Genomic DNA, 72,089 nt, shown 5'->3' on the forward strand with positions numbered 1-72,089 from the left:
TGGTTCCATACCTTTCTCCTGATGTTGCTTTGAAATGGTAAAAGGTAAGGCTGGACAAGGGGACGAGGATTGCGCTGTGGGTTGAACCACAGAGCCTAGGACTTGCTGATCAGAAGGTCGACGGTTTGAATCCCCGTGACAGGGTGAGCTCCCGTTGCTCGGTCCCTGCTCCTGCCAACCTAGTAGTTCGAAAGCACGTCAAAGTGCAAGTAGATAAATAGGCACCGCTCCGGCAGGAAGGTAAACGGCGTTTCCATGCGCAGCTCTGGTTCGCCAGAAGCGGCTTAGTCATGCTGGCCACATGACCTGGAAGCTGTATGCCGGTTCCCTCGGTCAATAAAGCGAGATGAGTGCCACAACCCCAGAGTCAGCCACGACTGGACCTAATGGTCATGGGTCCCTTTACCTTTACCTTTAAGGCGGGATGAGAGACTTCTCCATGATTCGGGTTTTTTCTTTTCTTTGTGGGGTGAGGGGAATAATTGGATATTTTTGAGGTTCCTTGAATTTCTGGAAAAGCTTGCCTGTTTTGCAAGAGCTCTCTCCTGGCGGGTCATGCTGCTGCATGCGCTCTTGCTAGTGGTGCTGAATGGTTTGTCGTATTGACACTGGTGATTTCAGTCTGGTTCCACCTGCCATGCCACTGCTCCACAGCATCCGCCATAGCAGAGAGACTTTTGCACAGTCAGCATTCCCTCCCCTTCTAAAAGAAGAATTGCAACAAGAGAGGGCTTTAGACAGGGAAGTAGTTCAACCACCCCAAAGCCAATTGCCCCAGGGCAAAAATGAAACAGGCAATCCCGTGCTGTTACCTGTGCAAAGATATGTGCAAGAGATTCTAGCTGGTAAACAGGTGCTAGTTAGCAGAGGCTGGGGAAGAAAAAATAGCTGGATCAGGCTGTGTATCTAATCTGAGAATGGAATTTTCCATAGCTGTCAAGTTCAGACACAAGGCCAGGTCTAACCAACTGAAGCCATACATTAAAAAAAGACACACAAAAACACAGTTGTTTACTTTTGCGCAGCCTGTCTTTGCAATGGCTGGCAATACACGGTTGGGCAATCGGCTCGTTGCCTTATTGTTCAGCTTTGAAAACAGAGCTGTTTCTTTCCTCTTTGAATGTTTGTGATATGGGTCACGGCCGTGCCTCTAACTTGTCTGTGCCTGGAAGGTCAAGGCAGGGAGTGTTTTGCCTGAACACAATACCTGTTACTGTGCTCACAGTTATTAAACTGGCTGGCTTGATAAACATCAATGGGAATGTTTAACTGCACAGATTATTAGAGGGAGAGAAAGGGAGAGACTGAGAAGAGAGAGAGAGAGAGAGAGAGAGAGAGAGAGAGAGAGAGAGAGAGACTAGGCCAGCTATCTACCATAAAGGCAGCTTGCTGAACTGATTGAAAGATCATAAATGAATAAATGATGCTTTTCTATCATTCTATCAGATGTTGCTAGACTGTGTTGAAGTCTACTGAGTGCCACAACCCATGTGCTAGCAGCAGATCCTGGTGTGGTGGCTCTCTGCCGAATGTTTAGTACCAAATAAACTCCGCTTGCAGTTCTCTGGACCCCATTTTGGTCTCTCTCCCTCCCCTACTCATACACTCACACCATAAATGTTTGTGCTGGTAGCAGTTACGTCATCTACAATTCATTTCAAAACCACCTCCAGGAAGACAAACGAGGGTTTGAAGAGTGCAGATGGGAAGGGAGAGATGAAGAATAGCTGTGGAGATGCCTGTTCGCGGGAGAATAAATATACAATTTCTGATAATTAAATACATTTTAATTCTTTTCAGTGTTGCAGAATTACAGGAGGGATGACTCACCCACACAGGCTGTCATCGTCTCTCTCCCTCTGTTCAGCCTAGCAAGTAACAGGATGATTAGCCTGTTAATAATTATAAACTTCTTGTCTTCTGGGTTCACTTCACTTTGCGAGGACGTCTTTAGAAAAGCCAGCGCTGACATACTGAAATGTTTAAGACACCAGAGTGTGACATGTGTTGTTGTCTGAGATCCATCTTGTGCATGGTAGGAGGGAACAGGACTATTTGTTCCAGTTGTTATAAATATTTACTACACAAAGACGGGGCCATGCTTGCCACCGCCGGTGGAAGTGTGAAAAATAAGGCACATCGCAGCAGCGTTTGCCCAACTGCATCAACTTCTATGCACAGAGCATAGTTAAACTATAGAACTTGCTCCCATAGGAGGCAGTGATGGCCACAAAGCTAGAAGGCTTTAAAAGGGGATTAGAGAAATTCATGGGCAAGAGGTTTGCCAGTGGCTACTAGCTATGACAGCTATGCTCCAGAGTCAAAGGCAAGAATGATTCTGAACACCAGTTGCTGGAAACCACAGGAGGGCAGAGTGCTCTTGTGCTCGAATCCTGCTTGTGGGTTTCCCACAGGCATCTGGTTGGCGACTGTGAGAACAGGATGCTGGAGTATACAATCATAGAATTGCAGAGTTGAGAAGGACCTTGTCCAACCCCCTGCAATGCAGGAATCTCAACTAAATCATCCATGGCAGGTGCCCATACAAGATCTGCTTCAAAACCTCCAATGAAGGTCTAGATGGGCCATTGGCCTGATCCAGGAGGCACTTCTCATGTTCAATGAAAACACTTGCAGTAGTGTTGGACTTGACGGTTGCACCACACCTCTCTATACTGCCTGCAGTGTTGATTGTGCAGGTAAACAATGCATTCCTTGTAGGCATTCAAAGGGAGAAGAATCTTAGCTCAGTGGTAGAGCATCTGCTTTTCATGCAGAACATTCCAGGTTCAATCCCCATCATCTCCAGGTAAGCCTGGGACTGTCCCCTGTCTGAACTTGATGGGCCAATAGTTTGACTCAGTACAAGGGAGCATCCGATGGTCCCATATTGCAATGTGAAGCCACCAAATTCCAGTTCATCAAGAGATTCAGTGCTTCAGAGATTCAGAGATGCTGTAGACTGAATTGGGACAGAAGGTTATTCAAATAATAATAATAATAATAACTGTGCCACATTGCATCTTTCAATTGGCTTCTTGATGCCAGGGATGCCTGTGTAACCAGCAATAACCACACTGGAATATACGTATATATGTGCAACACTCCTATAGTACCAAGTACAAGCAGATGTGATCTGTATAGACACAGTAGGATGCATTTCAAGTGCCATGCTGAATCTGCTGCTTGCTTAGGACTTAGTCTGGGACTTTCATGTTTCCTTTTCACTCTGTGGTTCAATACACTGACATATTATATCCTGACATTTTAAAAAAGCATCTGTTTCAGCATGTTAAGGTAACTCTGTCTGGCTCCACCTTTGTTTGGTCAGGTGTCGGCTCACCAAATTGAATTAAAGCCTCTATTCATTGTGCCACCGCTTTTTGACATGGTTAGCACCTCGCTTAGATGTTTCGCACAACCTCCCGTAATCCCACTGAAAACAACCCTCCCCCTGAGCCCGTTTCATAAATCCCTTTGTGCGCTATTGTCCTCTTTCTGCAAAAGACCTTCCTTCTGTGAGAACCAGCATTTCGACGTTGTTCGGTGTCAACCAGGCCAGGCAAAAGGTTGGGTTAATATTGCAGGAGAGGTTCCAGTGTTTTCCCATGAGATCTCCCTTGTACCATTGCCTAGTTCCCCTTCCTCTTCCTCTTCCTCTTCCTCTCCTCTCCTTTCACTCCCCCCAAATCTGTGCTCTGGAAGGTCTCTCAAAACACGGGAGCTGATTGGTGCAAAGGGGGTGCTAAAGGGGAGAGGGCTAGTTTTGTTTCACAAGCAGAAGTCTGTTGAGAAAATGGATGAGAGTCCAGTGTCTGTATCTTGCTCTTCTCTCATGCCAGGTCTCCTCTAGCTTTAAGAATTGTATGGAAGAGGAAAAACTGGCAGGCGAAGCCTGACTACTCAAGGATGCAAAAATCAACACATCTATTAAAGGCAGAATTGAGAATCAGTGCGGTATTATTATTATTTATTACTATTTATTGCATTCTACCTCTCCCCCCCGCCAATGTGGTGTATATGGTTTTCTCTCCCCTCCATGTTTCATCTCCCAAACAAGCCTATGAGGTAGGCTGAGAGGCAGAGAGTGGCCACCCAGTGAGTTTCATGGTCAAGTGGGGATTTGAACCCTGGCCTCCCAGGCCACTCTGACCATTGTACCACACTGTTGTTGTGGAGTGTCAGAATAGGACCGAGGAGAGATGCAATCAGGACCTCCCTCAGCAGTGATCACTGGCCAGTCGTTGCATCTTGGCCTAACCTATCTCACAGAGCTGTTGTCAGAAGTGGCTCACTAGGTTGGTCAGAACCACTACAACAGCTTCCCGGCAGGTGGGGATCACCACTTTTGCTTCTAGCCATGTCCATTACTGGTGTGTGGCCTCTGGAAGGTTCCTGAAGGGAATGTGGTTCTCAGACTGAAAAAAAGAGTCTCATCCCTGCATTATAGAGCTTATTTCTGAGGCTTTGCTTAGAGCTGATCTGTCTCTTCTACAACTTTAAGCAGCAGACAAGAGAATGAGGCGATGCTAGGAAAATGAATAAGGTGCATGTTATTCCCTAACAGGTTCGAGAAGAGAGCCTATGGGCAACAATGGAGTCTATTGGTGCCAAAGACTTCTACAGGAGAGTATGGCCAGTGAGTCCAAGCTTTCCTGTAAGCTTTTTGGACTAAATCAGATGGTACCTCTCTGTGATCTATCCCACACCTTACAGGTCTGATGTAAGAAGAGTCTCCTAGACCAAGCCAATGGTTCATCAAGGCCAGCATCTCGTTCTCACAGCAGCCAACCAGATGCCTATGTGAAACGCACCAGCAGGACCTGAATGCAAGAGCACTCTCCTCGCTTCTGATTCCCTGCAAATGGTACTCAGAGGCATGCAGTGGAGGTAGAACATAGCCATCAGCTGGCATACCTTCCAACCTTTCTCCAATGAAAAGAGGGACATGCTAAGGAAAAGCGGGAGATTCTGGGATCAAATCAGAAACCAGAACGGCTTCTGTAAATCTGGGCCTGTCCCTGGAAAAAAGGGACACTTGGAGGATCTGAGCTAGTGACCCCCAATAGCCTATCTAGCTTTTGTTGTCATCGTCTTCCAGTAAGAGCTGTAGGCAATCCTGCGCCACACTAGAACTGGGTATTGGAGTACAGCATGGCAGCCTTTGATAAATGTAATAAAAAAAATCCTTCCAGTAGCACCTTAGAGACCAACTAAGTTTGTTCTTGGTATGAGCTTTCGTGTGCATGCACACTTCTTCAGATACACTGAAACAGAAGTCACCAGACCCTAATATATAGTGAGAGGGTGGGGAGGGGTGATTGGCTGATAGGTGTGGTAAACCAGTTGATGACTGTTAATGGCTGCAATTGGTCTTACAGGAAAAAGCAAGGGATGAGATGGCCTTATCTCATTATCATGTATAATGAGATAAGAATCCAACGTCTCTATTCAGACCAGGTCTCTCCATTCCCACCACCCTTTTGAGTACCTAATATCCCTCCCCACCCTCTCACTATATATAAGGGTCTGGTGACTTCTGTTTCAGTGTATCTGAAGAAGTGTGCATGCACACGAAAGCTCATACCAAGAACAAACCTAGTTGGTCTCTAAGGTGCTACTGGATGGAATTTTTTAAAATTTTGTTTCGACTACAGCAGACCAACACGGCTACCTGTAACTTTGATAAAGGTAGTCTTGCTTGGTTTATGTGGCCACTCAAGTTGGTCCTTCTCAGCACCAAGTGCGGCCAGAGACACTTAATGTCATTGACCTCAGTTAATAATTACACTTATGGTCCCTTTGATCATTCACAGATACACGGGGTCTGTTTCAAGGCTTCATAAATATTTACCAGAGTCATGAGGCTCTTTGTTTTGCTATCTGCCCTGCCCACGCTCATTGTTGCTAAGCATCAGCTTGAAGCGAGTAAGTGCCCATCTAATTGATCTATGCATGAAAGGAAGTGGCCTAGTTCATAAAAAAGATTGTTGTCTTTACATTCAGAGTCACTTTGCCACTCTTATTTCTTTTGTTTATTGAGTTGCTGGGAAATGGTGGGAAATGAGAAACACAAGAAGTCTTGCTCTGGACATCTCGATACACTGGTGAAATGCATTGTTCTATGCGCAGGGAATTAGTTTGGGTCACACCTGCACAACTTGTGCCCACCAAGCTGAATACTGCCTGTCAGCAGATCATGGATTCAGGTAGGTAGCCGTGTTGGTCTGAGGCAGTCAAAATAAGTAAAAAAAAATTAAAAATGTCCAGTAGCACCTTAGAGACCAACTAAGTTTGTTCTGGGTATAAGCTTTCGTGTGCATGCACACTTCTTCAGATACACTGAAACAGAAGTCACCCCGCCCCACCCTCCCACTATATACAGTGGTACCTCAGGTTACATACGCTTCAGGTTACATACGCTTCAGGTTACAGACCGCTAACCCAGAAATAGTACCTTGGGTTAAGAACTTTGCTTCAGGATGAGAACAGAAATCGTGCTCCGGCGGCGTGGCGGCAGCAGGAGGCCCCATTAGCTAAAGTGGTGCTTCAGGTTAAGAACAGTTTCAGGTTAAGAACGGACCTCCGGAACAAATTAAGTACGTAACCAGAGGTAACACTGTATAAGGATCTGGTCAGGTGACTTCTGTTTCAGTGTATCTGAAGAAGTGTGCACGCACACGAAAGCTTATACCCAGAACAAATTTAGTTGGTCTCTAAGGTGCTACTGGACATTTATGACAGTGTTTGTAGAAAAGCAAAAAAAAAAAGAAGGAAAGGGTTCTGACCTCCCTTTATCTTCTCAGCCTCCTTGTCGGCACAAAAAGAGTCCACGGGAATATCCTTGCAGAGTTTTATTAAAAGTCTTTGTGCAAAACACGACTGAATACACACCAGCACCAACCAACCCAAACACCAGCCAAAACACCCAAACCAACAGTTCTCACCTATATATACAGCCTGCTGCAAGCCGCTGAGTCATGCTGACCCAGCTTTATTCACATTAAAGAAACAGCGGCCATAATAGCCGTGACACCCCTTCTGTTTCTTAAATGCGAAAAACCCCAACAGAAACAATACATTACAACAATACAACAATACATTATATACATAAACCCAGTTTTGTCATCAGTTCATTATGGCATGTTGCTGGCAAAGGCTTGGTAAACAAATCAGCAATATTATCTTGTGATTGACAGTACTCCAGTTTGATTACCCCATTCTGTACACAATCTCTCACATTCGCATGACGGATAGCAATATGTTTTGATGCGGATTTCATTATTTCCGAGCCCGCTAATGCAATGCACGATTGGCTATCTTCATACACTTGGATAGGCAAATCTACTTTACAATCTAGATCTTTTAGTATCTGTATAAACCACATGATTTCATTGCATGCTAGCGACAGGCTCCCATATTCTGCCTCACAGGATGAGGTCGCAACAAATCCTTGTTTCTTTGACCTCCATCCAATTATGGAATTGGCAAACATCATAACCATTCCACTTGTAGATTTTCTGGTAGCTACACAGCTTCCCCAGTCCGCATCAACAAATACTTCTAGTTTTTCGTCTTGTGTACTAGAGATCTTCAAACATACATTTAATGTCCCCTTTAGATATCTGATAAGCCTTTTCAAAGCACACCAATCAGCAGTACTGGGTTTAGATACACGTTGGCTCAGAACATTTGTAGCACATGCAATGTCTGGCCTTGACCACTGGCTTAAATACAACAGTGATCCTATTTTTGAGTGATACAACTCAGGCTGATCAAATTCATCATCACACAGTGTCTTTGGGAAATCTGGTGTCATGGGAGTCTGAACTGGCTTGCAGTTTTCCATGCCAAACTGCTCTATCAAATGAAGAATTTTCTCTTTCTGGCTCAATAGGAAGCTTCCATCTGCTTCCTGCCTTACTTCTACTCCCAAGTAATTGCTTACAGGCCCCAAGGCTTTAAGCTTAAACCTCTTTTCTAGTTGACTTGTGAGCTTCTGGATCTCATCTGTGGAACTCCCTGCCACAAGCAAATCATCAACAAAGACTAAGAGCATTAGATATTTGTTTCCTGTCCCCTTGGTGTACAGGCATGGATCAGCCACACTCCTTTTAAAACCAAGTTTTACAAGGGCTTCATTTAAACACTGGTTCCAACACCTTCCACTTTGTTTGAGACCATAAACAGCCTTTCTCAAACGCCAGACTGCACCATTCCCCTCTTCAAACCCAGGGGGTTGTCTCATTAACACTTCATGGTCTAAATTTGCATGCAGATATGCAGCATCAACATCAAAATGGTGCACTGCTAGTTGTCTTACAGCAGCAATGGAAAGCATTAAACGAAAAGTTTCACTCTTTACCGTGGGAAAAAACACTTCATCATAACTCTCCCCTTTAATTTGAGTGAACCCTCTGGCTACTAATCTGGCTCGAAAACGTGGTTCCCCAGATGCAAGGGTTTTCCTTTTGTAAACCCACTTGCATGACACCACTCTGCCACCAGGTGGCGGCATTATGACCTCAAACACTTTGTTACGTTTAAAAGAGTCCATTTCTTCTTTCATAGCTTGTTCCCACAAAGCACGTTCCCCAGGGGGTAAGTCTAAGACTTCATTATAACTTTGTGGTTCCACACAACTCACATTGCATACTCTCACTCCTCCTAGGGTCAAACGTTGAGGAGGTACACCCTTGTTTGAACGCTGGGAGCGTCTAGGCACAACTACTTCTTCTTCCCCCCTTATCTCTGGCTCTTCTTCCTCTTCCTCTAGAGAAGTATTATCTATTGCCACATCTTTTGGGGAAATCTGTGCCTCCTCCTCATTCTGCTCCTGTGTTGCCAATGGCTGAGAAGAAGCCTCTTCTCTTACTTGCAGGGGCAGTAGGCAATCAGGGTTGGCATGGATCGCAGTCCATCTGTCCTGGTCAGCGAAGTCTGCACTTCGTGACAGAACCACACGTCCTGGGCGTAAATTGAAACGCCACCCTTTGCCATAGGACTGATATCCCACAAACCGCAGTTTCTGCGCTCTAGCGCCCCCTTTCTGACGCTGAGCTTTGGGAATATTTACATGTGCCCAAGAACCCCAATTATGGAGCATTGTCCACTCTGGTTCTTTCCCAAACAACACACGATATGGAATATCTTTTATAGAGCTAGACCAGGTTCTATTAATCAAAAAGTTCGCGGTCAGAAAAGCCTCGCCCCACAGCCTATGGTTGTGGCCCAATCCTGCATCCACTAGCAGGCAGTCCTTTACTGACTGTATCACAGCCCCACGTCTTTCACACAGACCATTTTCAGCAGGGCTATAAGGGTTAGTCAAACGGTGAGTGATCCCCTTACGTCGCAACCATGCCCCAAATTGTTTGTTCAGAAATTCTCCGCCCCTATCTGTTTGCAGCTGCACAACAGGCCGAGCGAAGAGCTTTTCAGCTTGGGCAACCCATTCTCTGAATGTGGGGAAACACTCAGATTTCTGCTTTAACAAAAACAGCCAACTAAAACGTGATTTGTCATCTATTACCAGAAAAGCATATCTGGCGCCCCCTTCAGTCTTCTGTGGAAAAGGGCCTATCACGTCACAGTGGACAAGTTCTAAAACCTCTTTAGATACTCTGTCGCTTTTAGAAGCCACAGGCTTCCTCTTAGATTTGGCCATTTTACATACATTGCAATCTAGGAAACAGTTACAGCTATTTACTTTTAGGTTCTTGCACACCTTTTGCATCTCTGAAAGCACACGGAAATTGGCGTGACCCAGTTTTCTGTGCAGTTGATGTACACACCCCTTATGAACTGGCAAATTATCCTGAACCACCTGGGCTACTTTAACAGGCTTGTTCTGCATTACATATAACCCATTTTCCAACTTTGCATGGCCACATACCTGAGTTCCATTCTTTATCAGACAGCCATCCTGCGTGAACTTAACACTATACCCTGCATTAATCAAACAGCTTACAGACAGTAGACAATAGTCCAAACTGCTGACAAACAGAGTCTCTGGTAGAGTAGTGTTCAAGCACTGCAGGAAACATGTTCCCTGGCCATCAATCTTGCTTCTACGACCATCAGCAAGATAAATTGAGTCTTTTCCATCAGCTGGCTTCTCCAGGGTCTTAAAGTCCTCCCGACTATTGCAGATAATCCTGCTGCTGCCAGAGTCCAGCAACCATGTTCCTCGAGGTATCTTTCTCTCCTCTCGAGAAAATGCAGACACAAACTGAGTAGAACGCGTGTTCTTCTTCCCTGAAGAGAACCCCTTCTGCTTACGTTTCTGTGTCGATTGCTGTCTCTGCTCCACGTCATCTCCTGGAAGTCTTGCCCTGCATTGACGTTGGAGATGCCCGGGTTGGTTGCATCTATAGCATCTCCTCACCACCATGGCCAAGTCCAAACCTTGGCGTTGCTCCATTGGCAGATTCTGCTGCTGGCCCCCTTGGCTGTAACTCCTCCGCTCTTGGAGTTCAGCCTGTTTATCTGACCTTCTTTCTGCTTCTTCGGTCAATCTGCCAACCACATACTCAAGGGTCAGATCCCGGGGACGCATACTCTCCATGCTGTTAATCACAGGCAACCAGCTTTCAGGCAAACTTGAAAGGATAATGTAGGTTTGGTCAGTCTCATCATAACGCTTACCTCTCTGTTGTAGTTGAAGAAACAGAGATTTCAGCGTTTGAAGATGAGTTGCCAAACTCTCACCTTCTTTCATAACAGTCCTGAACAGCCTTCTGGTCAGAGAAATGATAGTTCCAGCAGTTTCTCTGACATGCATTGCCCTTAATAAATTCCAGCACTCAAACGCTGTGCTGGCATTTGCTACATGCAATAACTGAGAGTTGCTCAAACACAGCATAATTTGGGCACGAGCCCTTTCATCCAGCCGTTTTTTCTCAGCAGAGTCCTGTCTCAAAACCTCAGTTTCAACACAGTCCCATAGTCCATCTCTCCTTAACAACTGCTGCATTTTAATTGACCAACTCAGCCAGTTGCTTTCTGAGAGAAGTTCAAAAGGGATGCCTCCCCCAATATTTACAACTTGGGAATACTGGAAATCTGCCATCTCTGCTGGTGCTTGCTGAGCCCCTTCTGTGGGGCCTCCAGCAATCTCTCCTGACTCTCTCTTTAGAGTCCAACTAGATGGTCCTGGCTGGCACTCACCGGCTTCTAGCTGCTGCCTGTGTTGACCCTCAGGTCCCGCCTGGCTCTGCAACTGGTGTAGCCGCTCTGTGAGTCGCCTACTGTGGTCCTCTAGCAGTTCAAACAGTTCCAGTAGCCGACGCTGAGTGCTTTCCTGATCCTCAGATCCTAGCCGCTCCAGCGTCGCTGCAGACAGTTACAGCTTGCCACCAACTGCTCCAACGCACAGCCACTGGCTCCATACACCACCAGGACTCACCAGCTCCTTGCTGAAATGCTGTTAGTCGTTTTGCACTCTGCACATTCTCAGAAACACTGGGCCCATAACCTGTCAGTGTTTGTAGAAAAGCAAAAAAAAAGAAGGAAAGGGTTCTGACCTCCCTTTATCTTCTCAGCCTCCTTGTCGGCACAAAAAGAGTCCACGGGAATATCCTTGCAGAGTTTTATTAAAAGTCTTTGTGCAAAACACGACTGAATACACACCAGCACCAACCAACCCAAACACCAGCCAAAACACCCAAACCAACAGTTCTCACCTATATATACAGCCTGCTGCAAGCCGCTGAGTCATGCTGACCCAGCTTTATTCACATTAAAGAAACAGCGGCTATAATAGCCGTGACAATTTATTTATTTATTTATTTATTTATTTAGTGAGCAGATCAATAAGCCATGGGTGTGGTCAAGAACTTTGCAGCCGACAGAACATGGCTTTTGCCTAAGGTTTGATGGGGTCTGCCAGCCTGTTTTAGGTCCATTGGTCGATTTCACTTGGGTATAATTTGCAAAAGCACTGCCATGCTTTTGTGCTGCTCCCATTCATTTCAATGGCTAAAGGAGTGGGATCATATCTCAGTGATAGAACATAAACCCAGCATTATTGAGTTGTTCCTGTTTTTATTATTTATGTTGTGTTTTTATATTGTGATTTTATGTTGTGCATAGGGCAGTATACAAGCTATCATCATCATCATCATCCTCTTAAAAAAAAATACATAATAGGGATTTGGGGAAAATTCAATTAGATTCACAACTGAATTTGAACCAACCTAATCATGAAATAATACAAAAACAGGAATACAACTCTCCTTTGAGAGAAATGTTAGAAGAAAGTGTGCATTAAAATGTACAGTGAAAAATTAAGTCAGCATCTTGTTCTCATAATGGCTAACCAGATGCCTATGGGAAGCCCACCAACGGGGCATGAGCACAACAGCAGTCTTGAGACATACACAAATATACAAATATCTACCACGTCATCCCTAACCGTGCGCTCTCAAAGAACTGAAAAAGTGAAAGAATGCTTACATTTGCAGAGAACTTATGTTTGAAGGCAACAGTCCTCACTGTTCATCCTCAATGTATGGCTTTCTAAGACTTACCACCCCTTAACATGCTTGCAGCATTTAGCATGGCCATACAAATGTTACATTGCATGTGTCACACTATACGTAGCCTATCCTGGTCAGTTTGGCAGCTAGGGTTATGGTATCTGGGCCACTACAAAACATGACTTCTCTACAATAGAAGGTCAGATAGCCTTGGTTTTCCTGTGAAGGCAGCCATGCAATACTATATATAAGGAACCACACTAGTGGATATGTTTGCCTTTCCTATATTTCCTCATTCTTACTGGAACAACTCGTTATATTTTTTTTAAAAGATTCCTTGTTGAAATAAGCTGTTCCCTTGAATGGGCAATTTTAACTTAATGGTCAACATTTGTGTACCCCCAAAGGAATACAATCTCTTATTGTGGGAGGCAAGGCTCCTGGAGACTGCACAACTGGCTATGTGGTGAGTTATGAGTATATGAGCATTTAGGGAAGAGAAGATGAGACGGACTTTATGGGGAAACATTATGGTGTTAAAGGGGAGTGTAGCATTTCCATATGAGAAAATGTCTAGAGGCAGTTTAGATAGCTGGAAAGCAAGTGGTGAATTGTTGTATTGGGAATAATATTAGGGTAGTCTGCTGTGCTAATTTATTGAGCTACAGTGCTCCTTTAACTGCCTGGGTTGTTTGGTTCCCCCACAAGGAAACTCATGGGAGGTAGGAGCAAACCTTTAATACTTAGGAAAGTATATTTTTTAAAAAAGAAAAGAAAAGAAAGCAAAACAAAATCAACTTCAAATCCACCTTGAGAGAAATACAGTTTATTGGCGTTTCCCTCCTTGAACGTGTGAGCAGATGGAGGTTGGGGTTGAGTGGGGTGCAGTTTACAGACGTCACAATCAGAATTTAATCCAGTACAATTACAAAATGTTAGGTGGGAGATGGACGTTGAGAATAAAAAAGTTGACAACTCCAAGGCATGTTCACTTGAAAGTTGTGATAAGTTCAAAAATATCCAGCTTGGGGAAAAGCTCCCATATCGGAAAGTTTGCTTTCTTTAGTTAAAAGTAGGTATATATTTGAAGCTAACACACTTAATGGAATACAGTATTCTTGCAGAATGCTAAAGTGATCAGGATACTTTAGAGAACAAAGTTGGATAGATTTTTTTTTTAAAAAACTAGGGCTTTGGAGGAATCTCTTGGATGCTCATCAGCTTCCAAAGGAACATACTCTTCCATTTCCTACTTTTTATTCCAAGTGTTCTGGTCAAATGCTAATTTCATTGAGCTAATGATAGAGCAGAAAGTTACTTTGCCCCAGCCCCCCCCCCCCCGCCTTACCTCACCTACAAATGCAGACCCTGATCAGGATGAGATCAATGGGATAAATCAATTAAATGCCACCAATATCAGTTAAACACAACTAATTTTTCCTAAAGGGGCTTAGCCAGGGGAGAGAGTGGGCTTTTAGAGACTCGCAGGATTCATCCCCTGGCCCACATTGGTGTAACATGCAGCCACAAGCTACGTCCATGTGCCTCATCACTCCCTATAGGGGAAAGGCTGAAGACTGGTGGAAGAGCATCTGAAGACCCATGTTCAACCACCCAACATCTACAGGTAGGGTTGGGAATGTCCCTTGCTTGAAACCCTGGAGAGCCACTGCCAGTCAGTGTACCGTAGAGAATACAAAGCCTGATATGCCAATGGTCTGCTTCAGTACAAGGCAATTTCCTGTGTCCCCTGCCAACATCCACAAATTTGCCCCCTGCACACACTGCGGCAGGCAGGGGAATGTGGAAGCGAAGGCAGCTACTGACCTACTGACAGCTCGCTTTGTCCATCACCTTCCCTGACACCAGCTCATGTTTTTCACACAGCCTGTCAACTGAAAGAATGCCATCTTCTCTACGTGCTGCCAAAGGCTTCCCAACAACCGGCTATCTTGACTATTAACCAGCAAATTGCCTAACGTAAGAAGAGTCCTTCTGGGTCAAGCCACAGGCCTATCTCACCCAGCATTGACCAACTGGAGGAGTGCTGGAAGCCCAGGAGCTCAGTAGCAGCATCACAATGTTCTAATGCAAGGGTAGCCAACATGGTGCTCTCCAAACGTTGTAGACTACAACTCCCATAATCATTGACCATTGGCCATACTGACTGAGGACAATGTCAGTTGCAGGCCAAAACACGTGGAGGACATCACGTTGACTGTCATTGTTATAATGTGCTATCAGCCGACAGAGCAGGAGAAATCAAGGTTAGCAGAAGCAGGAGTACAACTGTTCATTCATTAATCCATAGAATTTATATTCTGCCTATGAAACGGGTAGTGAAAATCATGCACATTGGTTGGATTTTGCTGCCTCCCGCCTCTTGACACTTGTAACCATTATAAATATTTCCAGGAAGAGGCAGGAACTTGCTGTCTAACTCTATCACCATCAGCTGGGATCTGCTCCTTGGTTTGTGAGCAAGAAAGCAAATTCGCACTCCGTTCTCCCAGCAGCTGAACATTTACGTGTGGAACACTGAGGAACCAGAGCTGGCAGGAAATGATGCAGTTTCCCTTTGTTCATGGTGTTTACTCCAAGCCTCTGCATTTCAGACAGAAATGACATAAGGAGATGCAACGTGGTGTATAGTGCTTAGAGCGTTGGACTAGGACCAGGGAAAGGCAGGTTCAAATCCCCGCTCTGCCAGGAAGCTCAGTTTGGTTGACTTTGGGCTTGTCACTATGTCAACCTAGACTACCCTACAGGCTTGTTATGGGGATAAAATGCAGGGGAGGGAACTATAGACACTGCCTTGAGTTCATTGGGGAAAATATGGGATATAAGTGTAGCAAATAAATAAATGAATTTGCATGAATTGAGGCCACCACCTGTTTCCTGGCCAAACACTGCTTACTGTTAGGAAGATTCTGCTGATGCTTAGCTGAAATCAGTTTCCTTGACATCTCCACCTATTAGTTGTGCCCTCTGGAGCAACAGAGAATAACATCTGCTCCATCTTCTGTGTCACAGCCCTTCAGATATTTGAAGAAAGCTATCAGGCTCATTGTTTTCAATGTCTGCTTTTAGAGTTACACAAATTCCTTAGCAAGGATTTATTATTCTTCAGACGCAGTTGGAGACTCTTATATGAAGTAATCGTGGTGGTTCCATCTTGAAGGCCCATAGGTATGATTAGCTGTTTTATAGCTGTTCCATGTATTCATGAATTGCAGATCCAGATCTGCCCATCTGAACACTTTTTAATAGAACACTCTACCGACATATCTGTTGCTATAGCCCATGCAAAGGGAAATGAATTGTATGCATTTCTCATTTCCTGAGGGGCAATGAGGGGAAATGAAGGTCATAGGTGTCCTCTGCAAGCCTTTGTAGAGGATTTAGTAGAGTGTGAAAAGAGGAAAAGGAAGAAAGGGGTTAAAGAGTCATTGGCCTTGTCCATGGCTGCTGTTTTCATGGTGATGTAACTGACTTCCTGGATTGTCCTCTGGGTTTTTCCTGTACATTTTCAGCACAAATCATGCTTATGACAGTAGTATTTAATCTGTCAGAGATGAATTCTGCTTCAGCCTCTCTGGCGAGCTATTCTATCTCCACAAGTTTGAGCTTGATCGTTTGCCATTGAGATCTTTCCTTGATTCACATGGGGTGTGTTGCTGGGATCAGCCATGCCAAGGTGAGAGTCATATGTAAACAAATGAAACCTTCGTGTTTACATTTTGATCAAGGGACTTTATGGCTTAGCTGGAGCTGTGTCAGCAGTTGCCATGCGAGCTCTGTTGTGTTTGAAGAGGTCTTAGCAAAATTCTGAAAAGGGGTGTGGAACATTGACTTTAAAATGCCATTGCGCCCTTCCCAAACCTTGAGGCACTGTGAACTCCAGGCTGTTTCCTAGCTGCGATTCAGCTTCAAGGACTATTCCACTCCCTTGAATTTGTGAGAACTTTTGCTGCCAACAATGTGCTGTGTTTATTGCTAGAAGTAGGGCAACGCTGTTGGGGTCACAGCCAGCCTTCTTGGCTACAAGCAGGGGTGGGGTAGCCTGTGGCTCTTTGGATGTTGCTGAACTACAACCACCATAATTCCTGATGTTGGTTCCGATGTTGGTTGGGGAGTTGGAGTCCAGCAATAGCTGGAGGGCCTGACAGATCATCCTGGTCTACAGTTTCAGGATGAATTACTGGTGCAGAATACAATGGCCATGTTGCTCACTAGGACAAGTTGGTTTAAGCATATCACACTGATCCTGGCTTGACTGCATTGGCTGCCAATTAGCTTCCAGGCCCAATTCAAAGTGCTGGTTTTGACCTAAAAAGCCTTAAATGGCTCAGGACCACAATACCTCAAGGACCACCTCTCTCCATAGGAACCTACCCAGATCCTGAGATCATCCTCTGAGGCATTTCTTTGTGTGTCTCCTCCACAAGAGTCCACAGTGTGGCAACTCGAGAACAGGCCTTTTCTGCAGTGGCTACCCATTTGTAGAACGCTCTCCTCAGGGAGCTTTGGCTGGTGACTTCAGAATACACCTTTAGGAGCCAGGTAAAAACGTTCCTTTTTAACCAGGCCTTTGCTTGATTAACACCATATACCCCTTTATAATGTGCTTGTGGGGGGGGGGATATGAGGAGGGACTATTGATTTGTTGTTGCTGCTGCTGTTTTTATCATGCATTTGGTATTTTTATATTGTACTTTTAGGTTGAGAACCGTCCTGAAATCTGCCGATGAAGGGCGGTATACAAATTTAATAAATTATAATAACAACCCTAGTGAACCTAACAATGAGGCATAATGTCTCACTACAGTTCAACTCACTAAGCTCCACACATTACTTCTGCTATTCCAGATGAGCATCTGGCTGAAGGACAGACTGTGAACATGGCTTTTCTTAATCTTGGGCTATGAGAAATTAAGACCAACCTTGTAACTAACCCAGACATAATGTAAGCCTATGTAATGGGGAGCTGAGGATATGCTCGAAAGTTATGGAGCTCCAGAGTTATAGGGTGTTGTGGCACGTTTAAACTTTTAATTTCCCTCCCCATGTATATGAGACAGGCACCATCTTTGTTGTCTTTTGGGTGCCTGATAAAGCCTTCTTCTTTTTTTAACATGCCTTTTAAAAAAAGAAGATAAAGAAGAAGATAAAGCCTTCTTCTTTTTTTAACATGCCTTTTAAGTTGAGATCTTCCCTAGTCTAAATCTGTATCGGAATTGTTTTTAAGATGCTTTCTTACCTGTTGTTTACCACCCTGGGTTCCTTTCGGAGGAAGGGCAGAGTAGAAATTTAATGAATGAATTAACAAATAAATAAATGCAGGCTGAGCTGGGTGGATATGCCAAGAGAAAGAGTGGAAAGGGCGGCAACGTTTAGATATTGTGACAGAGTGGCAGATAGCGTTTCTAAGTCCAAGTAATGAATGAATAAATAAAGAACTTCTGGCCTAAATATAGACGTAGGGATCAGGTTCATGGGGCTCCAGATTTATAGTTTAACATCCGTTAATCAACAGAAAATATACACATACAACCTTGCATGTGGCGCACAAGTAGAAGATACTAAATGTTCCAGAATCACATTCCTTAGTATGAATGCATTGCTTTGAGGATAATTGGATTAACTAATGAAACTGAATTAAGACTAAATATGGCAGCATTGTTTATTTACCTAGATGTTCTTTCTACTGAATATCTTAAAGCCCACTCATTGATTCTGGAGCCTATAAAGCAAATGACCACAAATTACTTTTACAAATGGTTATTTCCTCCCTCTTCCCCACCCCCCTTTTTTCCCCTTAATGACTCTGTTAAGCAACTGCAATATCCTCTGGAAATGAATCATTAGAGTGGTCTGGTAAGGACAGTGCCTGAACCAAGCCTAATGTGGGGTGGAGGGAGAATCATTCTTGCAAAGCAGAGGATATGAAGCATGTTGATCTTATGCCATATGCTGTAATGTGGGTCCAGCAGCTCATCTCTTAGGTGCAATTAGCTGGTCCATCGAGCACCTAATCTGGCCCTTCGGAAGGTAAGACAAGTTGATCAGCCATGACTTGCAAGCCAAGCTGCAGAAAGGGCCAGACGAGTTTGAAAAGGAAGCTAAGGAACAAGCCCCTCGGGGCTACAAATTCTGGATCTGAGACACAGCCGGAGTCAATGAAATGTTGCACCAGGGAGCCCTGCAATGGAATTGAGGAGAATGAGTGACTGATCTGAGAATGTTCCCACAGTCATCTCTGACAGCAACCCTCTATATAAAGGTTCAGCAATCCCCTATAAAGGTTACAGCATTAGAGTCTTAAAGAGGAAGAGGCAACATGCCAGAAGAGTAACATGATGGTACCATTTTGTGTAAACCGTTTAGAGATTTTTAAAAAATTGAGTGGCATATCTATTATTATTATTATTATTATTATTATTATTATTATTATTATACTACCCTTTATATAAAAATACAACACAAAACCAAAAATACATGTTAAAAACAAGAGCAACAACAACCTCAGGTGGGTGCCATTCAGGGACGTCTTTACCATTGGGCGTAGTGGCATGGTGAGCCAGGGTGCCAAGCAGTGGAGGGCACCAAAGCGGAGAGTTCGGGGAGGGGAGAGCAGGGAGGTAAGCGAGGTGGAGCGGGGGCTTGGTGCCTGCACGCCTCCAGCACCCGCCGGATGCGCCACTGGCTCCACGACACACCACCTCCTCGGCTGCGTCAACAACTTTGCCCCCCCCTTAAAAAGGTCAACAACTCTGGGAAATGGGGTGGGATCTTTGCACCACGGCACCGGATATGCTTAAGATTTAAGACAGCACTAGTGTCATTGCCATTATAAGAGAACAAGGGAGGCATACATGGTGTGGGAATGTATAGAGGATGGAACGTCAGATGGGGGGGGGGAATGAGAAACTGAGATGAAGACATTTGCCCATCCTTAACAGTGAATGAAGATTTCAGTAGCTGCTTTTCAACTTAGCAATGGCAACTCTTTTCCTCTGACGATCCAATGTGTTAGTAATAGAGCTGAAAGTGTAGTTATTGGCCTTCCTTTACACCCATGAGACTAGAAGCTAGAAAGTTCCAGTGGTGTGCGGTCATTGGACAAAGGAGACTAGGCTAGTCCCCTAAATGTTCCTCTGGTGCTTCCTTCCCAAAGCCCAGGAAGCTTCTGCCCAGCTTAGGGAGGGAGGTGTGAGGCTCCAATGGGTCCAAGATCCATCCTGCCATCTTTTCAAAGTCCATCCAGCATGAGTTTGACCAAACTGTGGGAGGCAGTGGAAGACAGGAGTGCCTGGCATGCTCTGGTCCATGGGGTCACAAAGAGTCGGACATGACTAAATGACTAAACAACAAGAAGAAGGAGGAGGAGGAGGACTCCAGAATCCTGGCACCTCTTTCACAAAGCCCAGGAAGCTTCTGACTGACTTAGGAAGCGAGCACGATGCTCACGTGCACGACATCAGGACATCACAATGTCACGTGCATGACGTAGCCCCCTATCCCCCTCACAAGCTGGCGCCTCTGCTCCTAACAGTTCCCCTATGAAAATCAGCAGTTCAAAGGTTCACCACATGGGGAGCTGTACACAGAATCAGTTGTTTCTGATACTCAGAAATGACCTTTAACTCCTACCTGCAACATTTTATTTTACTGTATGAATGCATTTTCCCCACCCCCTCAACACATTTTATTTAACAAATTTTCAAAACTTTAATAAAGGGGGGGGGGCAAAAGAATACAGAAACAAAAAGTGAAGAGAGCGACAAAACAGAATGTTTCACAACATTCCTGAAAAATTCAGTCTTTCTAAACTTATTCTAGTTCGAGTTTTGCGTCAACCAGTGTCTAGAATTGTGAGGAACAATTTTGTTCATTTTTCCATGCGTACAATGTCAACTCTTTTCACAAGCCATTCCAATATAGCAGGAACACTGGGGGATTTCCAAAAGTGAGCATAAACTACTTTTGCAGAAATCAAAAGTTCATAAGGAACAATTGGGTCGTCTTTTATCTGTCATCTTTTAAATAATTAAAAAGAATTGTTACTGTGTCATCATTCACAGTTTCTCTAGTGATCTGCTGAATATCTATTATGTGAAGCCAATATCCTTAAGCCTTGCTACATAACCACCAAAGGCAGTATTAGTCTGCTTGATGAGGATTAAATTTCCAACTCTTAAATCTGTTTACACCTTTAACTGCAACATGAATCAAATGACCCACATTAAAAAATTAATACATGCACATCCCTCTCCAATTTTATTTTTTCTGTCTCTCTCTTCCATATTTCAGTTTTGTGCTTTGCGTGTGTCTTCAAAAAGAAGGCAGTTGAAACACTATTGGTACAACCACTGTCTGAAAACAAATGTTACATAACATGGAATCTGGGTATGTGTTTTGGGACTAAGTCGCAACATATAGCTATATATAGGACTTCAACCAGACCTTTATGGAAGGCATTACTGGCTAACCTATGCCCTTCCAGATGTTGTTGGACTGCATCTGTGATCATCCCTGAACACTGGCTAGAGCTGATGGGAACTGGATTCCAACCACATCTGGAAGGACTAGGATTGGAAGGATCTGTCAGTTTTGGTTCTCTCTCTTTTTTCAGTTTTTCCAGTCTTCAGTTAAGTGCAGGGATCTGAGAGATGGCCAAGAGGTGCTGAGTTTTCACTGAAGTGGACAAATTAACAGGAAGGGACAGGAGAAGGGAAAGAGAGAGAGTGGGAAAGGTGGGGAGAGAGGTCTGATTTTATGACAACTAGGTAGATTGATTGGTTAGTTGGTAGGGATATAGGAATGCATTTATGTCTTTAGGAGGGACGGGGGACCTGTGGTCCTCCAGAAGTTATTCAGCTTCCATCAGCCTCAACCAGCATGGCCCATGGTCAAGGGTGATGAGAGTTATAGTCCAACAACATCTGGAGGACCACACATTCTCCATTGCTGGTCTAGAAGGAGCCTTAGCATTTCTCTTCCAGAGTTGTTCAGGCCATTCACTCTCACAAACGGTTTTGCACCCATTAAAACTGTATCTGGTAAGTGCTCTGATCTGTTTGCATTTGTTTGCTGTATGAGGTTAATGGGAACCGTTCATTTACATGACAGAAAGTGATGGATGCACTTAGAAATAACATATGACTGGTGATCCCACCACCAACGAGAATCAAGACTGCTCCCTAAATGCATAGCCCCATCCTGAGTTCTGTTTCTTGGCACGCTAATGTGACATGGGACGCTGGGAATAGATAGATATATTTTCTAATTTGGCATGGCTCGAGCTCAAGAAGTGCTTCCTTTAAATAAATAAATAAAATTCCCCCCTCTTCCTAAACACAATATGTAGATTTTGGCAACTCCTAACGTGAAAGAAAAGCCAAACATCTTGCTGTAGATTAGGCAGAGGCAGTTTCTTGTTCAAGAGATGCTGTTGTTCTAGCATGGTGTTTGCAACAGTAATATTCTTAGCTTAGTGCCAGCCGCTCCATTAGGTTCCATCCCTGTTCCTCCACCACTCCTTCACTCTGTGGGGTTTATAACTTGGCTGTAATGTAAAGTTTCCTCCTGGCTGAAACTTACCATGCCAAAATCTCAGCCCAAGGGATAATTTCCTTTCTCTTTCCCTCCAAAAAAGCATTTCAGCTTTCTTCATGTATTTATAAAACTGGAAACAGCTTTTGAGCTTTGAGGAGTCGAGCACATGGCTCAAAATACCTGGATCTGTCTTCCATCAGCCATTTATGTCCTGAAAATGAAAACCTTAAGACTTAAATACAATTTTCAGATTTTTAGGTTTGCAAAGCAAACCTTCCATGATGAACTGATGCTACACTATCTTCCCACAGCTACAGACAATCTGTAGCTATGACTGTGAACTACTAGTTTCATTAATAACCCACCTGTCACCCTAACGTCCCAAAGTGGGTTACAACAATTAAAACTCTGTATTTGAAACTTTTTAAAACAACTTACGACCATAGAAATAAGATGGGTCCTGAAAATAAACATCTCAAATGTCAAAAGCCAGGGATAAGAGATGTGTCGTCAGCATTCGCCAAAAACTTTATAATGAAGGTGCAAGGCAAACCTCTGTGGGGAGGAAGTTCTATAAGTTAGGGGCTCCCACAGATAATGTCCTCTCCCAGGTCACCACCACCCTGAGCTTCTGAAGATGGTGGAACAACCAAGAGTGGTCCTGATCTTAGCACCTGAGAGGGTGTGTAGGGAAGGAGATGGTCTTTCAGGTAATTTGGGGGAGATATGGTATTTGCTGGGGTCACGCAGTGTAATGAGTGAGTACTTGAATGTTCAAATGGGGAGTCAAGACCTCAGGGCACCACATGGTACATTCTGCAGCGAGCGGTGACTTGGTCTCAACAGACATTTTAGTGGTCATAGATTTCTTTGGTCTATTAAAGGACAGCAGGGCTGTGCTTCCCTACCTTATTTCTAACTCGCATGGAGAGGGAACATAGCTCAGGTAACTAAAGCATAGTCTAGGCAAAGTGGTTAAATAGCACATAATGTAAAAAAATAATAATCATTGAATTGAAAGTCTAGAGAGAAACTGTCAGTCAGAGTTGGCAATACTGAGCTAGTTAGACCAATGGTCTGATCCAAGGAAGCTTTCTGTGTTCCCATCGAGAATGAAGTTGAATTTTGTGGTCATTTTTTTTAATGTGGAAAAGGAACCACAAATAAACCACAAAGTGATTTTTGCTTGTCATTCAAAATTGTGATGGAACTTTCTTTTGAATGGATCCAATGTTTAGCCTCTCTAGGGTATCAGCAGAAAGGTAGCTAAACACTCTAAAGAAGGATCATCTCAAGTAATTGTAATTATGGGTTGTAATTATGGGTTTCAAGGAAAATAATTACTCCTGCATTTCTTAGGTTTCTCTTCTATTGTTTAATTTAACAGTCTGTAAAGTTTTGCAACTCCTGATGTTATTTTCAGTTGTTACAGTAATGTAATGTAATCCTAGTGTACAAATAATAATAATTAAAATTGAAAAGAAAATTCATCAAGGTTTTAGTGTGAATATTTCTGAATATGCACATTTTTGAATAAAGCTTTTTCTATGTCCGATTCATTGTTGAACAGCTCTAATCATCTGAAAGTTGTTCCTAATTTTCAGTTGAAATTTTGTGATTTGAATCAATTTGTTTGTCCTACATTCTGGAGCATAAGAAAACAAGCTTGCTCCAACTACCATGTGACAACCTTTTAGAGGACTGTCATATCTCCTCCCAGTCTCCTCTTTACCAGGCCTCTTTAATATTCCTCATATGCCTTGACTTCTAGACCCTAAATCATCTTTGTTGCCCTTCCTCTGCAGCTTGTCAGCTTATACTTCTTAAACTGTGGTGCCCAGAACTGGATGCAATCATCCAGGTGGAGTCTGACCAAAGCAGCATGGAGTGATACCACTACTTGACTTGATCTGGACATGATACATCTATTGATGCAGCCTAGAATTGCATTCACTTTTTTCTCTTTTTTCGCTACACACTGCCACTTTCATTATGCCTGCTGCCTTCACGCGTGTAATGTTTGAAGAGGTTTACATTTGGAGGGGAGGAAGGGGGCAGTTGAACACATATGTATCATGACTATATTAATTACCAAGCTGTACTCTGACTTTGAACAACACCAGGGCTTGTAAGTTTAAACATATGTGCGATTTTGGAAATACTTTAAAGAGATCAGTACCCATGCTGAGGTCAAACATGAATGTGAATGGATATTTCTGGCAAAAGGAACAGAGACATATTTGTCTGACTTGGTTTGAACTGGATGGATATTTAATACAGAGGCTATACCTTCCACAAAGGCGAATTTTAAAATATTTGTAGGTTGTTCCATTCCTATTAGATGGGTAATGACTCTGGGCCAGAAATGTGGTTTGTGATGTGGTTTCCATGACAATTACTACGCATACTGGAACCCACTAATTGCTTTAGCAAAGTCATGTGAAATGGCTGTGTTTTCTGTCCAACATGTAAAATGGGCAGAGACTCTTTTTCCTCATTTCCACCTTCTTCCTATGTGGAATCAAAATATTTTACCACAGAATCTTGTCTCTTCAGCAGTAACATTGCATCCCTGTACATGCATTCTCAGAAGTAAGTCCTACTGGATTCAGTGGAACTTACCCCTGGATAGCTATGTATAGGAATACAACCTTAATTCCCTTAATTCAAAGTAACTTAACCCCAGGCATAGGATTGCCTCATAACTTTGTTGAAGGACCTTTTACTTGTCAAATGGCACCAGAAGATCGCCGAAGTTATTGTGGCAAATGTTTGCTAGGACTAGATGTGTCTGATGAAGTGAAAGGGATGCCAGAAGAGGGGACTTCAGCAACCTCTGGAGGGCCAAAGGTTATCTGCCCTTGCTTTATGGCAATGCTTTATGGTTAGGCAACATTATTTCTCCTATATTGCAGAAGGGGAGGAGAGGAATTCATGCACAAACACAATTGTAACATTGCCACAGAGTCATTGCATATATAACTGCGAGGACACCACAAAGAAATCATCATAGGGATCCTAGATTCAGGTAGGCAGCTGTGTTGGTCTGACACAGTCGAAATAAATTTAAAAATTAAAAAATTGTCCAGTAGCATCTTAGAAACCAACTAAGTTTGTTCTGGGTATAAGCTTTCGTGTGCATGCACACTTCTTCAGATACAATAAATTTGATCTCTAAGGTGCTACTGGACAATTTTTCATTTTTTTAATCATAGGGAACCATGAGTGTAGTGGCAAACTTTGGCCTCTCAAATTTCAGCAACGCCCTGTGCGAGATTAAAATTTGCCCCCACCACTTGTGTTACGTTCTACACCATTGTTGTGGCGCCCCCTGGAGTGCAGTGCCTAGTGTGGCCGAACCGGTTGTGCTACCCTAAAACCACCTCTGATGTGGGGGGCCACCAGGTGGCGCATTGGAAGATGGCCGACAATAACATCTCTCTGACCCACACAAGGTAATTAAGAGGCTGCTATGGGAAGTATGCAGCCTTCCCCCCCCCCCAAGGAGATGGGGGGGACTGCCTTGCCAGCGGTGTCCATAATTCACCCCTGGATTCAAAAGAAGGGCGTGCCCGGACACTTGGCACAAGCCCTCGAGTGGAGTCGGCACTTCCTGATGCTGTCTCCAATCAGCGCACTGGTTCGCTTTAGCTCAAAATATATAATTGGAAATATATAATTAGAAAGAAGCTAAAGCACATACATCAAGCGAAGATCGGGAGTAAAGGCTGCTGATTAATGGATCTCTGTGAGCGGAGCGACGGGCAGGACAAATAAATCAAGTGATGAATCAGCATTAAGAGACTGGTATGTTTGGAGTGAAACGGAAAGGGGGTGGAGGAAAAAACTTTTTTTTGTCTTATGTGAGTATTAATAACCCTCTACCCCAGAGAGAAGAATCATTGCAATTTATTAATCACAAGCAGGAATTCAAGAACTGTGTGGAGTGAATTATTGATCAAAGAGAGGATTGGTAAACATTGGAGAACGGAGGAAAGTTTTATGACGCAGTTTTAAAATGGCGTCTCGCCAAGACAGGCTTGCCTAAGAAAGATGGGGGGAGGAGGACCAGGGTCACTGGAATGTGAATGGTGATTGGAATGTGATCTAGACCTGGCATAGCCCTCTGAGATATGCTTGGCAAGCCTGGGAAAATCAACGGACAGACTAAGGTAAAGTTCTTTACGGAGGTGTGCTGGTCCCGGGGGGCAAGGTTACCGTTGGCGTAGTCAAAGTCCGGTCCCAGGCGTAGTCAAAGTCCGGTCACTAGCCTGGAAACAGTTCACAAGGAGTGGGACGAGGTCTGAAGCAGGAAGCCGGGCGGGGACAGGAACACTGGAGGGTCAGGTCTGGGTCCGGGCAGGAACAGGTACTCAACAACGACATTGCTCCCGCAACCTGGGACCGGGCTGACTGGCCTTTATCTTCTCTGAGGCCAGGGGCGGTTCCAGACCCCAGGAGACCCGCCTCTCCTGGCCTTAAGGCGAGCACTCCTCCTGGGAGAAACCAGTTCCCTTCGCCTCTCTGCCCTGAGCCTGTGCAGTTCAGGAGAGGCTGAAGGGTTACTGGGCCCAGGGGGAGACTCACCTGTAGGCACTGAGTCCTCAACCACCTCTGGAGCCACAGTGGATTCACCTGGTGCCTGCTCCTGAGGATCCGGCACAGGTGCAGGCACCTCAGAATCAAGGCCCTGCCCCACTTCAGCCGGCCCTGGAAGCGGGGACTCCTGTGCAGGCTGGGATTCCTCCGGTTCACCCTCTGAATCGGATTCCCAGGCCATCACAGGAGGTGTGGAATGGCGTCTGTCCTTATGTGATATGATATGATTTTTGGAGAGTGTAAAACCCACACAGAGGATGTTTGTTTTCAACTCGCTTGTGAAGATTATAAGAGAGTTTGTGTACTGGTCCAGTAAACGCTTCCGCTGCGCCACCAGCAACAGCTCTCTTTGCAGAGTATTAATTAAGTCCAGTGCAGAGATTCTTGTTGCAGTACAAGCTTCAGAGACTCAGCAGCAAAGAAATAACGACACAGGGAAGCCTGTCTTTCCAAAGACAGGTTTATTGCAGAAAGATAACAGAAACACCTCCGGAGCTTTCGGACATTTTTGCTTCACGCCCCAAACACACAGAGAAAACAAACACTCTTTATATACTGAGCAACTTAACAACTTAACGAGCTTGACTACTTAAAGTTACATGACATTGCTAACTTGCCAGCGTCTTAGGTTTCACACCCTAACACCCCCTCTCGCTGGCAATACAAAAAATAAAATTACTTCAGACCCATTTCTTCACAAAAGTTTTCATGCCGCTGAAACCCAAGCGGTTTTGTAAAACCATCAGCTTGATTTTCATGACTGGGACAGTAATTTAATTTAACAATTCCTGCTTTTACCGTTTGACAAACATTTTGAAAGCGGATATCCAAATGTTTTGTACGACCTTTAAACTGCCCATTTTGTGCTAACTTAAGACACGGTTGATTATCACCCCATACAGTGATTGGAGTGATGGCCTTTTCATACATCTCTTGTGCCAAGCATTTGTAAAATTCTAGATCTCTACATAACTCAGATAAGGCACAGAACTCAGCTTCTGTTGAAGACAAAGCAATTAGGTTCTGTTTCTTGGATCTCCACCCAATCAGAGAGTTACCAAATTTTATTACACAGCCAGACACTGATTTTCTATCCTTTAAATTTGCCCAATCACTATCTGCCCAACAAGTAATCTGTGCTTGTCCTTCCGAAGATAATTCAAGGCAAAAATCTTTGGTGTATTGTAAATATCTTAACACTCTTTGAATTCCTTTCCATGCATTTACACTAGGTTTCAAAGCTTCTCTGCTGAGTAAGTTAACAGCGTAAGCAATATCTGGTCTACTCCATTGCGAAAGATGAAGTAGGCTTCCCAGTGCTGACTGAAAGATTTCAGCACGCTTGAATTCAGCACTATCCTTGAACTCATTGTCTTTTACAAAACCCATTTCCATTGGTGTTCTAACGCCTGCACACTCCGTCATGTTAAACTTTTTCAACATTTGTAATATCTTGCCTTTTTGATTCAGTAGAAAACTGCCATTTTTGGTCCTATCTATCTGAACACCAAGATAGACCTTCACATCACCAAGATTCTTAACTTTGAAGTGCTTATTTAACTCTTTGGCTAGTTTTTTTACTTGTTCTTGTGTCTTTGAAGTATAAATCAGGTCATCTACATAAACAAGCAAAGATTCTTGAGCATCTCCTGAACTTCTGAAATATAAGCAATTGTCAGCCTTGCTCCTGCTAAAACCAATGCCTACCAAAACGTCATTCAAACACTCATTCCAATTATGAGCAGATTGCTTGAGTCCATAAATAGATTTATGTAGTTTCCATACCTGATTTGATTTACCAACTTTCAATCCTGCCGGTAGCTCCATATAGAGCTCTTCAGCCAAGTCTGAATGAAGATAAGCTGTAGAGACATCAAATTGATTCACTTTGAACCCTTTCTGAGCAGCAACTGCTAATAGTGCCCGTAGGGTTTCACTCCTTGAAGTGGGTGCATAGACTTCGGAGTAATGTAACCCCTTTCTTTGCGTAAAACCTCGAGCTACAAGCCTTGCTTTGTACTCTGGTTTCCCCATCGCTGTTGTCTTTATCCTGTACACCCACCTACAACTTACTGCCTTGGTACCTTCTGGCAGTTTGGTGATGGAAAACACACCCAGTTCTTTCATAGAATTCAACTCCTTTTGCATGGCCTCACGCCACCTACTGGCCTCCTCCTGGGGTAATTGTTCAACCTCCTCAAAACTTTCAGGTTCGCAATTTGCCAAACCAGCCCAAACACTAATAGCTTGGTACCTTTCAGGAGGTATACCTTTGTTGGTACGCTTAGAACGCCTTAACAGTTCCTGCGATGTTCCTTCAGTTTCCCCCTCTGACCCAGAATCACTAGTCGTCACCTGTTTGTCACTAGTAGTTGAAGAACTTTCTGATTCTGACTTTACACGTCTCTCTTGCTGTACAGGTGAACTTTTAGAGCTGGAAGATTCTGACTTTACAGACTTGGGTGAACTAGGCGATTTCTCACCCTTGTCCTCAGACTCAAATTCCTCAGTCTGTTCTGGAACTAATACCTGCCCTGGGGCCTGAGTTTCATTGTTACTGTTCACCACATCAAATAGTATGTCAGGATTCCCATGAATTTTATTCCAACCATCCTGTTCACAAAATTCCGCACTTCTGCTGATTGTGATTTTCGTTTGATTGCCTTCTACATTCACAAATCTCCAACCTTTTGTGTTTGCTTGATAACCACAGAAAAACATTTCTTTAGACCTAGGATCGCCTTTCCTACGTTGTGCCCTAGGCACCAGCACATAAGCACGACATCCAAAAACTCTTAGATGATCAATTTTTGGTTTTTTTCCAAATAGCATGAAGTAAGGAGTGTTGCCTACTGTGCTATTGTACACTCTATTAAAAGTATAATTCGCATACAGTGCAGCCTCAGCCCAAAAACGCAGTGGAAGACCAGAATCAAACAGCAAAGCAGCAATGGCTTCCTGTAATGTTCGAAATTTTCTTTCGGCAACTGCATTCTCCTGTGGTGAATAGGGATTGGTAAGTCTATGAACTATACCTTTCCTTTTTAACCATGTCTCCAGCGTGTGGTTCACAAATTCCCCACCACGATCTGATTGTATTTTACGTACCCTGGTGTCAAATTTACATTCGACTTCTTCAATCCAGTCCATCAGGATGGAAGCTGCTTGTGATTTTTCTTTCAGAAAGAAAACCCAACTAGCCCTTGAAAAGTCATCCACCAAAATTTGCATAAATCTCGCACCTCCAAGCGATTTGACTGGCATAGGGCCACACACGTCTGTGTGCACAAGTTCAAAGGGTTTCTTGCTTACTCTATCAGATCTAGGATAGTTACACGTCTTAACCTTAGCATGTTTACAAGCACAACAATCCAGAAAATTTGGACAGGGTTTAATGTTACACCCCTCAGCTAAATCTGGCATCTTGCTTACATACTTAAAGCATATATGAGCCAACCTTCTGTGTAGTAGATGTGCACAACCTGTATGAGGAGCCTTATTTACACACTTAGCTTGTGCTTCACCTGTTGAACATCTACCTGCTGCTAACTGCTCTTCATCCAAAACAAAAAGCCCATCCTCACAGGGAATTTTAACTAGCTCCTTTCCCTGTTTCGAAATGGTGCACACATCTTTTTCAAACTCAACCTTAAAACCACTTTTTACCAGGCATGACACACTCAAAAGTCCATTCTTCATTCCTGGAAGAACAAAAACAGGAAGGTTAGTTTGCAAACAGTTAACATAAATTGTGCCTTTAAGGTTCATTTCTCGTTTACTATTGTCTGCTATAGTCACGGTTTTTGCAACTGGCAATGTCTTGCAGTTCATCAAGCGGCCACTAGATGTCTCTGGAACTAAACTGTGACTTGCTCCACTGTCAATTATCCACTTCAAGGTTTGTTGGCTCCTTTTAGGACTCTGTTGTGCTGCCATTGCAGATAGTCCCTTATCAGCACCTGCTCCCCCTCTGGATCGTTGATTCTTGTAGTTCTCATGTCGTCTTCCCCTGTAACTCCGGAAACTGGCCTTGGACTGTTGAAATTCCTGTTGCTTTTCTGGACACTTTGCTATCAAATGAAACCTGCTGCCACATCGAAAACATGACTTGCTGGCCATAGCAGACACTTGTGAGGCTTCCTTACAGCTCTGCCTGCTAGTTTCCCCACGCTGGGAATTATCTGAACATCCAACCCTTGGGGTATTTGAATTATCAATGCGTTTTCGATGATGTTGATATTCTTGCTCACACAATCTACCAGTCACATAATTCATATTCAGCTGGTCCTCTGGCAAAACTTGTAAAGTTAGTACTAAGTTTTCAAACCCTGCATGCAGGCTGCTAAGCAGAGTATAAACTTTAATATTTTCAGGAAAATTCACACCTAAAGATGACAGTCGGTTGAAATACTCAGTCATCTGTGACGTGTGTTCAACCACACTATCCCCTGGCTTCAGTTTCAATTCATACAAAGCACGTATAATGTTCACCTTCTCTCCGGGCGTGGCTCTATGGTGAATTCGCCTAAGAGCTTCCCAAATTTCAAATGCAGTCCTTAAATTTTCCACATGAGGTAATTGGGAATCGTCTATCGATACCATCAACATGCATCTAGCTTTAGTGTCCATTTTATCATGTTCCCTGTTCTGAGCATGTGCAGCAGCCTGTTGCTCTGCTGTGGCATCTGCTGCAACAGCCACAAACGGCTTTCGCCTCTGGACATAGTCAGCCCACACTTCTTTGGCTTCCAACCAGACTTGAGCCCTCTTAGACCACTGCACGTAATTAGCAGAGTTCAACTTTGTAAAGGGAACCTGGAAATTTTCCACTGCCATTCTTGGGGTCTGCTGCTACTCCCTCTGTGTGCCCTTTCTTCTCTTTCCCCTTGGGATTTGTTTTACTCACTTTTCAGACGCCTCCAGCCTCCTTTAAGAGCTGGATTTACGACCAAGCCGGTCTTCTCTCATCCGAAAGCTGCTTTCACTTTCTCTGCACACAATACAACTGTAGAAACGTAGAAGGGGTCCATAACCTAAGAGAGTTTGTGTACTGGTCCAGTAAACGCTTCCGCTGCGCCACCAGCAACAGCTCTCTTTGCAGAGTATTAATTAAGTCCAGTGCAGAGATTCTTGTTGCAGTACAAGCTTCAGAGACTCAGCAGCAAAGAAATAACGACACAGGGAAGCCTGTCTTTCCAAAGACAGGTTTATTGCAGAAAGATAACAGAAACACCTCCGGAGCTTTCGGACATTTTTGCTTCACGCCCCACACACAGAAAAAACAAACACTCTTTATATACTGAGCAACTTAACAACTTAACGAGCTTGACTACTTAAAGTTACATGACATTGCTAACTTGCCAGCGTCTTAGGTTTCACACCCTAACAGATTATCAGAGATCGCAAAGAAAGGAATATATGATAACAACAAGAAGATGAGGAAAGTAACAAAGAGACTATCTGGACAGAACTGGATACAACTGTCTAATTAAAGCAGAAAGATAAGTGATGCTTGGACCCCTGTTCGGAGCTTGAAGTATGGGTACCCCCAACAAAAATTTTAAAATCTGGCTGTATAATTTGGAATTAATGTGATTTGAAAATAATGTGATTTGATTGGCCTGTTAATAAAAATTATATTAAAAAAACAAACCACCTCTGATGTATGGATACATTCTCTTATAGTACAGGTGGGGAACTGGTTTCAGCCAGATCTTTCCCTTCTCCATCTTCCACAGGTTAACTTTGACAAGTGGCCTCGTGACACAAGCAAAGAAAGGAAGTGGAGAAGATTCAGTTTTTATATAATTTGGTAGTAGCACACTGTTTTATCAAGTTTGTTCCTTCTAATTTAGTATTTCTGGGTCAGCTGCAATTTTGTAAATACTACAACTGGGGGTGGAATAGGTATGTTCTGGGGGAAATGGTCTTGTAGGGATCTCTGCTGGACAATTCCGAGAGTGGCTCAACAATCAATCTCTCTTCTGAGAGAACTCCAGGAATTGTAGCTCTGTGAGGAGAGTAGTAAGTTAAGCACCCTTAACCCAGAATTCTTGGTACGGGGGACCATAAAGGCATAATGCTTCTTTGAATGTAAAGTGCTGATGGGGCCATTATCCAACTTCATTTCTCTCATTACGTGGGGAACAATGGGGAAACCATTAAAGATGGGAGGGAAAATAACTTCTCTTAATAGTGTGCATTGTTCATTCTTAAAAAATAAAATCTGGGAGATAATACACTTTCACAATGGAAATATTTGCTTCCCCTTTCCAGTAATGACTATGTTTTTGTTCCTTATGTGCTCTGTATTACTTTCAAAGACCATTTATTGAAAGAAAAATGTAAAGCAGTTGCAGCCTGCACCTGCATGTAGACTATGTTTTGGGCAGTAGTGAATGTGGGTTCAATAGAGGTTCAGTGTGTGAGAGAATAGAGCATATTGTACAAATAAGGAATGCCATAGCATGGAAGCAGCCAATTCAGTCACTTAGACAGCCGCACAGACTCATTCCAGAAGAATTATGAAGAGCTGCTGCCTTTGCTGAAATAATAAATAAGGGGAGACAAATTCATTTTGATTCACATTTTAATCCACAGTCCCCAAGACAATCCTCAAATCGAAACACTGCTATCCATACAAATCCAAACTTTTCTGAATTGTGCAATGCATTTCTCCAACCAAAACATGCATACAAAATTGTTTGTATTACAGAAGGATATGCACTGTGCATTATTATTATTATTATTATTATTATTATTATTATTATTTCTACACCACCCTTTATCTGAGAATCACAGGGCAACTTACAATATAAAAACACAATAATACATAGCACAATAATAAACAAAAACAGTAACTCCCCACCCCACAGTTTAAAAGGCCATTAATTGTTCAATTAGCCAAAGGCCTGGGAGAAGAGGAATGTTTTCGCCTGGCGTCTTCATACATATCTTTAGGTGCCAGGCAGCATTCTACAAATGGAGAAATGGACTGGCCTTTGCTGCGAGGTGCTTACAGGGAGCAAAAATATGGGAAGGGCAAGGTGGGGGGAAGGAAAGGCAAAGTTAAATGGCAGAATGTGTGTGTGTGGTTCAAGTAATCTTGTTATATTTATAATATTGAAATGTGTTTTTTGTATGTTATGATATTTGCTATTGTTTTGCTATGTTACTGTGACCTTGTTACTATTTTTGATGTTTTGCAATGACATCATGAAATTGTTTCCGTAGTGCTTGTTTGAAATGTATGTTTCCTTTGTTGTATGCTGCTTTGAGCATGATTTTGTGTGTGTGTGTGGAAAAGTGAAATACAAATAAAACGAATGAATGAACAAGATTATTTCAGTGGCATGTGTATCTATTAATGGTCTGGCATTTTATGAACTGCAGTAAAAACATTTAATGAACAGATCTGAAGTTACGTTTAGTTACAGGCTGAGTTACACGAGGGCAGGTGGACCAGGCGTTTCTTCCAAAGGTTTTCCACAAAAGGTGGGTTTTGAAGGAAGGAAGAGAGCCGGCATCACCCAAGTGTTCTTGGAGTCAATTCAAGTTATATGAGGCAGCAAATGAAAAAGGGCTGGGTGTTTTGAGGCGTTATCAGGTGATGGAGAGCGTTGGAGCTGGAGCACCAAAGAGAGAGAAGGGGGAACAAGCCCATGGAGGGTTTTAAGAAGCTTTTGCTGGATCCAGAGCTTCCTTTTGTTGGAAGATAATGAGGCAGATAAAAATGCCTGATGATGACAATAACAACACAAAAGACAAAAGTCACTCAGCAGGAGTGGGATCTAGATCGAGGATGGGGAACCTGTGGCCCACCAGATATTGACGCACTCCAGCTCCCATCAGCCCCTGCCAGCATGGACCATGGTCAAGGGATTGTGGGAGTTGTAGTCCAGTAACATAAGGAGGGTGCCACTTTGGCTATCCCTGATCTGGAAGAATGCTGCAAGTGTTTGATGATGTGGCCTGTAAATGGCCTAGGACTTCGGGTCACTGCGATCAGATGATGTTCCTGGACCTGGAGGAAAGAATGCCTCTTCTTTTGCACCAGCGAGGCCATTCTACTGAAATTTAAGGAATGCTTTGATGGTATCATCAGACTTTTCATTCACCCCCTCCCCATTCTAATGTAAAGACCAGACTGGGCATCGTTCAAGAGAAATCCTTCTGATAGCAAATCCGTCGTTGGCACTAATACACACTGGATAAATGGTTCACAGCTTTCCTCATGAAGCTTACAAAGAGCCAGGACGTTTTGATCCAGGAGGGTTACACATAATATAGTTCTATAAATATAATAAGCTTGAGAACAATTAAAAAAAGAAAAGAAAAAAAACAACCCCAGCTTCATCTTGGCTTCTGAAAAAGACTCCTGCTGTTTCATTAACTCAGATGTAAGATAGCTTCCAGCAGCCTTATTTTTCCTTCCCGGTGTGTTGAGACCAGGCGCGATAAAATAACCACAGAATTATAATGCAGTACCATGCGCAGTTTTCTTAGCAAAATGACTGAAATGTTATTAGCATTTTGTAGCTGGAAACAAAGATGCTTATTTCCATCTTGCGTTCCTAACTAGCAGGGTTTCTCCCGTAATAGTTGATATATCTTCCCCCGTGACAAAACATGGTGAACTGTAATTACTTTATATGTAACATTTAGTACTAAGGAATTTAGGAGACTGTGCCATAATAATGGAAGTGTTTAATTAATTAATTAATTTCTTTAAAATCTGTATAAGAACATAAGAAGGGAGTTAACGATCTCTGGCAAGCAAGCAGCCTGATAAGCCGCAACGACTCTCCGTCAGTTTTATGTAAGTTTATTTACAAGAAGAAACACATTTAGAGCTCGGCCTTCCTGCCTGTGCTCAGTAGTTGCTCAGTCTGACTCATCATCCCTCCCCCAACAGCCAGAACGCCAAAATCCAGCCTTTCTCCTCCTCCCTTTTTGTTGTTCTCTGAGCTTCTCCCATCTCCTAGTAAGGGGACTGAATGGATGGCCTGTCTCTGCCCCCTACTCCACTCTCAGAAGACACAGTCACAGGCTCTGGCTTATCTGAAGGTTGCCTGGCAACACTCTGGCCTACTCCCAACTCCTTCTCTCCTTGAGAGCTAACAGCTTCTTCCCTGGGAAGGAGCGGGGCCGGGCTGTCCTCTCTAAACTCTGACAAACAGGTCTCATCTGCAGGATCGGTCCCTTGTTCGCTTAGCTGAATTTCTGAGGCCAACTCTTCCGCTGTGCTCGGGGGAGGGGCATGTTCCTGACAGTTGGTCTAATTCTCTTTGAAAATCATTCACGTTGGGGGCCATCACTGCAACTTGTGGATGCAAAGGCCACTGGTTAGCTGTGTGTGTGTGTGTGTGTGTGTGTGTGTGTGTGTGAGAGAGAGAGAGAGAGAGAGAGAGAGAAATAAAAAAGAATACTTGGGGTGGTTTTGTTCAGTGCTTGAAAAGAGTCAATAAGCATGAGCACAAGACCATCGGAAACTGCCTTATTCTGAGTCTGACCACTGGTTCATCTAACTTTGTACGGTCTACTCTGACTGGCAGCAGCTCTCCAGAGCTTTAGGCAGGAGCCTTTTTCTTTATCTATTTCCCAGCCCTGCCTGGAAAAATGAGGGATTGAATCTTGGCCATTCTGCACCTTCTCTCACCTCATCCCAAAACCATGAGCTATTGTCCTTATATAAAGACCATCACAATGGCACTGTTGTAGCAGATCTCACAAGCTGTCTGATCGAGGTGCAACAAAACTCCTGCTCCCTATCTCATTTTTGGCACCCGTGCTAGAAATTGCCCACCCTTGGCCATAGGGCATCAAAACTTTAATATATGGTATGACATAAGAAATGCAGCCCACTCAAAGCTGGCCAAAGTTAAAGACAGCTAGGCCTTATTGATTTCACCAAGAGATTTACCTGTATGCTTTATTCTCTCCCACTGAAATCCATAGGATTGTAAAAATGCTTAACTTTGACTGGATCAAGAGATCAGCCTGCTGCAAGGGCCCAAGCAGTCAGGGACCCTCACATTGGACTGCTAAGTGTCAGATTTTTCCAAGTTAAAATTGGTTTTTTACCTTCTAGGCTGCTGTCAAAGGCACAAAATCAAGGCCAGAGGGGAAAAAAAGATGTCACAAAACTTAGGTGGAGTATGTCTCCCTATAAATCAACAACCACCATGAGCTCATTAAGGCTTTTTTGAACAGAAATACTATTGTCATGATTTTTCTTAGCTCTGACAGCAAGTACCGTCTCTGCTTCCAACTCAACACAGCAGCCAGTCAAAGGAGGGTGGGTAGGGGGAGTTGTTCTCACCTGTAAGACTGGGCTCAGAGTTCCTCTTTACTTGCCAAGCCACAGGGGATTGGAGGGTAAGTCGTAGGGTTCAATCCATGATCCCCTATTTTCCCTTCATGGGTGGGAAACTCTGGAGTAAGCAAGGTAAGCTTTGCATCCTATTGCAAATTTGGAGAGACAGCTGAATTTCCTTCCAAACTACAAACTTCAAAAGTTTCACATCAAGGCTCGCTAAAATGAGAGGCTAATCTGAGGGGATTTTCTGAAACCTGAAAGTATTCTTGTCTTAAACTGAAAAGCCTTATTATTCCCTTCAGCGAAGCACTTGCAACATGCATGTGAGCTAAGCTTGCAAACATTTTGTGCTAGCAGAAGCACCCAACCCTTTTCATGCAGACATTCAACAGGTGATGTTGGGGTTTCAATCTCATCCATGGACATTGCAATCCCAGATGTGTCCTAAACAACAAATCTGAGAAGAGAATCCAACACATGAAATAGCCCAGCCTAAAAATTCAATAGACAGGTAAGCAGCAGCTAATAGAAGGACAGAATTAACTCCTATTAAAGTCTCAGGCAAAAAGGACGGGCTTAGCTAACCATACACTGTAAAGGAGAGTCCTGCCAATGTGTTTAAGGACAGCAGCGGCACATGAGGTGGTAGCTTGGAACTGCTGCTGCTCCATGCTGGGGTGACCTGGTGATGAAATCAGAGGCACTCCGGGTTTTTATTTCATTATTAAACTTATTCGTTGCTGTTTCTACAGAAATATCTCAGTGACTTACAACCATAACAAGGAGGAAAGGTTGAAGGAGCTGGGTATGTTTAGCCTGGAAAAGGGGAGACTGAGAGGAGATGGGATAGTCAACTTCAAATATCTCAAGGGCTTTGTCACATGGAAGAGGGAACAGGCTTGTTTTCCCCTGCCCCGGAGGGTAGGACTCAAACCAATGGCTTCAAGTTGCAAGAAAGGAGATTCCGACTAAACATCAGGAAGAACTTTCTGAGAGTAAGAGCTGTTTGAAAAGCTCAGGAGGTTGTGGACTCTCCTTCCTTGGAGGTTTCTAAGCCGAGATTGGATGGCTATATGCTATGGATGCTTTAGCTGAGATTCCTGCATTGCAGGGAGTTGGACTAACCTAACTCTACAATTCTATGAAACAAACAAATAAACAAAAATCCAAAAGGCAATCATATTTGTGGATTGAAACATCCCACCCACTCAAGGAGACCACAGATAAAAGCCAATGGCCTTACAGAAAGGAAATGGTTGCGCCTTGTGCCCAAAGATATATTACCCCAGTTTCCTGGGGAAATCATTCCACAAGCAAAGAGCCACCACTGAAAAGGCCTGTTCTTGTGTTGCCACCCTCCAGACCTCCTGTGGAGGGACACACAGAGAAAGGCCTCAGGTGATGATCACAGAATCCAGGTTGGTTCTGCAACCGAGACCTCCCACAACCTCCCCCTACCCCATTCCTGTTAGGGGCAGCACTGCTGCTCAGCCCCCTTCACACACCACTGCTGCTTTGGGAATTCTATAATCCTGGTGCCACCACAAAGAAGACCCTACCTCTAGCAGCATGCCAATAACCTCTGGAGGTTGGGGCACCCAAAGAAGAACCTCTGATGAAGGTTGTAGGTTCAAATTACATATTTCAGCAAACATGCTTTTGAAAAACTTGCTGCTTCTCTTTCAAAGAAACGTGCAGTTTCCTGCTTAAAATACCCCCCGCCCCCACCCACCCCAGCTGTCATTTGCCCTTGAGGATGCTGTTCACAGAAAATAATAACAAGAGACTAAATCAGAGGAAATAAGCAGTCTTTTATAAACCCCAGGCCCAAACTGTTTAGGGCTTCATAGGTCAGAACCAGCCTTTCGAATTAAGCTAAGAAACAAGCCCAGAGCCAGTCCAATTCCCAAAGAGTGAAGGAGGACACCTTTGAACAATTCCAGAGATGAGAACTGTTTTAGCAGTGCTGTTTTTGTCAATCTACATGGCAACAAGGTGCCCTTGCCAAAAATTCCCTCTTACAGGAGCCCCACGCGCTGTTGTGTCTGATTGGTTTATTTGAAAGCAGTCCAGGAAATTATTTAAAATAAAGAGAATGGCTTTCAAACTTCTAGCATTCTTTAAAACACAAAACAAACCCCCTGTACCATACTGGATCCAAAAAGATACTGGTTTACATTCCTTTGACCAGGCAAAAGCACAGTGTGTTGGTGTGCTTCCCCTTTGCTTGATTAGTAATTAGGAACATGAGTTCCACTCTTAAAAACTCCAGTTTTGCTGTTCTAACTTATAAAGGAGACCTCATCTCTAGCTGGCTGTACCTTTTAGCTCTGGGTCACTGGTTCGACAAGCTCTCATTAACAGGGCACAGATATTAACTCTTCAGTCACTCACTGTGAGATTTTGCTATGCAACCTGGTTCTGGGCATGGGGCTGATGCAATCCACAGACATTTAATTTCTTTTGTCTTTTGTCTTTCCTTATTCCCAGCAGGTCACCTATTCAGTTTAAGATTGCTAGGATGGCTGGCATCTGTCTGTCTCAGGAGACAATGGAAGAATGTGCCTTCAGGAGTGAAGTCAAACTATTGGAGAGTTACAGATAGGTAGCCGTGTTGGTCCCAGGACATTCTATACAAGATCTCAAAGTAGCTGTTTTACTACAAAGGAATTTCAGAAATAGACTGGAAAGAGAAGCTGCTGAATTGCAACTCATTACCAAACTTAAAACCATGGAGAGACCTGGTCTGAACAAAGACATTGGATTCTTATCTCATTATACATGACTAAGCCATTTTTCACTTTCTCACCCCTTGCCTTTTCCTGCAAGACCTATTGCAGTCGTTAAGAGTCGTCAACAGGCTCATCTCAGCTATCTGCCAATCACCCATTCCCACCACCCTTCTGAGTAATACCCCTCCCCACCTTCTCACTATATAGAATGATCTGGCAACTTCTGTTTCAGTGTATCTGAAGAAGTGTGCATGCACACGAAAGCTCATACCAAGAACTAACTTAGTTGGTCTTTAAGGTGCTACTGGAAGGAACTTTTTTATTTAAACTATTGGAGAGTTATGGCACCTGCTGTGGCTGCAGAGACTGATACAAGAGAGACATGTTTTGTTGCAATTGGGGCAGATGAAGGTGTCTGGTTGTACCAGTGGAGGTGTACTATGACATTTCTTCTTTCTGCACTCCTCCCAGTGGTCATTCCTTCTCTGGTCACTGCTGTGGATATGCAAGCTGACTGATTGTCTCCCGGCATTGTAGTCATTTGCAAGAGATTTCCGCACAGCGGTCTTGATGTTGTCTGTCTTCATGTCACGTTTGCAGACATTTTTGTGGTGCAGGTATGGTGCCTGAAGCCAGCTCCTCACAGAGCACATCCTTGGGGACCCTGCCATCTTCTATTCTGTGGACAAGCCAGCATAGACATCATTGAGACAGGAGTGTGAACATGCTGGGAATGTGGCCCTGGGAGAGCACATCTTTGTTTGCGACTGTCCTGCCATGTGATGCCCAAAATCTTCCTGACACAGTGCATGTGGAAGGTCTTGAGACATTGCTCCTGGCAGGTGTAAGTTGCCCACAACTCACTTCCGTCAAGCAGTGTGCTCAGCATGCAAGCCTGGTAGACCTTCATTAGTTCCATTGCCTCAGATGCAACTGATATCAGTATCAACATACTTTTAGATGCAAAATAGGGAAATGAAAATAATGTAAGGTGGAAGTTAGTCCATTAGTAATACCACTAAATTTGAATGCTTATCACTATCCATTGTGTTTACAATATATACTTAGCATAGTGGCTCTTCTATATTTCCGTGAGTGTGTTTTGTGTAAAATGAGACTGGGAGATTTACTACCTAAGTTACAGGAAGATATAAACTTCCTTTATTTAAATGTTCATTGCCCAGCTAGAAGGAAATGCCATTACCGCAGGAATTTCAACAAGTTTCAAGATGCAAACTGTATTCTTAGTGGGATTACTTGTACGGAGTTTTCCAGCCTATCAAAGAATTTGAGGATTAATGTGCAAACAGCTACATGTAGAATCTTCAAGAATATATGTCAGTCAACTCCAAAGCAGGTCTGTGTTACCTTTCCAGAGGATATATTTCAGATGTTTCCAAATCCTTTGAGGGAAAATTAGGGATGGAGAAATCTGTCAATTGCAGTTTTCCTCTGTTACTCATTTCCCCAAATTTAAGTTCACTTCATCTGCACCTGAGTGCTGGCATTATAGTGTCATTTATCCTTTTAATATGCAGTTTTTGTGTGTCAGCATTTGACAGAGACAACACCCTGGGAAATGGCTTCGACTGGCCAGCTAAACCAGGTGAGGGCAGCTGAAGGGTTTCAAACCCTCAGTAAATTAGGGACTTCCCCAGCATGTGAAGACAGGCTCCAGCCGATTGAATGGACAAGACCAATAGTGTGTCCAATGGTGAAGTAGGTGGTTTCTGCACATACTGTAGAGGAACCTGGGAAGGTAGCCCATTTAGGAGAAGGAAGACTCTAATCCGCTGTTGACTTGCAGGAGAGAAAAAAGGCTAAGGTGTAAATCCTACACAAATCTGGAGTGGAATCCCTACGATAGTTGGATGATGCCTTGTACACCTCCTGCCAGTAAATTCCTGCAGTCAAACTGCGCTTTTTTTTTTTACCACATCAGTGAAGAAGTGTTTGGATTTGATATCCCGCTTTATCATTACCTGAAGGAGTCTCAAAGCAGCTAACATTCTCCTTTCCCTTCCTCCCCCACAACAAACACTCTGTGAGGTGAGTGGGGCTGAGAGATTTCAAAGAAGTGTGACTGGCCCAAGGTCACCCAGCCGCTGCATGTGGAGAAGCGGAGACGTGAACCCGGTTCACCAGATTACGAGTCTACCGCTCTTAACCACTGCACTTCTGGCTCTCAGTCTTGCCATCTGGGCACCATACATGCTGTCCAGGCTTGCACCCCAGAGAGGTCACTTTGGTGCTGATAACACAGCAGTTATTACCTCACCCCTGGAGGTGCACTCCATTGTCTCTCGAGACTGAGAGATGCCAACAATGCAGTTCACACAGGCTGAAATCAGGCTGAAAGGCCTATCAAGTCAAGCTTCCTGTTCTCACAGCCAGCTGCCTATGGGAAGCCCACAAACAGGACTTAAGGACAACACCAATTGTGATTCCCAGCAACTGGTATTCAGAGGCATACTGCCTCCAAAGTGGAATAATAACATAGCCATCATGGCTGGAAGGCACTGACAGCCTTATCCTCCATGAATTTGTGCTCAGTGCCCTGAACACTAGCAGTGAAATTTGATAATAATGATAAATCCTTGTTTAAGAATAAAACTTCAGTCAGATCATTGTTTACATAAAAACTTGCCGGAGATTTCAAGGCGTATCTGTCAGCCTGTATTTATCTTGCCCCACTGTGGTTTAGGGAACATGTTTCCAAACCAAAATGCCCTAAGCAAAATTTGCTGACATCTTAATGTGCAGGAGACGCATTTAAATTGCTTCAGATATGTTTTGGGGAAAACAGACTGCAGAGAGTTGTCAAATCCTGGAATTAGCATGGCTACAAAGGACGTTGGAAACTGTAAATAGGAAAGTAACCTTGAAGCCTGCTAGTTGATGTCCCATAGATTTCATTGTATCAATCAGTTTAGTTGAAAACTTCAGTCACTGATTTATTTTTATTTATAGATTGAAATGTATTAATTTTCCACAGGTTAAAACGGGCAGAAAACCCATTGTGAGTCTTATTATTTGTCAAGATGAATGCAGTGGGAGAGGAGCAGAGAAACAAAACCTAGACCTGGCAGTAATTATGGGATTCAAGGTGGTTATGTTGGCTTTGAAACCCATGTGTCAAAGTCAAGATTTATGGCCAAAATGTTCAAACCTGCAAAACGGTAAAGCCAGACTTATAATTAGTTGTTAGCATTGAATAGAACTGGCATTGTTTCAGAGTTGATTCAAGTCAGAGAACCTTTCTTTATACATTAGATTTTGGAGGATAAGCTTCCCTCTCCTGCCCTCGTCCATAGCACCCTTAACTAGCACTGGCAAAAGAAGAAGAAGAATGAATTAGAGAGCCAAATTGGTTTAGTGTTCTCCCATAGCTACAGAGCTAGATGATAATTCTCTGTGTACACAAGAAAAGAGCACCCAAAGTACATTCCAGCCATGCTAAAGTCAGAGGTTTATACACACGCACCCTCTGCCCTCCATGCACAGAAGCAAGAGTCATCATCACAGTTCAAGAGCACATTCCAAAGAAGCAAAAGCCCTCAAAGGAGGCTTGGAGCAGGACTGGTGGGTCATATGTGGAGTGGGGTGGAAGAGTTGAAGGTCAGATACCACACAGACCTTGGCTCTTGGACATGGTGTTCTCCTGTAATAGGATCATGGCTGGATCTACACTGATCTGGAAAACACTAAAAACAAACAAACGCTTAGTATAGCTCTCAATGCAATTTTACATTGACAACAGATCACTGCTCTACAGTACCCTCCGGTGTCACGTTTTTACAACACATTTCTAATGTTTTAACTGACCAGTGTAGATGAGTCCCAGGTCAGGGCTGGAGTCAGGCATAGTCAGCAGCGCAACAACAAATCAACCAAGGCCAGTGGAGTGAATTCTTTATTCAAGGAAACAAACTATAGCTCCGGCCTAGTGGTCTCAGCAACTCTTTCCAGGACATCTTGTGAGGAATGAAGGTCCCTGCCTTCCCAGTGCCCTCTAGGACTCCCACACCCAGGTCTTTCCCACTCAGTCTCAGGCTGTGTCTGCGCACAAACCCTCCTTTACTCTGCTCGTTTCATTTCTCGGTGTGTTCTAGGAGAACAGATGGGAGGGGAGCTGGTCACAGCATGAGGGGGAAACTCTCTGGCTTCTGCTTCTGCCTCGGAGTCTGAACTGTGCTCTGGCACAGCCTCTTCCTGTTCACTAAACCCTGTCACCTGTTCTGCTTCTGACACTTCCTCCTCCCAGTCTGCTCCTTCTCCCTCCAACCACTCATCATTGTCCCACCACCAATCCCCTGGTTCTGAGCCTTCTTCCCCTGGGGGTTCCCTGACTGGTGTCTCCCACCACTCCTCTACATCCAACCAGCCAATGACAGACCAATAGGAGCGTACTGTTGCGTTGAGCTCATGTCCTACTTCTGAGCTTCCCATAGGCAACAGGACTTGATAGGCCTTTGTTCTGATCCAGCAAGACTCTTCTTAACTTCCTTTCCCTTTTTGATCTAGCCATCTTTCTACATTTTTTATTTAAGGTCCCGTCCCCCGTCCCCTGGCCAGGTGTCCAGAATGGCAGGTTCTACTATAGGTGGAAGCTATTCTTGTTTTTATTTGTTCGGGCAGGTGGTCTAACGGGCCTACATTTTGGATGAAATACAAAAACGATTGCCTCCGAAAGCGTAAAAAAGTATTTGGTGGAAACAATTGTCCCCAAGGAAGGAAAACAAGGAGAGAAACAAGACATCTGATTGAGTGGAGCTAATTGCAAACATGAGCTTAATTCCTGCTCACCACTTGGAAACTCTGGTGCATCCAATTAGAGATTGTGGTCAAACAGAATGATTGCAAAGATGCTGGACAATTCCATCAGGTACACAAAGCCAAGAGACTTGTGGGGAGAAGCACTGCGGTCTCTCAGCAGTCTCAAAATAGCATGTGCCCTAATTGAAACCTTCAGGTGTAGATCTGTGGCCACATCTTAGATGGGAGCTTAAGTCTTACCACAGATAAAAGCAAAGCAGAATAAGAGAAATAGGATGTGTTCAAACCATGTTGACACTAAGTCTGCAAAAGGAAAGGTCTGTATATAACACATTGACTGGCAAAGCACGCGCAGGGACTGAACGCATCTGATACCATTAACAATTGAAAACAAAGCAGCAATTGCAGAATGTGTCTATTTCTTTTGACATGCAGATGTTTCAGTTCTCTGATTACCTCTGGTGGCTAACTGAAGAGGAAGCAGAAGTCAGAAGAGCAGGGAAGGGAAACAGAGGAGCTATAAAAAGACAATGTATACTTTTGCAAGCAAAAGGACTGAAATCTCTATTCGAAGCACACCATGTTATCATTGGAAGAGTTCCAGTTGGGTTACCCCAAAATTGTCATGAAAAAATCCTTCAGCTGCAAAGTCCAAAACTGTGATACCTGCTGAGATGCTTGTAATCCCTCAAAAGGTCAGCCCACTGATCAATAACATGGTTTAACCATGCGATACAAACAAAACAGGTATCGTTTTCTTGGGTGGAAATACAGGAAAATAGCTGGGAGTTATTGTGAGGCCCATCCTCCTCCATGGCTTACATAATGAAGAAGAGAATAAGGAAAGGAAGAGAAGAAACACACCACTTCCTCCCTCACAGAGGTGAGGGAGTATGACCTAACTGAGTCTACTCTAGCAATTAGAACTCTGTGTTTCTTAACCCCTTCATATACTAACTAGCAAATCATGCACAGTTATGTTCTCCGACATAAACTTGTCCCGCTACCTCTACTTTTCAGGGCTCCTGACTGAAGATGCGGCTTTTCACTAAAAGCTTGCATGGATTAGCTCTGTTCTAGGCTGTAGATCATCTGCAGATTGGCTACGTGTGGTTTTCTGCTCTTTCTAATTGCCTTCTAATTGTTCGTGAAGTCTTTATACAATGGTTTTTAAGATTGTTGCTGCATGCATAATCTGCTCCTGGCACAGCTTCCTATTCAGCAATGATGAATCAAAATGTCATTTGTCTGTAGGAGCATAGGAACTTCTAGCTCAGTCTTGTCTACAGTGACTAGCAGTCGCTTTTCAGGATTTCAGAAAAGGTTTTCCCTCAGCCCTACCTGGAGATGCTGGGAAATGAACCTGGGAACTTCTACCACTGAGCTGCAACCCAGCAATCCAGGTCTAGTAACTTTGGGATATCACCAACAGATACAGGATTGGATCAGAAGGAGAGGCGAGGCCATTGAGAATCTGGGACAGGCATGCCTCATAAATAAAATGGGAATTGCTTGCTTGATTAATGTCAAATCAAAAGTATGCCTATGAGATTAAAGTAAGAATCATCTGCATTGTGGGGTGGGATGTGAACAATCTCAAGCAAGAGTCTTTTGCGGCTTTGCTACTTGAGTTTTAGCTGGAAAGATTGAATCTGGCACAGGAGGCCAATCCACACAAAACATATGGTCAGCAGTAGAACTATGTCCCCATCCATCCCTCTCGTTTCTCATCTATGGTCCTCCAGGTTTTGCAGGACTACCAGGTCCCATCATCCCTGGCCACTGGCCATTCTGGCTGAGGCTGATAGGAGTTGGAGTACAACAACATCTGGAGGGCCGCAGACTACCCACGCCTTCTCTAGTAGGTTTCCATCTGTTTTTCCCCTTGAGCTCAAAGCTCCACCATGGCCTGATAGATTAGCCCTGACTGCATACTAGAAAATTGTTTGACCATAATATCAATGGGACTACTTTATAGTAATTGGTTTGCAGAATGTACTTTTTTAAAAAAAATAGAAAGAAAGAAATGCAAACAAAAGTGGACAAGCTGAAGAGAAGATTTAAGTACTGGAGATGATAGATTGCAAAAATGATGGGAAGCAGTTCCAGCAGGGAATCGCTGGATGCTAAACAGGAAGAAGCAGCAAAGCTTAATGGAAGCCATAATTCACGGCGCTTCCTATGGAAATTTTAATTCTGGCAAAGATTGAGAAGATAATTCTGAGGGGGTGTGGAATCCAGGGAGTGCCTTTAAATTTGAGTCCTATGCAGCATCTATTTCTGTTTGTTAAAGGCCTTTTTAAAAACACTCACACACACCTCTGGCAGCATCTTCATTTTTCTTGGCTTTGGAGTAGAAAGAAACATCCAAGTCCATTTAAAAAAAAAAAAAAAGGAACAGCCAGGTGGCAAGTCTATTTGCCACCTAGTCAGATGTGGAAAATACAGAATGATCGAACGAGAGTTTCTTTAAATAACATGAATTTCTGGGACAGAAAACGTGCCAAAGCAAGGAATTTCTGAGTTAAAGGAAATTCATTTCCCCTGTCCCCCCACCCCTGAAAGGGGGCTGGAGTGAATATTCAACTTATTCACCATCGTTATTTCAGTGTTAATTTTCTTATTCATGTAATGTAAAACTTAAAAGCCGTGTTTACCCATCCATGTGTTGGGCACACATCAGTGTGTTTTGAAAGGGGCTGAAGTGTGTCTTGAAAAATGAAACCAACATGTCAGATGTATCTCCTGCACCGTGCCCCCCCCCCCCCGGACTGGAAAAGTTTGTTGCAGCATTGATTCCCCCCCCCCACACACACACACACAGACACACTCACTCCTCTCACTGCTGGTATACGTGCAAGTGCTGGCATCCTGAGGCCAGGAGTAAAGATCATTTGAGATTCAAAAATCAAAGATGGCACCAACTACATTGGCCTCCTGTGCCATGGATTTTCTGCATCACCAGAGGGTTGGACTCGATGACCTTTGAGATACCTTGCAACTCCTTGATTCTACATCTGCGAGGCACTGAGCAGGAATGCCATGGTCAGTTCTGGTACCTTCTCCAACAATGATATCGTAGAGATCCAAACAGTTCAGAAAAGGGCAACCAAAATGAGGAAAGGTACAATTGTTGTTGTTTAGTCGTTTAGTCATGTCCGACTCTTCGTGACCCCATGGACCAGAGAACACCAGGCACTCCTGTCTTCTACTGCCTCCCGCAGTTTGGTCAGACTCATGTTTGTAGCTTCGAGAACACTGTCCAACCATCTCGTCCTCTGTCGTCCCCTTCTCCTTGTGCCCTCCATCTTTCCCAACATCAGGGTCTTTTCCAGGGAGTCTTCTCTTCTCATGAGGTGTCCAAAGTACTGGAGCCTCAGCTTCAAGATTTGTCCTTCCAGTGAGCACTCAGGGCTGATTTCGTTAAGAATGGATCTTCTTGCAGTCCATGGGACTCTCAAGAGTCTCCTCCAGCACCAGAATTCAAAAGCATCAATTCTTCGGCAATCAGCCTTCTTTATGGTCCAGCTCTCACTTCCATACATCACTACTGGGAAGACCATGGCTTTAACTATACAGACCTTTGTTGGTAAGGTGATGTCTCTGCTTTTTAAGATGCTGTCTAGGTTTGCCATCGCCTTTCTCCCAAGGAGCAGGCGTCTTTTAATTTCGTGACTGCTGTCACCATCTGCAGTGATCATGGAGCCCAAGAAAGTAAAATCTCTCACTGCCTCCATTTCTTCCCCTTCTATTTGCCAGGAGGTGATGAGTAAAGGGTAAAGGGACCCCTAACTGTTAGGTCCCGACACAGACGACTCTGGGGTTGCGGCACTCATCTCACTGGCCGAGGGAGCCGGCGTACAGCTTCCGGGTCACGTGGCCAGCATGACTAAGCCGCTTCTGGCAAACCAGAGCAGCGCATGGAAACACCGTTTACCTTCCCACCGGAGCGGTACCTGCTTATCTACTTGCACTTTGATGTGCTTTTGAACTGCTACGTTGGTAGGAGCTGAGACCGAGCAACGGGAGCTCACCCCATTGTGGGGATTCAAACCGCCAACCTTCCGATCAGCAAGCCCTAGGTTCAGTGGTTTAACCCACAGCACCACCAGCGTCCCTTGCTTCTTCACATAGTGTATAGCTAAACTATGAAATTCACTTCCAAAGGAGGTAGTGATGGCTACCAACTTGTATGGATTTAAAGGATTAGTCTAATTCATAGATGACAAGGCTATCAATGGCTGCCTTTCATGACAGATATTAATATAATCATTGAATTGTAGCACTGGAAGGTACCCTGAGGATCATCTAGTCCAACCCCCTGCAATGCAGGAATGAATATGCAGCTGTCCTTTTTGGGGATCGAACCTACAACCTTGGCGTTATCCACACCGTGCTCTAACCAACTGAGCTATTTATTACGTCCATGATCAGACACAGTAGGCCTCTGAATAATAGTTGCTGGGGAGCACAAGTAGGGAACAGTGATGTCCTCATGCCCTACTTTGGGGCTTCCCATGCAGATCTAGTTGACTGTGGTGAGAACAGGCTACTGGTCTAGAGAGACCCTTGGTCTGATCCAGCAAGTCTCTTCTTTCATTCTTAATCCCAGAACTATGACTAAGGAAATAATTCACTTTGCTCCTCTCTGCCCAACCTACTGATTGGATTGTGGAAACTTGCCATGGCTTTTGCAATTTGCTCCAATCTGGTGGAGGAGAAAGTAATGAAAAGCTAACCTGTTGATGGATTGGAGTCTTTCGGATACAAGGAGAGGAGAGTAGTCCAATCTTGGAGATGGCATTGCATTCTAAGGACTTCAGATTCGGCATAGAGAAGAACTTCAATCCATCCAGGAAGGACAACATAATATTGCTATCCTTTGCTGGATCACAAATATCTCAAGGAGGTATATTTGGGTGCTCCTATCATCATCATCATCATCAGCTTCCCCATTCAGGAAATTGGTGCAAAGCTCCGCCACCAGGCAGGAGGGGACCTGAAAAGGGATCTCTTCCTCCCATCCAGCAGGGAAGACTCCACAAATGCTTCTTGAGGAGAAGCCCTTACAGAGTTTGCCCCCCACTGGGGTGGCAATGGGGTGTTTCACATCAGGTGCCAAAAAGTCTTGGGCCGGCACTGTTTGCTAGAAAAGTCTGGGAGCAGTTAGGTCTGTAGCATAGCTGGGTTTTGCAGCCCACACTTGTCAATACTGCAGAATGCCCCCCTCTGTGTGTGTGTGTGTGTGAACATACGCATGCATGTATGTTTAAGGCACTCCTCACCCAGGATGCCAATTATCCCAGAGCTGGCCCTGCAAGTGGAACCAGAACTCCACTTCATCCCTAAGCATCACCATTTCTCAGAAAACATATTTACACCCCTGAGCCCTGATTGACAGAACAAAGTGGCTTGTGGGATGCTGCAATGCAATATAAGCCAGGCGATCATATAACAGTAGGGCGGATGCCCAACTTTTCTGGGAATTAATTGAAAAAGATGCATATATATCTCTTCCTTTGCGGTAGAGCATGAACTATGTCTTTAATTTTAATCCATTTTTTTTCTTTTTTAAAAAGAAACATTCCAGGTATCATGAGTTTGGGAAACACCGGCTTAAAGTCTTCATTTCTGCCTACAAAGCAGTTTTGCTCCCACACCCACCTGGTTTAAGACTGTGTACCTCTCTGTGTATAATATATGCCAGCAATTAATCCACATTCCTCGGTCAAGAATTTTCAAGGAAAGGGGTAATTTTGGCATTGAAATGTAATCTCTGTAAAGTAGGATATAGGCTAGGCTATTGGCTGATGGAGTTTAAGCACCAACAAAACTCCTTTGAAATACAGAAACATTAGATCTAGGATTGAACCTTTAAGTAATGTGTTGATTGCAAAAGCTTGTCAGCCTGGAAAAACAAAGGACGGCATGGTTAGTTTTATTATTATAAGCCCTGTTTTATACTTGTTTTCTCACAACCTGAATAAGACCATCTGGTTAAAATATCACCTCTAACCTCACTTCTTCTTTTTTTCTGTGTCTGCTGGGCATTCATGAATTGGAAAGCTACTAACCTAGGCTAATAAAGAGAGCTGTGTTTTCAGCGATTCGGAGCTGCAAAAAAATACTCCAGATGAAAACTGCTGTGGGATTTTTAAACAAAATTCCACGCTGGAACCAACAGGAGGTTATGATTTGATTTCATTCGTGCAAGTAGACGGGGAAGTCACAATAAATTTGAAAAGGTGGCTCAACAGTGCAATCCTGTGTGTGCCTACTCAGACGTAAAGACTGTTAAGTTCAATGGGGTTTACTCCCAGGAAAGTGTCAAATCTTTTCAGTTTGTTGCTCCTGTTATTCTTCATACTGTCTGTATTCCTAGCATCCTAAAGAGATGCAGAGGGAATACAGACCTGTGTCCTTACTCCCAAGAAACTCACAATATAAAAAAGGCAGTGTGGAACAAGTGGGAGAAGATAAGGAGCAAAGGAGAGCCATGGATGGGCAAGTCTATCAGTTTCTGTTTCTCTGAGTTTCTCATTTTTTGAGTATTCAATTCTCCAAATCTCCACATCAGTTTGTAATTTTGTTTTTGTTTTTAAATCCTCATGAAAATTCATCAGAATAATAAATGTTTGTGTGCTATCTTTCTTAGTATGGTTATAACACACCCTCCAACATTTCTCTGATGAAAATAGGGATGTCCTATTCCACAACAACAACAACAACAATAACAACAACAATTTTATTATTTATTGCCCCGGTCACTCTGGGTGGCTTCCAACATATATAAAAACATAATAAAGCATTAAACATTTAAAACTCCCCTAGACAGGGCTGCCTTCACATGTCTTCTAAAGGCTGTATGATTACTTATCTCCTTGGCTCCCTGTCTGTGGAATGCTCTCCCCAGGAAAGTTAGCCTGGTGCCAGGCAAAAACGTTCCTTTTTAATCAGGTTTTTGGTTGTTCTGATTGACATCTTAGGCCCTTTTTAAAACGTCGCTCCTGGGGGGGGACGACATGTTGTATTGGGTTGTTGTTTTTAATTTTATTATATATATTGTGGTTTTTATGTTGATGTTTTCTGTGAACCACCCTGAGATCTCCAGGTATAGGACGGTATATAAATTTAATGATGATGATGATGATGATGTTAAACAGGTCAGTGTAGATCCAGCCCATGTCAAACCATTGGTTCATTGAGTCTACACTAGGGGTCAGCAACCTTTTTGAGCCGTGGGCCGGTCCACCATCCCTCAGACCACGTGGTGGTGGGGAAATGAATGAATTCCTATGCCCCACAAATAATCCAGAGATGCATTTTAAATAAAAGGACACATTCTACTCATGTAAAAACACGCTGATTCCCGGACCATCCGTGGGCTGAACTGAGAAGGCGATTGGGCCTGATCCGGCCCATGGGCCTTAGATTGCCTACCCCTGGTCTACACTGACTGGCAAGAGGCTCTCCATGGTGACAGCTAGGCATTTCCTCCAGATGCTAGGGATTGAACCTAGAACTGTTGGAATGCATAGGATGTATCCGACTTCTGGGCCCTTCTTCAAACACATATATATACCGGTACTTAGCTCCAGTGTCAGATTTACGTATAAGCTAAACAATCTATAGCTTTGGGCCCTACTCTCTTGGGGACCCGCCAAAAAATTAAAGGAAAAAACCTGGATGTACATTTCCAAAATATAAGATAAAAAGCAAATAAAATAAAACCTACATACAGCAACAGTGTTATGTGTTCTGTATACTCCTATGATGTAAGTAATGGGCCCCGCCTGCTAGCCTGCATCCTCAAATATCACTGGGTTGCTCATTTCTATATATAGGGTGCCTACATTCTGCATGGACAACATGTGCAAATGGCTTTAGATACCTATTAGGTCCATAAATTACCATATAGCATATATTCAACACAAAAAAACAGTGACAATTTGTTTTTGACAAAGGACAGCTGGACATACAAAGGGCCCCATTACCTTCAGTAGCTTAGGGCCTCATCAAACCTAAATCTGGCCCTGCTTAGCTCAAGCTCTTGGCTTCATTGCTAAACTGATGTTAGGCAAATAAAAGTCCCTCAATGCTCTGGAAAGATCAGGGGATAAATGTGCCGAGGAATCTGAGCTCCTAAGCCACGTTTGATTTATGCCGTCTGAACTATGTGTGGTTGTGGACGACTTTCCAGTGTTTTGCTCGGTTTGACTATCCACATATGGCATGAAAGCATCTCTCCAGAGGAAAAAGAGAAGTCTGAGAAACTTGTTAGTCAACCACTCTCTGTTAGATTTCATGGGGATGGTAGCACCCATTATGAAGATAGGGAAAGCTCGCATTTAAAAAATAAATAAATTCAGTGATGAGAGATCCAAACGTTGGTTGAACACAGCGAGCAATGTTTATCCTTGCTCTGAGAAAGACCTCATGCATTCAGCAGAAACAGCCTGCCCCTTTCCCCCGTGTCACAAATGCATTTAACTATATATTTCCAACAACATTTATAACTGATCTTTTAGCCGAAAAGAGTATTTTACAAAAATAAGTCCTATGATGCAACCAGATGCCTGTGGGAAACCCACGAACTGGACTCAAGCACAAGACCACTTGCCCTTTCTGTGGTTTCCAGCAACCGGCATTCAAAAGCATTACAGCCTCTGACTGTGGATGCAGAATATAGCCAGGATGGCTTGTAGCCATTGATGGCCTTCTCATCCATGGATTTGTCCAGTCCTCTTTTAAAGCCATCCAAGTTGGTGGCTGACACCTTCTCTCGCAGGAGCAAGTTCCATAGTCTGATTTTGTGATGCACAGAGAACTACTTCCTTTTATCTGTTCTGAATCCTTCAAGGGCTCAGCTTCATTTGTCATAGAGGTCTAGCCTTCGAAAGGTGAGGTCACTACTTGATGAGTGGAGGACATAGCTTGTTGCAAGCATCATCCGTTTCAACATGCTGGATTCTTATGCCATAGAATCATCATCATCATCATTTGTTATTTGTACCCCACCCATCTGGCTGGGTTTCCCCAGCCACTCTGGGTGGCTTCCAACAAAAATTAAAAATACATCACAATGTCACACATTAAAAACTTTCCTGCCTTCAGATGTTTTCTAAATGTCAGGTAGTAGTTTATCTCTTTGACATTTGATGGGAGGGCACCACTACCGAGAAGGCCCTCTGCCTGGTTCGCTGTAGCTTTGCTTCTCACAGCGAGGGAACTGCCAGAAGGCCCTCGGCGCTGGACCTCAGTGTCCGGGCAGAACGATGGGGGTGGAGACGCTCCTTCAGGTATACTGGACCAAGGCCATTTAGGGCTTTAAAGGTCAGCACCAACACTTTGAATTGGGCTCGGAAACGTACTGGGAGCCAGTGTAGGTCTTTCAAGACCAGTGTTATGTGGTCTCGGTGGCCATTCCGAGGCACCAGTCTAGCTCCCGCATTCTGGATTAGTTGTAGTTTCCGGGTCACTTTCAAAGGTAGCCCCACATAGAGCGCATTGCAGTAGTCCAAGTGGGAAAAAGTGAGTTGTGGTTTGTATTGTGCTGACTAGGAGTAGAATTGCAAGGCATAGAAATGGTCTTCGCTTAAAGCTCAAAGGAAACAGAGTGGGTGGATGATAACCTGGATGCTTCCCTTCATTTGATGCGACTGCAGATCTCTGAAACGAAGCACCTAGATCTGTAGCAGTCCTGTACAGTTGATCCACATATTATTAACACCGGTTGAATGAATGAATGAATTTATTATTTCGGTCACAAACCAGTTCCAGCTCACATACAAAATCAGGGAAGTCATGAAACACAATAGGGATACATTTAAATTTGCAGTTCGGTAAGAATATCCATTCAAATATTTGTGGAGTTGTGTTTTGTGTGTTTCTTTTTTGTTTCAGTATCATATTCTTCCTAGGCAAAGGCTTTCTGGATCACCTGCTTAAAGAAATGACACATGTATTGCAGGCATATAATCCTACACACACACACACACACAGAGAGAGAGAGAGAGAGAGAGAGAGAGAGATCCTGTTTTATCCTGTTTTTCTCCCACTTCACAAAGAAAACTCAGTGCTAGAAGGAACTGCAAACTGGGTTGTGCTAGAATGGCCTAAGATAAATTTAGCTGAAGCCAAGAATGCCCCTGGTTTGGCTCTGAGAAGTATGCAAAGCAGCCAAGGACATTGGGAAGGCTGGTTCAATGTCAACATGAAGAACACAGTGTATGGCACTTTGCAAGGAACACAAGTAAATTACATATATCCTATGCGGATTGCATAAGGGATCTGAAAGCATTATGCTGCGACCCACGCACAAGACTGCCACTATCCAGTGCAAGGAAAGGACAACAGCCAGCAGATTTCTGCAATCAATAAAGTTTTGTTGTTCAAGAAAGGTTTTTGCTTCAGTTTCTTTCTTTTATTCTGAGTATTTACCATTGCTGACATTTCGCTTTCTGTTGAATTTTATTGTGCATAATCCTGCAGTCCTGTACACACTTGGAACTGGGAAAGTTGGTTCTAGGTTTGAAGGGGTCTCAATGATGTGGGCTCTCAGAAGGCAACAAGATTATCAGTATGTATAGTTGTTGAGCTGTCTTCAGCCTGTTATGTTAATCACCCTTCGCAGCTGTTTTGTTTACTTTTAATTTGTATTTTCAAAAAAGTTTTTACAAGTGTTTTTAAAAAACACAAATCTATGTGGTCATTGAGCTGCCATTTTAAATACCTCACAATGCCCAATGTAGCCTTGCACCATGGTGAGATGAAATCATTGCCACCGGGGGTTACTATTTTAGTTTACCTCAATGCCCTGAAGATACATACTGAGGCATTCTGGGAATTTTAAAATGGCTGGTGGCTTCCAAAGCCATTTATCCACAGGGTGTAGTGAAGGGGCTGGGTCTGTGTAGGTAAAGGGCCCTGCTGAGGTTCTTGTGCCCTGACAGCTGCCCCAGAATGCCCATTGCTGCCACCATCCCCGGAATTAACTTCCATTGAACTTGATGAAAAATACATTCAAGTAAACATATATAGGTTTAAGCAGGTTGCATTTTTGAGGGATGCAGTTATGTCTCATGACAATATTGATACCCGGAGAGTGGAAGGGGCAGGATGTGACTGCTAAATGGGTGCATAAACAGAGGGGACTTCTGAAATGCCTAGTAATTGGATTAATTTCCATTCTGTAGCCCTTCCAGTAAGCAATCATGCCAGCAACTTCTTCCGGTTTGGAATAATATAAATGTGATCAGGTATGAAAATTCAGTGAAGTACCTATGAAGCCTTAATATGGCAATTGGATCCATCCCAGAGCCTACTAAAAATAGTAGTTATAAGGGAAGACATCACACCAAAGGTAATGGTCTGGGTTCCCCTTTAATTCCTTCCTGTGCCCCCACCCCAGATAATAGCAGCATTGGTTCAGGAGTTTTGGTTACAGCCAATACAGGATGTTTGGGGAGGGTGAAGGGAGGAGTAGGATTTCCTCTCACACCCCTTTGTATGGGAATCTAAACATGCCGAATGCTTGCGATGGTAAGGGAAGCAATAGGGAATTCCCGGAAAGGGTGGGGAAAAGAACACACTTTGCCTTGATTCACAGGCATAGACCTGAGCTTCCACAAATGCAGTGGTGCAAGGCTCTATTTGCTGAAACCAATCCATGCAAAGCACCAGACTTGGTCAACACATGTCTGTTTGTTGAAGTTGGTATAATTTTGCTCAAATTTATGACTTTTGGATTGATTGCTATAATTTTTGCAGGGAACTAAATTAGGGGATTACAAAAAAAATTATCCAGGGTTCCCCCAATACACAGTATCAAGCTCAGAGACTTTTCTTTGGGGGAAGGTCCTTTGATGAAATGTGTTTGTTCAGAAAAAAACATGTCTATAAATATCTATATTAGGAGAAAATTGTTGGTGAATTTTCCTGAGCATTTTCTTACAAAAATTGAACAATACCACAAAGTGATATGGAAACGTAGAGAACTAAATAAAGTGTTCAGACCCAATCAGTAAGTTAAGGGGAAAATAACTAGGGGAAAGGAGGGTATACAGTGGTACCTCGGGTTAAGAACTTAATTCATTCTGGAGGTCCGTTCTTAACCTGAAACTGTTCTTAACCTGAAGCACCACTTTAGCTAATGGGGCCTCCTGCTGCCGCCGTGCTGCCGGAGCATGATTTCTGTTCTCATTGTGAAGCAAAGTTCTTAACCCGAGGTACTATTTCTGGGTTAGCAGAGTCTGTAACCTGAAGTGTCTGTAACCTGAGGTACCACTGTAATTAGGGGAAAGGTGGAAATAATTAGAGGAAGGGCTCTTGCTCAGTGGTAGCGCACCTGCCTAGCTTGCAAAAGGCTCTGGGTTCAATCCCTGGCATCTTCAGGTAGGACTGAGAGAGTCTCCTTCCTGAAACCCTGGAGACCTGCTGATGGCCAGTTCAGACAGTACTGAGCTTGATGGGTCAGTGGTCTGACTTGGTGCAAGGCAGCTTCCTAAGTTAAAGTGGAGGTAGGAATGGGTGGGTGCGTGAGAGCTGAACCTTATTTCAATGCAAGGGTCAAGGCAGCATTGTCCACTTAACCTGAGGGCAGCGGGGTTGCTTGTGTCAAGGACTGGACAGAGGAGGAATGGTGGAGACCGCCTGCCCAGCATGAGCCTTCCAGAGAAGAGGAAGACTGAGTGACATTGCCAGACAAGAGGACATAGCCCAGGTAAAACCAGGGATGTTCCTAGGGGACCAGATTTATCGGTCCATACCAGCCCCCTACCTTACAGAAATTCACTATGTGGAATACCGTAGACTTCTTACAGCGGCTAGATTAAATGTCCTTGACTCTGCGATATTGTGGAGAAGGTACAGGGGAGTACCATACGCCCAGAGAACCTGTCATTGTGCCATGGGTGTGGTTGAGTCCACCAAACACATTCTCTTGACTTGCCCTTCTTATGCAGAGCTTAGACAAAATATTATAGACCCACTCCTATGTCAATCTAGCTTCCTATCTGGAGAAAACCAGGTTTTACACTTGCTGAATAACATCACTAGAGCTATACCTTCCTTGGTGGCCAAATTTCTTTTTTTAGCTTTTAAGCGTTGCAAGACTTTAATTGATTGTATTGATACGGTGCTATCTTTTTAGCCCATTTTAGTGTTGGCTAAATTCTAAAATCTTCCTGGAGCTTTTAACTGTGTATTGACAAATGTACTTTTTTCTGACTGACGGTCGAATAAAAGGTTGATGATGATGATAAGAAGAGGAAGACAGTATAGATTTACAACAGTGGTTTGTGGGAGGTCATAGCTCAGGGGCAGAGAAGGAGAGACGTTGGGAAATAATGGGAGAATAGGAGGGGGAAGCAGAGCCGGAGCAGCTGCCTAACATGTTATCACTAGAAAGCATTCCAGACCCCCCTTCTCCCAGAACCCAGCAAGCATTGAAAATAGGAGAGTAAAGGGCTTGGAGGCAAATGGCCATAAGGTGAGTGGTGCTGTTGACGACTGAGGAGAGAAGGGGCGTGGAGGTTACTCGGAGCAACACCATTACTTGAAGAGGCAGCATTTCTAAGCCTCTCTCTGTGAATATTGAATAAAAGACCTTGGTAAGACTTTCCTTGCCTATCTACTGCTGGCAGCCTACTGTGACGGGATTGGATTCCCTCACACCTGACAGCTTGGGGGGTTCAGCACAAGATATGTGGTACATATGCCAGTCCTCTTCAAGTTCTTTGGCCTGGCCAGAATGATCCTTTCAGCTGTGATAATGTCTCTTGCTTGACTGGATGGAGGGTGTGCTGAATTCTCTGGCTTACTTGCACCCTACAATACAATGGGTGTGTCCACTTCTGCATTGGGTTCCACCCATTATTAATAGGTGGCCCACAGACAGTTGCCCTCAAGGGAATGTGGCCCTTAAGCTAAAAAGGTTTCCCCATCCTAACCTTTAGGCCATAGTCTTCAAGCCCAACTGAAAATAAACCTTCCTACCTATTGAGTGCATTTGCATCCTTTGTCAACTTTTCTCTCCCTCCTCACGTTGTCTAAGCTCCCTTGGGTTGTGAATTATCATCTCTGTGTGTCATCCTTCAAAGTGCCATGATGAAACTAAAGGACAGCAAGTTTCTCATGGAATTGGGTTGTGAACTCAAGCTCTTCAGAACCAGACCTTTGGCAAAAACCTAGTATTCCAACCAATCTCTATGCAAGAAATCCTAACATCCTGATCCCATTAAGTGTGCTGCTTTACAATACTTTGGATAACATTGTACTCTGACCATTTTAAAGCTTCTAACATGCAATCAATGTTTTCCACTTCATGTGCCAAAGAACTGCCATGTCCTTTGAGCGGAGTGAAGCCAAGCTGTCAAACAGGAGACACTGCGGAATTGTACGTTCACGCAAGCTTCATTCTGCCGACCAGCATCATATATCCTTGACATGCTTCTGAACTCCTGGCTTATTTCTGGGATGCCATATGCCATACTCTTCTTTGAATCACAATCCACAAGCAATGAAAGAACATCCAGACTGAGGCAAAGCAATAGTCCACCTCGCCCAATGTGATTTTGAAGGCCAGATGTGCAGCTTGAACGGTGAAAGGGTGTGGACCCACAAACACAAATTGGCAGACGGTATAATAACATCACAAGAGACAGTGGGCTAAATTGTCCTAGAAGTTTTCCTGTGCTCTTGTGCATCTCTGTGATGATGACTTACTCCTTCAAGTGGTTGTTTTGGCAAGGACTCCTTGAAGGATTGGAGGGGGAAGCATAGCACCATTTCACCTTGGAGAGCCAGTGTGGTGTAGTGGTTAAGAGCGGTAGACTCGTGATCTGGTGAACCGGGTTCGCTTCCCCGCTCCTCCACATGCAGCTGCTGAGTGACCTTGGGCTAGTCACTCTTCTTTGAAGTCTCTCAGCCCCACTCACCTCCCAGAGTGTTTGTTGTGGGGGAGGAAGGGAAAGGAGAATGTTAGCTGCTTTGAGACTCCTTAAAGGGAGTGAAAGGTGGGATTTCAAATCCAAACTCCTCCTCCTCTTCTTCTTGGAAGACAATGAGGCAAGATAGAGGAGCTGGAGTACTTGGTGGAGACTTTAGTAATTTGATCAATGAATAGTAGTTAGATCAGTGAGCAGCAATAAAAAAGAAGGTTCCGGAGTTTGTCATTTGATAGAAAAGCCTATTGTCAGGTCTAGAACCTCCATCCTTTCCAGCATCTAGACACTTTTGATCTAAAAACACAGAAGCAGTGCTGGCAACAACTTACATTGCTTTATGGGAGATTTAAAGATTTCATGGAAGATAAGGCTATTAAGAACTACTTATCATAATAATTGTATACTACCTCCAGGATCATAGGCAGCCTGTAGCAACAGGAGAAGACTGTTGCCTCCATGTTCTGCTTGTAGGCTTCCCAGGATCATCTGGTTGGACACTGTCCTAAATAAGATGCTGAAGCAGATTGGCATTTGGCCTGTCCCAGCAGAGCTTTTCTTATGACCAAAGAACTCAGTTACTAATGCATGGTGCAAGTAATTATTATGGACATTGTTTATGACATTGGGTCTAATAACCCTGGACCTTTAGATCTGAACAAATGAGCTCACGGCAAAAAATAGGACTTGGACCCACAAGTTCAACATCCTAAAGCACATTATCCACATTCTTTACATAGCTATATGGAACATAAGGTCAGGTTCAAAATAAGAGGGTGAGGACTCCCATTGCAGATGAAGAACAGGTTATTTATAAGAATGCAGAACCTGTTATTCTTCCCCAGACATGTCAGTTAAGTGACTAAATGAAGGGTTTAAGTCAGTGTTTCTCAACTGCGGGTGCATATGTAGGTCTCAGGATCAGGGAGAGCGTATAAAAAGAAAATGAACCATATAAGTTTTTTTAAAAAATAAAATAAAATATAAAAGTATGAAGTGTTATTTGGAAAAGTATGAAGGTATGTGTTTATTCGCATTAATAATTAAGCCCTTGCATTTATGGGAGATATGAATTTGGCTGTTTTTCTGCACTTGGAGCAAATTACAGTCTGAAATCCACCTGGGAATTAGTCCCATTGAACTCAATGGGGTCTACTTCTGAGTAAACATGCACAGGGTAGCACTGTGTAGGACTCAAAACATTTCTGAATATATGTAGTTTAGAAGTTTGCAAATTCAGAGTATTGAATATTAATGGTGGAAATGTCCTGTTGCGCTCTCATTAAAACAAACAAACAAACAAAAAGGGATCCCAAAATCTTTTCCAAGACTAGTTGTAACAATGGAAATAAAAACTACTATTTGAAATCCTTAAATTATGCCATGGCAGTTTACATAAGAAAGAGTTACATAAGAAAGAGTTCAATTCAAATGCAAAATAAGGTAGAATGAAAAGATCGAAACAGAGCTAATAAGCAAAACTAAGCATCAGGTTACACCAATTTAAGGCAGTTCATAATTACTAGTACAGTGGTACCCTGGGTTAAGAACTTAATTCGTTCTGGAGGTCCGTTCTTAACCTGAAACTGTTCTTAACCTGAGGTACCACATTAGCTAATGGGGCCTCCCGCTGCCGCCGCACCGCGATTTCTGTTCTCATCCTGAAGCAAAGTTCTTAACCCGAGGTACTTTTTCTGGGTTAGCGGAGTCTGTAACCTGAAGCGTATGTAACCTGAAGTGTCTGTAACCCGAGGTACCACTGTATTAAGCATGTCACTATTTCGCTTTGCCATCTGAGGTAGCCTCCAGACTGTCACTATTTTGCTGAAAGGATTCAAGCCACAGGAGGGGAGAGTGTTGCTCTAACCAGGTCCTGTTTGCAAGTTTCCCATAAACCTCTGACTGGTCACTGGGAATAGCATGCTGGCCTGGATATCACACTTGCCTGATTTAGCAGGCTGTTCTGATGTTTTGATGTTCAGAAATGTAAGTTTGTACAACTGAAGTGGCTTAAAGCATTCTATCACCCTGGCACAACAACATCAACACAGACTTTTGTGGTTAGGAAATTCATGAGGAACAAATGAATGAATTTGTTTTAAATCAGTGAGTTTTAAGCATGCACACACACTCCCTTTTAGCTGCTAACATTGTCCTCAGTGCTGCTTTTGCAGGGATAATGGCTTTGGCGCTGACTGAAATGTTTCGGTGTTCTACACTGCCTTGAGTATCACAAATGGCTACAGGGAAAACGTTGTTTAAATAAATAAATAAATCACAAGAAGTTGCTTAAAGCAACAAAGGCTATGATTAGACATGACACAAAGGATTTGAACACAACTCATGCAAAGCATGCGGTGCTTGTATGGTCCTGTTCTCATGAAGTATTTGATTTCTCAAGCTTTTTTCCTGCCTCTTGACAGGCGGTGCTCGCAAAAAGAAACCCGAGGAGGGAAGCTGTTTAGAGACCTTTCGCATGGTTCCCATTGTAAAGAAAGCCACTTCCTGACCAGAGCCTGTCCAAAGAAAAACAATCGACTGGAGACACCCTCTTGTGCAAACGACAGAGGCTTCTGAAGACAAAGCAGGGCGCAGGGTGGGGAGAGAGAAAGAGGTAGAATCACAGAGTTGGAAGGGACCCTAAGGATCATCTAGTCCAGTGCAAGAATATGCAGCTATCCCTTATGGGGATCGAACCTGCAGCCTTGGCATCGTCAGCACCAGGCTTCAACCAACTGATCAAGATGTAGGTGGAAATTGAAAGCAGAAAAATAGTCAAGAATAACTCTGCATTAGCAGAGTGGGGTTTGTGATCTAAACCCCAACGAACTACGCCTCGCCAATTTATTTATTTTTTGGGAAATAATAATTAATTTTTTTTATTTATATCCCGCCCTCCCCAGCTGAAGCCGGGCTCAGAGCGGCTAACAACAATAAAAGTAACACAGCATTCTAAAATCAATTCATTCTAAAATCAATTCAAAATCAAATTAATGGCAACCATTGGGCTAGAGTTCTGTGAGGATTACCAAAGGAGGGAGTCAGACTGTGCCTTGGCCAAAGGCCTGGTGGAACAGCTCTGTCTTACAAGTGAAGAGATGTCAAGTCCTGCAGGGCCCTAGTCTCTTGTGACAGAGCGTTCCACCAGATCAGGGCCACAGCCGAAAAAGCCCTGGCTCTGGTTGAGGCCAGCCTAACCTCCCTGTGGCCTGGGACCTCCAAGATCATAGAATCATAGAGTTGGAATAGACCACAAGGGCCATCGAGTCCAACCCCCTGCCAAGCAGAAAACACCATCAGAGCACTCCTGACATATGGTTGTCAAGCCTCTGCTTAAAGACCTCCAAAGTAGGAGACTCCACCACACTCCTTGGCAGCAAATTCCACTGTCAAACAGCTCTTACTGTCATGAAGTTCTTCCTAATGCTTAGGTGGAATCTTCTTTCTTGTAGTTTGGATCCATTGCTCCGTGTCCACTTCTCTGGAGCAGCAGAAAACAACCTTTCTCCCTCCTCTATATGACATCCTTTTATATATTTGAACATGGCTATCATATCACCCCTTAACCTCCTCTTCTCCAGGCTAAACATGCCCAGCTCCCTTAGCCATTCCTCATAAGGCATCATTTCCAGGCTTTTGACCATTTTGGTTGCCCTCCTCTGGACACGTTCCAGTTTGTCAGTGTCCTTCTTGAATTGTGGTGCCCAGAACTGGACACAGTGCTCCAGGTGAGGTCTGACCAGAGCAGAATACAGTGGCACTATTACTTCCCTTGATCTAGATGCTATACTCCTATTAATGCAGCCCAGAATTGCATTGGCTTTTTTAGCTGCTGCGTCACACTGTTGGCTCATGTCAAGTTTGTGGTCAACCAAGACTCCTAGATCCTTTTCACATGTACTGCTCTCAAGCCAGGTGTCACCCATCTTGTATTTGTGCCTCTCATTTTTTTTGCCCAAGTGCAATACTTTACATTTCTCCCTGTTAAAGTTCATCTTGTTTGTTTTGGCCCAGTTCTCTAATCTGTCAAGGTCGTTTTGAAGTGTGATCCTGTCCTCTGGGGTGTTAGCCACCCCTCCCAGTTTGGTGTCATCTGCAAATTTGATCAGGATGCCCTTGAGTCCATCATCCAAGTCGTTGATAAAGATGTTGAATAAGACCAGGCCCAAGACAGAACCCTGTGGCACCCCACTAGTCACTCTTCTCCAGGATGAAGAGGAACCATTGATGAGCACCCTTTGGGTTCGGTCAGTCAGCCAGTTACAAATCCACTGAGTGGTAGCATAGTCAAGACCGCATTTTACCAGCTTCTTTACAAGAATATCATGGGGCACCTTGTCAAATGCCTTGCTGAAATCAAGGTAGGCTACATCCACTGCGTTCCCTTCATCTACCAGGCTTGTAATTCTGTCAAAAAACGAGATCAGGTTAGTCTGACATGACTTATTTTTCAGAAATCCATGCTGACTATTGGTGATCACAGCATTCCTTTCTAGGTGCTCACAGATATTTTTCTTTGAAGACCGTAAGGTCCTCCGTGGGACATACCAGGAGAGGCAGTCCCATAGGTATGAGGGTCCTAGCCCATAGGACCTAGGACCTATCAAACCCTATCAAACTTAGGGCAGCTAATTTCTGAGTGGACCTGGGAATTCTTATCTTAGGCAGCCATGGTGAAAACTGGTGTAGGGTCTGCTTAGTTTGGATTAGTTAATCCAGAATGCCTTTATCTCTGGCTCCTCTCGATTTCAGCTCTGGCCATGTGCTCTACCCATCACTGCCATGTGCTTCCCATCAAGTTACCTCTGAGGGAATGCAGGCCTCAGCAGGTAAAACAACCCCTTGCCTACCCAAGGTCTGAGGGAACATCAATGTTGATCTTCTCTTTATCTCTGTACCTCAGCCAAATGTCCCCAGGGCTTCATATTGTTTATTAACTTTCTACCCCACCCTTCATTCAAGACGTTCAGGCTAGTCTAGTGTACAGGTTTGCTCTCCATGTTATCATCTCAAGAAGAAGAGTTTGGATTTGATATCCCGCTTTATCACTACCCGAAGGAGTCTCAAAGAGGCTAACATTTTCTTTTCCCTTCCTCCCCCGCAACAAACACTCTGTGAGGTGAGTGAGGCTGAGAGACTTCAGAGAAGTGTGACCAAGGTCACCCAGCAGCTGCATGTGGAGGAGCGGGGAAGCAAACCCAGTTCACCAGATTATGAGTCCACCACTCTTAACCACTACACCACACTGGCTCAACTTTTCATGCAGGTTAGGCTGAGAGTGAATGGTGGCCTAGCCCCCAGTGAATAGGGGTTTGAACCTGGGCCACCCTAGTCGAGATGCAACACTCTAGCACAGGCATAGCCAATGCGGTGATCTCCAGATATTGCTAGACTACAGTTTCCATCATCCCTGACCACTGGCCATTCTAGCTGGAGCTGATGGGAGTTATAGTTCAACAATATCTGGCAGAGGCACGATATTGGCTCCCCCGACTCTATTCTGCACAAACTTGCAAGGGATATGTGGTGTATTTGGTGGAAATGTTTAAAGTTATCTCATCTAGCAAAGGCATGGAAGGAGCAGCTAGCATAACAAGAGTGCCTAGTTGCAGATGGCAACTTATAGCAATGAAAATAAATATTGCAATATCATGGGGTGATAGACAAAATACGTCCTCTTTGGGATCATAAATATATATAGATACATATTTTATTTGTTTCATCAAAATTATATACCGCTTGATAGTTTTTAAAAACAACAACCCTCAAAGCAGTTTACAAAAAGATTAAACAATAAAATCAAGAACAGCAGACAGCCATACATTGAAACATACAGAAGTTACAACAGCAGCAGCAGCAAGAACAACAACAACAACAACATGTCACCCCCATCTGACTGGGTTGCCGCAGCCACTCTGGGCAGCTCTCAACAAAATATTAAAAACACAATAAAACATCAAACATTAAAAACTTCCCTATACAGAGCTGCCTTCAGATGCTTTCTAAAAGTCAGATAGTTGTTTATCTCCTTGACATCGGACGGGAGGCTGTTTCACAGGGCGGGTGCCACTACCAAGGAGGCCCTCTGCCTGGTTCCCTATAACCTCACTTCTCACAAGTGAGGGAACTGTCAGAAGGCCCTCGATGCTCTCAGTTTCAATGCTGAAAGACTGAGGCGGAGAAGCTCCTTTGGGTATAAATTCATTTTTTTAATTTATTGGGTATAAAGTCATTTTTTAAAAAATGGCTTCATTTTTAAAACAGAATTTATGGCATGCAAACATTTTTATAAATACATGAATAAATACAATACTCTCTTTGTTGAAGTGGAGAATACTTATGAGTTACCAATAGGTTGGTCAATATGGACCAACCAATATTTAAAAGATGTGATACTGCAGCTATAGCATAACATTAAGCTCTACTTACTGATGTCCATGTACAGCAAATACAATAATCAGAGCTTCTTCAAACCTCATTGTTTTGAGGCTGTGTATAAATAAAATAACGGCAGTATATGAATAAAATAAAATATATGGTGTGAATGTCACCTGAGCTGAAATGCACACCTGCTGGTCAAAGTCTTTCCTATCTGCATCTGTACATATATATTTCCATATGTAATTTGTATGCAAATGAGCATCCTCCCTTTGCGTGGTCCCTTAAGTAGCTGCCCTGAAAACATAGCTTACAAAATACGAAACGGGTGGAAATCTAGCTCACGTTCTTTCCCCATCATCTCATTCTCCCACCTTTTCCTTTTCAAGTCAGAACCAGTTCCTTCAGAATATCCTCTGCAGCCTTCTTCATTGCTTTGACAAGTGGTTTTATTTTGGATTTTTTTTTTCTAAAAAAGAAAAAAATACAACAACAAAAAAAATCTACGCGGAAGACGGAGAGAGTTTCTAACATGTTATAAAAAAACGTTAACAGACTCATGCGATCAAAATAGTCCTTGCCAAAGAGATATAAAAAGAGACTACACAAACATTCCGGGAATAATTTATGCTGAGTTCAAGTTGGAAACCAGAGACATAATGGCATATTATGTGTTCTCTTGGTGTTCCTTTTTGGAATCAACCAAACAAGCTCACCTTTTGCCCTCTACGCAAAGTCCTCAGTTCCTTCATGTGGCGTACCCTGGAGTGCAACAAACTCCAAATAAAATTTCTTTTTAACCTGCCCGACCGGGAAAAAAGCCCTATGTGAAGGTAGATGGTGGGAACTGGCTCCTTCTCTTGGTTCAAGAAATCATTAAAGACTCTCCCACCACCAACCTCCTTGCCTTCCCAACGCTGCCCCTTCTTGGTAATCATTCAAAACACGACTGCCTTCTACTCACAGCTCTTTTTTCTTATTTTTTTTTTCTCTTCTTAGAGCATCAGCTTATGCACCAAAGCTATGACTTTTGAATTTGTGCAGGATGCTGAATGATAAAAACTGATCATATAAACAAGGGGGGGGGGAGGTATCCCTCATTTCACCAGCACAAGGATTTATGCTTGTGCAACAGAGCTTTCCTCTTCTCCTCCCATGTGCATCTCACGCCTTCCCTCCCCAATTACCGATAGGTAGCCGTGTTGGTCTGCCATAGTCAAAATAAAAAAAATTCATTCCAGTAGCACCTTAAAGACCAACTAAGTTAGTTCTAGGTATGAGCTTTCGTGTGCATGCATCTGAAGAAGTGTGCATGCACACGAAAGCTCATACCTAGAACTAACTTAGTTGGTCTTTAAGGTGCTACTGGAAGGAATTTTTTTATTCTTCACTCCCAAGTCTGCTCTGGAGGATTAAAGGAAACCGCTGAATGAATGGTGGGAGATGAGGGGCGAAACACTCCATTCTGCAAGGGTATATCCGTGTGTTAACAGAGCAAGAGATTTAAGCACAGAAGCCGTAGACTTCTATATTCTACCTCCAATGTCCTGATGAGAATGGCCAGGGGTGATACTCAGCTCAGTAGACCCACTGAAATGAGTGAAAATGACTGCAGGCAGTTGTACACAATACATTTAAAGCACATTATGTCCTCCAAAAAATACCCAGGAACTGTAGTTGCCCCCTCACATAGTTGCAGTTCCCAGTATCCTTAACAAACCACAGTTCCCAGGATTCTTTGGGGAAAGTCATATGCTTTAAATGTGTGTTGGATGTGCTTTAATTGTATGGCTACTAGCCACAATGGCCATGTTCTGCCTCCACTGCCAGTGGCATCATATTTCTGAACACCAGGCAGGGCGCCTTCTCGGTAGTGGCACCGGCCCTGTGGAACGCTCTCCCACCAGATGTCAAGGAAATAAACAATTATCTGACTTTTAGAAGACATCTGAAGGCAGCTCTTCAGTTTAGGGAAGTTTTTAATGTTTGGTGTTTTTAATATTCTGTTGGGAGCCACCCAACTGGGTGGGGTATAAATAAATTGTTGTTGTTGTTGTTGTTGTTGTTGTTGTTGTTGTTGTTGTTGTTGTTGTTGTTGTTGTTGTTATACCAGTTTCTGGGAATTGCAAGTGAGCACAGTGCTCATATTACTACTACTACTAATAATAATGCTGCAATACCACCATTTCCCTCACCATTTTCTGCTCAATTCTTTCCCATGAAAGTCGCACAGCCTTATCTGCGCCCCGTTTTTATCCACGGACAGTTGCCTGCACATGTAGATCAAGGCCACAAAGTCAGATTTGGGGGCGAACAAAAGCTCCAATTATCGCATGTTGTTGTGTGTATGAATAATGCCTTTTGCAAATTGATGCTTCAATGTTTAAACTTAACAAAACAAAAAAAGAGTTTTAAGAATTGGGTTAGGTCAAAAGTTTGAATTCCAATTTTAGCATATTATCAAAGAGAAAGAACATATAACCCTGGAATCCTATGTGCACTTGTTTGGAAGCAAGTCCTGTTAAACAAGGGGGACTGGCTTCTGAATGCATAAGGTCACACTGTAAATCTAGCTAGTATGGCTCCTTTCTGAACTCTTGGTGTATTGCATAAAACCTTAATGGGCTCGGCTAAAAACATTATACCTCATAATCATTATAGTAATGTTAAGAGCACGAGGCAAATTGCCACCATTTTGAAGCTGAAGAATTTGGATCCTGGCCAGAGGTCAGCAATCTTTTTCAGCCGTGGGCCAGTCCACTGTCCCTCAGACCTTGTGGGGGGCCGGACTATATTTTGAAGGGGAAAAAATGAACGAATTCCTATGCCCCACAAATAACCCAGAGATGCATTTAAAATAAAAGCACACATTCTACTCATGTAAAAACACGCTGATTTCTGGATCATCCGTGGGTCGGATTTAGAAGGCGATTGGGCCGGATCCAGCCCACGGGCCTTAGTTTGCCTACCCATGGTTTTGGCCATACCAACCTAAGGCCAATAGGTCCACTTCATTGTTAGCTCAGTGTGAAACCAATGAGGAAGGCGAGCCATGTGATGTAGAATCATAGAATAGAATCATAGAGTTGGAAGAGACCACAAGGGCCATCGAGTCCAACCCCCTGCCAAGCAGGAAACACCATCAGAGCACTCCTGACATATGGTTGCCAAGCCTCTGCTTAAAGACCTCCAAACAAGGAGACTCCACCACACTCCTTGGCAGCAAATTCCACTGTCAAACAGCTCTTACTGTCAGGAAGTTCTTCCTAATGTTTAGGTGGAATCTTCTTTCTTGTAGTTTGGATCCATTGCTCCATGTCCACTTCTCTGGAGCAGCAGAAAACAACCTTTCTCCCTCCTCTATATGACATCCTTTTATATATTTGAACATGGCTATCATATCACCCCTTAACCTCCTCTTCTCCAGGCTAAACATGCCCAGCTCCCTTAGCTGTTCCTCATAAGGCATCGTTTCCAGGCCTTTGACCATTTTGGTTGCCCTCCTCTGGACACGTTCCAGTTTGTCAGTTTGTAATGGCAAGTGGTCTGAAGCAAGGAAGTGGGGGAGAATAGTCAATGCTACTTCCCTAAAATATTGTTCTTAGCTATAGATCAGGAGGCAGAGCCACTGGACCATCAGAATGATGATGATAATAATAATGATTTCAATCACACATTTTTAAATGAACTAACAGGAATTCCCATATACCGTTTTTTGTTGTTGTTGCTGCTGTTCTTTAGTAAATGGATTTTTCCACCACTGCAATAAGCCTGTAAATTTGCATTGCTATTCCTCTTTGGAATCCAGGCAATCACTCTAAGTTGTATGCGATCAGAAGAAGGAAGAGATTTAATGAATAGCAGCAAAGTGCTTCCCTCCCTCCCTCTCTCTCTTTCTAAAACCACATTCCAGTGCTTCTTTTTTTCATGCAGAGACCTAACCTTTGCTAGGAAATGACTGAACAAAAGTTTTCTTTAATGAAAAGAGCCCATTGTAATCAGGACTGCTGAGAGTACGGCATTCTGCATACATTGCGGAGTTGTCAGATGTTCTTCATTACGAGGCAGAATTCCCGCTAGATGCTAAGTCATCTTCATCCGATGTGGGCAATGTTAGAATTGGGTGCACATCCAGTGTAGCTGCTTCTTTTATTAAATAAATAATTTTTAAAATGAAAGGACATTTAATTGAAAGTAAGCTCTGCTGAAATATGTTCATTGTTTTCCACAGACATTTACTTCTAATATTCATTGATCATGGGGCGGGGGCTGCATTTCACAGCAATCATTTCTTTTTTCATTCTTATTCTTATGCTGTTAAGGGGAACTCATACCATTAAAAATGGATTTGCATTTTTCTGACATTAAAAAAAGAAAAGACCCCATGGGTGCCAAAGAGAGCCCATTCACTCCAAGACAATCAACTATTTGCACACATTGAGAAATCGTGTCCTCCCTAAAAGAGGGCACGTGTTGCGGTGAGACCTGGAGACTGATCTCCTGGTTGTGGGTGCGTCTATTTGATAGCCACAACACCCGATTGGTAGGTCCCTCATTGCTGGGTTTAATCTGGCCAATGGGGTACAGTCTAAACAGATCGAGGGACCTATATAATCCCTTGCATGTGTCCCAGAGCTTCCTATTTTGGCTCGTGCATTGGAACACCCGCCCACCTCTCCCTAATTTTAGGGCATTTTTGCGATTGACCTTGCTATGCCATCGTGCGTCGTTTGTCTTTGGGACAGGGGCACGGCAGGAATTTCCCCCACTTGGCTGATTGGCTGTTGCCATTTGGGTTTTGCCTGCCTATGTGGCTCTCGCCATCCCTATGTGAAGGGTATTCCATTAAAGGAATCCAGGGACTCACCTTGGTTTGGTCAACCCCCAAAAGGGGGTTGTGCCCATGCCTGAGTCCAGGGGAGCATCTGGGGTGTGAACAGAGTCTCTTCCCAGGCTTTTCACCTGCCTCTGGTGTTCACCCATGGCTGACCAATGATAGAGCTCTGGGTCAGCGCTACCTGCAAGGGTGTAGGGAGCTAGTCAAACCAGAGCCTATGCAACCACTCACTTTTCTGTAATCAATAAAGTTGTGGCCTAAATTCAGCCAAAAACCAACACTAAAATTTGAGTCAAATGTGTCTTTATTTAAGAGTGAGGTCTCTGGGTCTGAACATGCAACAAGATTTGCTCATGTTGACTACTTTTCAAAAATGCACAAAATGCACAAACTGTTCCAGTATTTATTTATTTATTTATTTATTTATTTATTTATTTATTTGGGGGGGGGGGCAGATTTTCTTGCTTTAAGGGGAAGATCATTCTGCCAATGTTTGTTAAATATGAAAAGTTAATATTGTAAACCAGTGTGGGCTGGCTAATCTTTTTTTTTAAAAAAAAAATGCTCAAGGGCTATATTTGCTGTTAGCCAACCCATCAGGGGCCACATGCCCGTGGAAAGTGTGGCCCAAGTGGGGACCACCAAAGCTGCCCTAGCCATGTGCTACTTTCTGTTTCTCTCTCACACTCACACACAGAGAAACATACCACATGTGTGCATGCCTGTACTCTAACCACACCCATGCAGATAACCCACAGCCACATTGTGTCCACATACATGTGAAGATGTGACTAGGACCTCAGTCAGTGCCCATCTCTGCATCCTATAAGTTATACAAGTATTTAATTGTGCAATGTGTTAAGAAGTACTTCCTAACCATAGAATTAGTGAACTGTCAGTTTACATTTCTTAGTGCAGAAAGTATTGATCTGATGTGCAGAAATCTTTCCTAGTCTACTTAATTCAAGAGGGTTCTGGAAGCTTCTTTGTGTGAAAGAAGCAAGCAGAAACTTCATGATGTTTGGGTTATTTCTTCAGAGAAGCTGAGTACAGCTGGTTTAAACTGGTTCTGTTACCTCTTTCTGTCAAGGTCATGCTGACTATGATAGTAAAGCCAGAAGGAGCCTGCGTTTCACTCTTTCTTTCTTTCTTTCTTTCTTTCTTTCTTTCTTTCTTTCTTCCTGGTGTGGTGTTTTGTATATAGTGTTAAGTTTTAGACTTATTACAAGTTATTGTATGTTTAAGTTAAGTCTGCCACAACTGGACTTCTTATGGACAGTGCCAATCCTGAATATATTGGATTTGTGACCATTATGCTCATTTGCCTTCAGTAGCAGTAAAGCTCTGCTGGATGAAATACAATTGCCTCTGGTCTATTTTGGGGGGAGTCCTGCAATGTGTTTACGTTTTTACTCTGCTAAATATACATTGGAATCTACTCTGGATCAATACTGAGTAGAATTTCAATTT

General features: G+C 43.5%; 1 long non-coding RNA gene across 1 annotated transcript; it reads left to right on the forward strand.

The window, feature by feature from the left end:
- Positions 1-16,052: 16,052 nt before the first annotated feature.
- LOC310703003 lies at positions 16,053-39,521 on the forward strand. Its single transcript, XR_014523882.1, has 3 exons — positions 16,053-16,176; positions 16,867-17,042; positions 39,448-39,521. It is a non-coding gene; the product is annotated as an uncharacterized lncRNA (long non-coding RNA).
- The last annotated feature ends 32,568 nt before the right edge of the window (positions 39,522-72,089 follow it).

The sequence above is a fragment of the Podarcis liolepis genome, assembly GCF_965112155.1.
Source record: "Podarcis liolepis genome assembly, chromosome: 3".
Classification (NCBI taxonomy): domain Eukaryota; kingdom Metazoa; phylum Chordata; class Lepidosauria; order Squamata; family Lacertidae; genus Podarcis; species Podarcis liolepis.